Raw genomic sequence first — 72,089 nt, 5'->3', positions numbered from 1 at the left:
CAAGCGGTACGGGTCGGGAAGGTGATTTCGTCTGACAGACTCTCAACAACCTGTTTCAGGCATATCCCAAAGTAAGGCACTCCTTATTGGATTCTTCGTAGCTCGTTGTACCAGTTTTTATTTGCGACGGAGTAGAACGCTGCCTCAATAAGCATCTCTGCCGTATCTTTCCGCTTGTGACAGGTTTACGTCAGTAGGGGGCGGGCGCGGTGACGTTAGCGAGTGGGGGGCCGGCTTCTAATTCCAGAAAGGGAGGAAGCTTGCCGCAATATTGTTTCACTGTGATCCTTGTACAGAAGGCTGTGAGGGCAACCGACTCCTCGCCGAAGTTCTAATGAAATGAAATTTTTGCTGGAGATGTTATCTCGAGGGCGCAACCCTGAAGAGGCACATGGCAACGTAGACCTCCTTTGCACAGTCAGCTGTCTGCCATGCTCACTCTTTCTTTCCTCCCTCTCTCGCTTTTTTTAACCGAAGATTTAGCTGAGTCACATAGAATAAGAATGAAGATCTATGGTTTATCTGCACACTAGCAGCGATTTCTTGAAGCAACGTTTAACGAATTACGTAAATGCAAATACCACGCATTTTTTGTACAGCTTTATTTATCCCAAAACACGTCTCAGGCAATCACCCATATTCAGCCGGAAGATTCCTTTGAAAATCTTACAGGACCTGTATTTATCCATTACGAGACGACTGGAAGCTGTTTTGAATGCCGGTTGTTTCCCTACTCGGTGATAGACATGGTAATGTGTCGCATTTCTGGTGTTTCCATATTTTGTCCATCCCTTGCACCCTTGCACCCACCCCCACCCCTTCCTCCTGTGCGTTGCACACACGATTTTACTCACGCACTAATGTAGTGCAGCATGCACCATGTGACCTACGTATGCTTATTGTTTTCATCGAAAATTACACCTAAAATTACATTACAATTTTTAAAGGCTCCGAAATTATTTCTGAAGTCAATCATTTTTTGGGCATTTTGTAGTTAATCTGTTTTCAGTTTTCCCCACGGAAGGTGGATCGTTCAAAATATGTCAACTGAAAACATTATTTGTTGAGACATAAATGTAAGAATAAGGGTGAAAACCCGAAAGCGTCCTGGCTTAGATACAGGGTGTAACAAAAAATGTACGGTACAATATACAGGACACATTTCTCACACGAACACGTAGAAATTGTGTTACATGAACATGCGTTTCGAAAGGCTTTGCTTCCATGCTACAGCTCAGTTCCTGCAACTCATTAATCAAGGAAAACACACACGAACGAAAGCACCAGCATACAACATGCAACTGGTTCTCACAGGAGATGTTCAATGTACCCTACGTAGGCGTTGATACGTGCATCAACTCGCCGTCGCAGTGAATCTCAGATGCTTTCATATATCCGTGGATATTGCGTATGGTTTCGCAGCCTTCCATAATATGGGCACAGAGACTCTGAAAATCCTGCACTGGTGTTCCATACGCAAGAGCTTTGAAATGCCCTCACTAATAAAAGTCCAGTGAGTATAGGTCCAGAGAACATGGAGGCCAAGCAATTGCACCATCTCTACCTACCTACCTGTCACCGAATCGGTTATTTAGAGTCGGGCCGGTGTGGCCGAGCGGTTCTAGGCGCTTCAGTCTGGAACTGCGTGACCGCTACGTCGAAGTTTCGAATCCTGCCTCGGGCATGGATGTGTGTCATGACTTTAGGTTAGTTAGGTTTAAGTAGTTCTAAGTCTAGGGGACTGATGACCTCAGACGTTACGCCCCATAGTGCTCAGAGCCATTTGAACCATTTGTTATTTAGAAGCCGACAGATATCAACACTAAAAGGAGGAGGCGCTCCAACGTGCAGGATGTACATGCTTGACGCACAGCTAAAGTCCATCTGGTAATATATCAGGCAGAATATTCTCTACTAATTTATGATATCTTTGCCCGTTGAACTTGCTTGGAAGAAAGGGAGACCATACCAAACAGCCATCAATAATGCCGGCCCAATCATTGCAGGGAGATGTAAAACAAAACACTGACGGAGCACAATGTAACAAGACGTCACCAAGAGCGCAAGTTCCCTATGATTCTACATTGTGTTCTTGTGTGTTTCCCATCATTAATGAGATGTAGAAAATGAGTTGTAAATTGGAAAGAAAGCTTTTCCAGACCCATGTTCATATAACATAATTTCTTCATCTACGTGTGAGGAATGTGTCCTGCAATTTGTGCCGTACATTTTTGTTACACCCATATAGTTAAAAAAAGAGTGAGTGGTTACTGTATTTAATCAATTAATTCAGTCCGCTGACAAGGGGCTCATCCACCATTAAATTAATAAATTACAGTAAATTTTCTTTAGTTATAAATCTGTAAGGTGTCAGGCAAATCCAACACCTACCATGAAAACCTGACATGATAGTAAATCCGGCAATATGTCACATAGCTCCGAATAAATAATGACATTAAATTCACCAAAGCAATACGATCAATGAGTGAGCTAATGGAATACCACAGACTAACACAAGAACGTCTAAATGCATGCCATACCTTCCCACTGTGAAACAGACGCAGTTCCGAGGGGAGAAACGAGAACAGAAGCCGAGAGCAGAGCCGTGTAGGCTAGAAGGCCCTACGATAAGAGCGGGACATGGGACACCCACATTGCCGGCCGACCACCGGGAGGCCCACCCCCCAGCCCATGTTAAAAGATAGAGCTCTCCAAAAGAACTGTATAGATCTTACGATAACACTAAAAGGGCCACACCAGCTGCAAGTTTTAGCGTGAGACTACACACGTCTCTGTTACGTAGCAAACATTAATAACATTGCCCCACCATGAAAAGTATAACGTTTCTCATTGGATAGACAGAATTTTTGTAGGCAGAGCTTAACGTTAAGATTGAGACGCTGAAGGGACAGTTGAAAACACAGCCAGATACCTTTTTCTTAAACCAACTTCAGTAAACAGCAGTAAGGATAAGTTCAAGTGAATTGCTACCGAGATGACGAGGTGTGTGGAGCTGCGCCGCTCGCCGCCCCTGACGCTGCCTAACCACCGACAAGGTAATGAACGCACGCGATGCCGCATAAGAGCATATAAGGCTTCACTCAGAACTGCAGAAGTCTCATCTGTTACATCCCCTTTCTACATAATACTAGTGTCGATCGTCAATTAAACTTCATGGTATTCACATTTGCTACTTGAAGTTAAAATCTGAAATGCGATGATTTTTCTGTTATATAATTATTGAGAAGCCACATCAGCCACTGTAATTTACAACAAGTGAAATAAGTAATTAAAGATAATTGAGGGTCACTGTAGACCATTTTTGATAGTTTTCTCTTTTATGAAACTTAATTTAAACCTAGATTATAGATGTGATATGGCATAGGTCATCCTCCGATCCATTATAGAACTTGGAAATATTCGTTCACATTTTTGTTGAACGCAGTTGCTTTTTTCATCCTGTATTAAAATATTTCCTTGTATCAATAGACAATTTATAAACAATGTTTTGTGAGTAGTATAAAAATTCCAATGGTAAACTTAACTGCTTTTTCGACGTTATTTTACCAGCTAACTAAAAATAGGAAAGCCTTGAACCCCTTCCACTAAATTTAGTTAGTATTAAGATTCTTTTACAGGGAGTGCAGTGGATCTGACGCTGAAATCATTAAGTATTTCATTATAGCATCGCTAGTCTCACTGAACTCTTCTGAACTGTATATGTCATGTGTGATCTGGCGTCTCCTTAGCAGGAACAGGTCCCACGTTCAAACTAGTCAATTCCCTAAAAAACACGCTCAGAGCGTTGTTGCGTGAAAGTGTTAGGGAGACACGACTTAGAACAGACAGACACCACACAGAATGTTAGAAACCGGTTGGCAGCTTCGGCTGGAAGAAACATATAACGAGTTCACAACTCGTAGTCTTGATGCGCACTTGGGTTATCTGCCAACCGTGGCGGCGTTTCTCAACTTGCTTCATACATGTCACCTTCAGACCTCTGCACAGCAGTCAACTCGTTTCAGTATCGCTTCAGAACGGCATTTCACCGGTGATATTCGCTGAGAAAGACTGAATTTCCAAATGATAAATACCGCTATTTTTCAGTTACGGTTTAAATGACTACTACTTATATGTCAAGACTTAAGCGTTCTCCGGTCTGTCAACTCGTTTATGAAGTTCCAACCAAATGTAGGAGCGAGTACCAGCAACTTGGATTACTGAATTTTATTTTTTTCCAGTTTCTGCCGCTGTTGGATTCAAAAATATTTGTTTGTGTTGACTACTCACGGAGTACATTGTCCAATCTTAAACCATAATCTTCATTGTAAATGTTAATATACATTTACAACATAGAACACATATTCAATTGTCAAAGTTGGTATTCTAATGAATGTATGAAACAGTTAAGTTTTACAACATCCTACAACTTCATAAGACCAGTAGTAACAGCTTATGCCAACATGGCCAGCTGTCATTTGTAGACTTTCTAAAGTTATTGGATCTTATATAAACATTACTATTTTATACATATATAAGAATACCAGTTACGGCTATTGCATGTGTGTGCACAGGCGGAAAGATATCTTCGCGTTTACAACGGATGCTATCGTTTGAGATATCGTCCGAGACTAGTCACCATAAATACAAATTGTTTTATTGTAACTGTGACTGAAAATGGTAAAAATAAAACGTAATAAAATTAAACTTGTTGTTCGCTGAACGTTGGAATATTTATTTCAAAATCGTACGAGAAAAGTAAGGTTATTTTGGACAAATTACAGGATTGTCCTAGCTTTGGCTAGGAATAACTACCCACCATATCTGAAGGAACAAAACTGCTTGAGTTAAAAAGTGCCTAGTGCTTTGAGGGTACTAGTGACATTATTAACAGAAACGAGTCTGAAAAGTTTTCTTTACTTCCGAGTAGATTAGGGAAACAACAAACTTGGGAAAACAAAGATAACTGATAAAATGTTATTTATCTGTGTTTCGACATGGGCGAAATATCGAGAGGAGAGATGCAGCTTCGGAGGCAATTAGGGTACCACCTGAGGTTTCGACGATGGTCGGTTCTCGCAAATCAAGGTCTATGACGCAACTTAGAAATCGCAGCTAAGAAGAACAGCACAACTTATGCCGCTATTGTGATGTGAAAGATTTTTTTTTGTGTTGTACGTGTGTAATTTGTGACGTGTTTCACAATAACAAAACTACTCTAACTGTAGGTTTCAAATCCACTCACTGAGTTTCATGGCAAAATAATTTTTCTCGGCTTTCTCGTATTTTATGCTTGGTGAGGATTTTGAAGCTGTTTAAGAACATACCACTCAGACAAAAATTCCAAACATTTCAAACAACCACCGCTTTCGTTGAATTAACTACCAGTTTCTCCTTACCGTCACTGATCTCAAACCTAATCCAGTCTTGAGTTTGCATTGTATACGCACATCAACGGACGTTTTGCATGACCCCGATATGTTCGTGCAGATTTGCTGCTACTGTGACTATTCCTGTACCGACCGGAAGTTTACCCCTGATGTTATACGTAGACATACACTCAGTTACCATGAGCGCTGCCTACCGTTAGAGCACCGGATTGCCGATACAGTAGAAAGTAAAGCACCACTGGGGATGCATTAGAGATGTCTGTTTAAGAGTTGAAAGGACATATATCATGCCATGAAAACAATTGCAAACAGTGATCAGGTCCACACCATGACGTTACACGCAGAAGGCTTGTCAACCAGCGAAGGCCGGCCGTTGTGGCCGAGCGGTTCTAGGCGTTTCAGTCTGGAACTACCCGACCGCTACAGTCGCAGGTTCGAATCCTGCCTCGGGCGTGGATGCGTGCGTTCTCCGTAGGTTAGCTAGGTTTAAGTCGTTCTAAGTTCTAGGGGACTGATGACCACAGATGTTAAGTCCTATAGTGCTCAGAGCCATTTGAACCATTTCAACCAGTGAAGTTACTCGAAGTGTGTACCACAATCAAAGTGCTGCATACATGGAATCGATTTTAGTTGACAGGTAGTGTTGAGGATTTACAGGGACATCCCGTACAAGTTCGACTGGTATCTATGACTTCTAAATCAAAGGAACTGTGAGATTAATACTCCAGAACTGAATTAGGCGTTCGAAGAGACGACAGGACGTTATAGGTTACATAAAACTGTTAGTAGACGATTGTATGAAGCGTATTTCTGTTTCCAAAGACCATGGCGAGCACTAAATCGTACACGATGGACTCCATTACAGATGAGCAAGAAATCATGCAGGATGAACTCCCTATGATTGCCTTCGAGTGTTGTTTAGGGATGACACTCACTTCTGGTTTGCACCTTGATTACCGCAGATAACGTGTTTGGAGACAACATATTAATTATCGAACGCCTCCGACAGTATGCCCTACACACGTAACAATGTGGTGGTGGAGTGATTTTTTGGGATGTCACTACATCATTATTCAGAGTAATCGCACTGCTCTCTGTTACAGAGATAAAGTTCTACTAAAAATATTGGGACCGTATCACCAATATTTTGAAGACAATGACACATTAATGGATGATAGTTTGTGTGCTCATCGTGCTGTTCTTGCAAACACATTCCTTCACCATGCTAGAATCACCAGAACGGAGTTACCTGCCTGTTCCTCGGACATGAGGCTAACCTAACATGTGTAGAACCGATTGAAACGAGCAATTTTTTGACGTCGACTTTGACCACGTATTCTGCGCTATTTACACAGAACTGCCACTGAGGAGTAGGAAAATTTGGATCACGGCAGACTTGATGGTCTCATCGATGATACCCCTTCATCTGAGCAAGGGTACGTTGCAACACGTATTGACATTGAAATGGTAGTGTTCTAGCAGTAGTGGACACCATAAGATCCTGAGGAAGATCCCAGCAGAGGGGTAGAAACAGCGATCATTTTATTAGAAATATTACGCGGCCTAATAACCCAGAAGATTTCAACTTCAGTGACAATGGCCACGAAAGCCTGCAGAATTGCGTATTGACATTGCTCAGTAGTGCCGTAAAAAAATTCTCTTAGGAAGTAGATGATATTGTTGCTACACAAATATTGGTGTGTTTTTATTTGATGATGTGGACACATTGCAAATATTATATACACATGCCGGAGAGCCAATATTTGTTTTCTGTGCCATTAAATTAGAAATAAAGGGATGATGCAAAATTTGGTTTACGTGTGTACATCGCATTATTCTCGTGAATAGAAAGTGGCTCTTAATACACAACAGAACAGAGTCCAGACTGCTGTCTCGCATGGTGAATCGTTCAACAAAAGCAAGAAGGAAGACTAGAGCTTAACCTTCCACTCACGAGGGGTCATTAAAGACGCAATACAAACTCGGACAGCCGGCCGCGGTGGCAGAGCTGTTCTAGGCGCTTCAGTCCGGAACCGCGCGACTGCTACGGTCGCGGGTTCGAATCCTGCCACGGGCATGGATGTGTGTGATGTCCTTAGGTTAGTTATGTTTAAGTAGTACTAAGTTCTAGGGGACTGATGACCACAGATGTTAAGTCCCTTAGTGCTCAGAGCCATTTGAACCATTTTGAACCAAACTCGGACGGGAAAGGGAATTGGCAGCACGGTTTCAAAGGAACTATCGTAGCACTCCCGTTTAGCGAGGCAGGGAAATCCCAGATAACCTAGTTCTTGGTGATCCGCCTGGGAGTTCAGTCTCTTATCATTGCGCCACGTTCCTCGGTAGAGTAGAACCAATTTTAGTGATTCACCCTATTTGTTCTCGAAAATGGGGTGGATAAGTTCGGAGACCTTATTCCGATTAGACGACAGAAGAAAAAAAAATTTTTTCTAGCTGTGATGTTTTGTGTATTTATGGAGTATTGAATGTGATTTAATTTATGTAGGGCTGATTGATTTGTGGACTTTTGGGATTGTGGATTTATTTTTCGCAGTTGTAGATGTTGGTTTTTTTGGCATCAGTAGCTGTGGTGAACCTATATAGGTCACCGGAAATGACCGATTCCCATTTTCATAGTTGTATGTGTTGATGTTTTAGAATCGTCATCTGAGGTTGACCTATGTAGGTCAAGGGAAATGTCCGATTCCAATTTTCGTACTTTTAGTTGTGGGTATTGGTGTTTTAGTATGGTCACCTATGGTTGACCTATATTGTTCAAGGGAAGTGTCCGATTCTTGCAGATTTTTGTTGGTGTAGCAGAATGCTGTATTTTTTTTCTTTTTGTTCTTCATTTTGTGTTTTGGGATCATGGTGTGTTTTTTTACTAGCTTGTCCTCACCCTAAAACCCCCAACTTCCCGCAGTTGTCCCTTTGGTTTGATTGTATTTTTGGTGGGAGATGTTATTGTATTATTTATATGTATCTTCGTGTTTGTTGCCATGTGTATGTAGTGACGTCATAGACACACTTAAAATAGCCATTTCCGGCATATTGATGACGGGTGGAATCAGACACTTCTGTATCAAATAGTCTTTCAAACACACTGTAAACCGTGCTTTACCTGAAACCAAGTTTTTAATGGTTGGTGACTTGCTGGCAGTTTATTGAAAATGCATGTTCCTGAATATCGGACCCCTTTTGGACCAAGGTAGTGATTTTAGGTCTTTATGTAGATTGCTGTTCCCATTTCTAGTACCTACTGATATTATGTGTTGAGCTATTGGTTGGAAATACTTCTAACAAATTTCATTAAGGAATATATATACTAGGTAGCAGTGGTCAGAATACAAAGTTCCTTGAACAGGTTCCTACATGATATTCTTGAATTTATACCACAAACGATTTTTATTACACGCTTTTACATGCGAAAAACTTTTGCTACCTTCCCAACTGAATTTATTATCGAGTTGTAGTCCCAGAAATGTAACACTGTCAACCTTTTCGATCTGCATGTCTTCATATGTTATAAACATGCTGTAGCTGGAGAAATCGAGCAGTTTCCAAATCTGACATAAAACCTGGATTAGCGTACTCACACTTTCCCCAATAGGACTAGCTTTTACAGCACAGGAGTAAACGAATCTGTCACATTACGTATATTTTTTGTTATATTACAAGGCTGTACACTTTCTTCTATTATGTGGACAGCACAAGAAATTAAGCATCGAATTTAACCTACAGTACTCAGTTTACATATTACTTCATACTTAAAAACGCACGTTGTTAACATTTTACTTAAACAGTGCTGTGGCAAAGTTCCGCGTACTTTCTGTCGCAGCTGCGAAGATAATATTTCTAATAGCGACCGATAACCTACAAACATATAATATGAAACACTAATAATCGTTCTAACATCAACTAAAATGTACCCGGAGTTAATAAGCTAAGGTTGTGACACGATTCATACGACATTCCTGCCATTTCACACTACTCGCAGTTATACTGATAACTAAATTGATGGATTCCAACTATGTCGTTATTTAACTGTAGCCCCTCGGAGTATTCGGTATTCGCTAGCGAAAAATAACTTGGCAGTTATTAATAACCGTTAACGATAACGGTTATCGTAGAATAACTGGAACTGTGATAACGGTTACTCCAGAATAACCGTTTGGCCCACCTCTACCTGGCAGTGTGGCAGAACTTATTCGTGTGTGCTGTGTACCTACTCAGTACTCTGATAACGATCATCGTGAGATAAGGATTTTCATTGGTTTTGTTCCCAGGATGTACACTTAGGAGAGAGCCTGTTTTGTTTTGTAGTGTTGTTTTTGTAACTAAAGAAAATCGTTCTTGTTTTCAGAAGGAATCACGTTTACTTTGTTAATAAGGTACTGTACAAACCTCAATGGTTGTACTATAATATGTCATTCATGTAAAGTCTATGCTATTCCAAACATTTGTTGAGATGTGTATACTGAAAATAGATTATTAGGTGAAAAAAATAAAACATAAGTAACGGATTTTAGCCGAATTAAATCGATTGATGCTGGGGAAATAGATTAGGAAATGAGACAGTAAATGTATTTTGCAATTTTGGGAGCGCAGCAACTGGTGATGGTTGAAGTAGTGAAGGTACACAATTCAGGAAGGCTATAGCAAGATAAGCATTTATGAAAAGAGGAGTTTTTTAACGTTGAATGTTTTCTGCAGTTGTTTGCCTCTAACACATTGTGGTCGACTTTTTAGCATTTACTAATTACAGTATCTTAAATTGCATTTCAGCAAGGCATTTGAATATTAAGTAAAAGATATGTAATAGCTGTGACAAGAGCGTAAGGAGATTAGTCACGAACATTTTTATATAAAAAAAGACTATTGGAGCATGGTTCGACTAGAACAATTTACAAATTATTGTTATAAGTGAAACGAAATAATAATTTGGCTATTGTCAGTAACAAGGTTCTCAGGATCGATACCAGGGTTTTAAATCGTGACTGTTAAGAAAGAAACTGGTAGGTAGACTTGAATGAAACAACTGTAGTGAAATTACTGGTTGATAAGCTGGACTGATGCAGTAGGTACAGTGGAATCAGCTGGCGACTTCTTGTGGTGGTGTGAAAGTGCATGTAAGAACTCTGCTTTCAGCTGGCCATATCTCCCATGGTTTGGAAGCGCGGATGTGATGGACATTACGTGTTTTTGACGGCAACCAGCGACGGATAACCGGCATTGCTGACAGTAACCCTCAGTCACCAACCAGGAAGTGCCCTCTTTTGCTGTTTCGACAAGTATCGCTCTAAAGCAGGAGCGGCCAAGAAATCAGCTGGCAAGCCGTACTCTGGTTCACCTGCCATAGCGCTAAGCCTAACTGCACATTTCCACCACCTCCATGCCACGCTCTCTAAGGAAGAGGAGATGGAAGAGGAGGAAAGGGCAACTTACCACACTTAGATGGCAATCTAGTCACATTGCACACGATATCGTTTCATATTTCTCAATTATATAAATAACATACGAAACAAATTTTCAGTATTATTTAATTATTTTTGGCGTCCTGAAGACATAATATAATTTTTGTCTGGTACAAACTGTCAGCATAACGACAGACCCAGACAACTTCACAGATTTAGTTTCATAATCAGAAGAACTTCTTCCACACGTAGATGTTGATCGAAATATTGTAGCATTTTTGCAACCTCGATCTGGTGAAGTGGAAACTCTATATGAGGAAAGCAATGTAAACGTTTTGGACTTACAAAAGGATTTGCCTTTAAAATTGGAATTAAGTTGCAGATCAAGCAATAACATCTAGACGTGGCCAGGGATACTTTCAGCTGAAACAGCAAATGGTCTCGAAAACAGCTTGTAAATACATATGAGATGGACTAATTTCTCGTTGTCAGGGTTCACAGTGATGGAGAAAGGACACCATATTCGGCATTTAGCGTAGAAGTTACTTATTTCAGATCTGCAGCTTCGGCTTTTCGGCTATTTTAAAATGGTAGTACGAAACCTAAAAGTATACAAAAATGGAGCACAGAGTATATACATAGAACTGTACAAACCTGTCATGTAGACAGTAGTACATTACAAAAATGGTAGAAATAATGCATAACTTATATTTTGCTTCAGCACATCATGTCATCGTCAAAAATAAGCCTTTTCACCATACAAAAACAGTAACGTCGGACGAATACGAAGCTCTGTACATCCTGAAATGATGTTAATTACGTGAAATGTTACCAATGTTAAAGTCCTTTACATAAATTGCTACAAATCAATTATTTGAGACACTGTCTACATGTGAACTAGCGCCCTTGGCACGAAAATACATTCACAAGCCCGATTACCCATGCACTAATCAGAGACAATACATTCCAGCGATAACAGTTTTAAGTTTCATACTATAACATCTTTTTTTATATCTTTCGACAACATACGTCTTCCTAGGTATTGATATAGTCTTAATGTGCAACGGGGTAGGCTAGAAAAATGTATTTAAAACAGGGTAGTGTGAAATACATATGTCACATGTCTGAAGGCCACAGCCTGGCGTGTGCACTCATACAGAACCAGGCGGTAGTAATCTTACACATTTCTATGTCTGCATATACATTGCAACTGATGAAAAACATAGAAGGTGCAAAGTGCACACCATTGATGCAGCCAACAGTGCAGTACAACAAATTTAGAGAATACATCACTAGACGCTACCTCGTAAATACAGGCTCCGTATGTACACATAATAATAAATTCCAAAGTGTTTAAAGTGAAGTCGATAAATGTATAAGAAGTAATTATGCAATAATATGATGCATTGCTAAAATAGATTGTATACGACAAGACACACTCTAACGACAAAATTGAAATGTAGAGAACAAAATTAATTTAACAAAATCCAACAACTAATCTTTATAAACATTCATTCCAGATGTTTCAGGTGTCATGTTTCTCCGTTTAGCGTTCAGCACTATTTTTGAGACACTACGAATACCCTGTACACATTAATGTTGGACGAAAACTAACAACTTACGATGGTCAAACGTCATCTCAATAACTTACATGTAATGGGTTTCCCCAATTCAGCAAACCTGAAGCATTTCAAATAAAAACCAAGTGTCAGCAACCGTTTAGTTTTGATTTAAAGTTATAAAACCTTATGTTGGAAACCAGAACGATACGAAATTGCTACATCACGAATCACATAAATTCTAAATCGAAACTTGTTGCTTACAAACTTTAGCACAGAACTAGCGCTGCATTGGTGTTTTGTTTTAGTTACCACAACAAATAACTCTTTTGATGAGCAGCCAGTAAAATATCAAAGTTAATGCAACGTATAACGCTGAAAATTCGGGAATGATATCAGTGAATAAATTTGGCTCATTGGAATATCGCTGTACAACACCCACCAGATTACGTAGCATGTTTATCAATTTTGTTATGTTTGCAGTGAACAGATGACGTGTAAATTTTAACAGACCGCAATTTTCATTAACATTCGCTCTTCTCGTAACTGGTACGTAATGCGATATTGAAACGGTGTCAAAATACCACGTGTAAGCATTAAAAATACGTGTTTTAAAGAGGATTTTAGATTATCAGCAGAGTGCAGTGGCAATTTCATCGTAGTAGAGACTGCGAAACAGCCTACCATCGCTATTCATTCGCGACATTTTGATCGCTTCGTAATGATGATATAATCTGCTGCTGTCAAAGTTCATCAAACACTCTGCAGATATATCGGCCCAAATAATTACAAATACTATTACCGATTGAAATGTCAGGCCGAATGGCAATGCAAGCACTTTGCTCTGTTTCGAACCGATTGGAACTGCAGTGACAGCGACGCATTTGCTTCATTAAGCAGACAACTGTTCCAAGCACGAATCTTTAATTAGTATTTAGAGGTTACTTCAAGTGTGAGGTAACAGCTAGTTGTAATGTGTTACTGAAAGTAAAAACAAGGAAAAAAACAACAAAACATTCAGGACTGGCAGCAACGTCAAAAGTAAGTAGTTTCATTTCAAAACTATGAAAAATAGAATAGAGGATTACCGATAAAACAAAAAACAGGAAACGTGAAAAGTAAACAGCTTCATTTTCAAACAATGAAAGAGAAACGTATACATGAAGTAATTTGTAATATTTCTTACGCTCTGATATAAGTTACAGGGACATCCGCTACTCAGAATCGAAAAACTGTTATTTAGTGTTTCTGTAGGCAAAGTTCTATGTTAGTTAGCTTCATCTTCAAATCTCTTGATGTTCGCATGAGTCTTTCTGTAAAGGCTAACTCTGTTAAGAAATGGTTCAAATGGTTCTGAGCACTATGGGACTTAACTTCTAAGGTCATCAGTCCCCTATAACTTAGAACTACTTAAACCTAACTAACCTAAGGACATCACACACATCCATGCCCGAGGCAGGATTCGAAACTGTGACAGTAGCGGTCGCGCGGTTCCAGACTGTAGCACCTAGAGCCGCTCGGCCACCCCGGCCGGCTAATTCTCTTAAATTTATATGTGACGTTGGTAGCCACAATGATTTCAAATAATATGCTTACTAGATCTGGAATGTATATCCAGGGTTTGTGTGCAATAGCATAAGTTTTTGAAGCACGATTGTTTCATGCATCCAGTTATGTCAGGCGAAAATGAATCTAGCTTGGCCATCACTATCGTGTGAAGGCAACACAAACTATTTCAGCTGAAAGAAAAGCAAACTGCCAACCATCCACTTTGAGAGGAAGTCTGTTCATACTTAACATTAGAGAAAAGCTAAGGGGACACATGAGGTATGCAGTACGATATAAGACTGATTTTCTATGTCTGCTGCAGGCAAATAAAATGTGACGTGTGGCAGTGGGTGCGACACGTAACACTACAATTTCCTTCCCCTCCTGTTCAAATTGCTATTAACATGACAAAACAAAACACTTGTACAGGGGAATAAGAACCTATGATAAGAAGTATCCCAAAATTTGCATATGAGCATGCATTATCATTACATATGTATCTATGAACAAGCAAGGAGTTAACTCGACAATTGCAATGAAAGGTCTAATAATTCCAATAAAACCCAACCCATCAACATCATCTTTGGCTTGTTAGTATTCATTCAGATCAGGAAACTGAGTGGGGTACGACTGAATGATCCTATTGTGGGTTGATGCTAACTTCATAGTCAACCATTCAGTAATACAGTATGACTCCATAAATTCGGCACACGCATCTGTGAGAAGAGAAGTTATAGATTATTAGGATGATAATTTGAAACATAGATTGTACTCACGGTTCTCAAAAAGGAAACAACAAATCTAAGTAAATATTCACTATGAACGATACCAAAGACCTTGGTCGTATATTTATATAAACTTCATGATTGCTGTGGTGTCACCGCCAGACACCACACTTGCTAGGTGGTAGCCTTTAAATCGTCCGCGGTCCGCTAGTATACGTCGGACCCGCGAGTCGCCACTGTCAGTGACTGCAGACCGAGCGCCGCCACACGGCAGATCTGGAGAGACGTCCTAGCACTCGCCCCAGTTGCACAGCAGACTTTGCCAGAGATGGATCAATGACAAATACGCTCTCATTTGCCGAGGCGATAGTTAGCATAGCCCTCAGCTACGTCATTTGCTACGACCTAGCAAGGCGCCATTACCAGTTTATATTGAGATTGTAATTAATGTATCATCAAGAGCGATGTTCTCCAATTGTGGATTAAAGTTAAGTATTCAAGCAACTCCGTATTTTATTTAGTAGTCGCAACTCCTTTAACTGTTCCAGATCTCACGCCAGTCTGCGTGAGCTTAAACGCGTGCATTTCGGCCTCCTCTACCAACACGGTGTTGGCTCTTCTGCCAACACATCAATTGACTATATCGAAAAGCGAATTGTTTAATATATCCTGCCCAAAATTGAAACTTACACTAAGGATACCCCGAAGAGTACAGTAATCTTGCCGTCAACAGGAACAGTGTCTTCTCAAAACATATTAGATTCTATTAAACGTCATAAGTTGCACAGAAAGTTTCATAAATGTTCCATTAAACTTCCTACGCGATTTAAGACGGTCCTCTAAGACTTACTGTAATCACGTAAAAGTAGCAGACCTGTTCAAACCAAGCTTGCTGGAGATACAGACATTTACATTCTCTCGTTAGCTACTGATGCCTGGAGCCGTTTACAGATGGGTCTCGGGGGCGGGAAGGGGGGGGGGTGGAATGGACCAATTGCAATAAGTCTCAAGAGGCGCCAGGCGTTTGTCCAGACGCTTAAGAAAAAAAGAAAAAAAAACAGTTGCGAGGCCGTTGTTGTGCGTCTACACCAGTTTTCCGTCCGTACAAAATTCTGATCAGAATTCGATGAAAAATTTACGACTTCACGCGCTAACTTGCACGACCAATCGCAAGCTTAAGAAAAAGGGCGGGACATGCATTGTCCTCTGCCACATCAGCCCACAACGGAAAGTTCCCGGGACTCTGCAGACATAATAAAAAATACCCTGGTCGCTATTGGTGCAAGTGCACATCCAATTACCGGCACATTCACACATTACTGATCTTAACAATGCATAGGATTACGGAAAGAGGGTAAAACAGGTGGCTAATGTGAAACCCAAAAACGATAATCCATAACAAAATCGGTCCCTACGGAGTCTTCTCCGGTCATGGTAAATTATGGGAACATCTCACCATTTATGTACAGAGAACCGGAAGATTACTGAAGCTATCACAGCACCACAACTTGAATAATGACAAAGACTAGGATAATCCTTTCGTTATTGAATCACGCCGAAATTGAATTATGTGAGACGTACAGGAATACCGTAGGAGCTCTCGCCAAATCACTTTTCAAACATCTGTTTGCTAACAATTCGTTATTACGTTGCGCGAAATTGGATCATTGTTTATTGAGACGTGATCTAGCTGTTCCATCCTAAACACTAAAGCAACAAGCAAAGAAGTTGACGTGAAGGAGAAAAGTGAAAGCAAATAGAGGTGGTTAGCAAGAAATTAAGCAAATTTAATTTTATTGACCTTCTAACAAGATAATAAATATGGAACAATTCTGCAACTTTCAAATGGATGTTGTGATATGCACGAATAAAATAAAGTATGTAATTATGTTACTAAAGAAGAATGGAAGAAAACACTGACAAAAAAAAATTGTTCAAATGGCTCTGAGCACTATGGGACTTAACTTCTGAGGTCATCAGTCCCCTAGAACTCAGAACTACTTAAACCTAGGTCATTAGTCCCCTAGAACTTAGAACTAGTTAAACCTAACTAACCTAAGGACAGCACACACATCCATGCCCGAGGCAGGATTCGAACCTGCGACCGTAGCGGTCGCACGGTTCCAGACTGTAGCGCCTAGAACCGCTCGGCCACATCGGCCGGCCAAATACTGACATTACGGGAGGAAAATAACCTGGTTTGGAAACTAGATAAGAAGAAACTGAATAATAAAGGATTCAGTTGAAGCACTTGGACAAGAAGAAGAAGAAGAAGAAGAAGGAGCAGAAGAAAATAGCGGCTGACGACATATACATAGCTACGAAAACGAGGTCAAAGAACTCAGAGGACTGAAGAATGCTGTGCTTGTGGTCATAAACCTGTCTAGCTGGCAGAATACATTGTCACTATCATCGTCATCAAATATTTCCTACTGGAAACTTTTATAGTGACGACCTTCTATACAGTTCCATTCTTTTGCAGTCATAGTTTGATATCCGGTATCATTGCTTTGCCTCGGCAGCTACAACGAATGTATATATCACAGCGAAATTTGTATTTCAGAAATGTGGGCCGCTATTCCATGTACACCTGTGTGTAATTAATCACTGAATTAAATTCATTATTCCTGCAGGTTAAAATTATTAATCAGCGCAGTAATTATCAGACATTTCAGTTACAAAAATGAAAAATTGCTGCTCGTGGGTGGGGCAGTAACGGTCTAAGCTGCGAGGTGTGTAATCAATCACGCACTCGTTTGATGGATGAACGTCCGTAAGAAGCAACTGCATTAAATATCTGAGATTTACGATTCACTTTTTCAATCAGTTACTGCTCGCGCTGTTTATGAGCACCGCATGCTACAGCGCCTATGAATCAACGTATTTAGCAGAACATATTAATGTATTACCGGACATTCGTTACGCAGTATATTTTAAAAACATCTGCTGCCGCTTCGGGTATATTTTTAGATTATACAGAGGTAATGGAGAGCAACTGTGGAGCGATCGCCCCACACCCGGCTGTAGAGGACGAGCAAATATGTACTGAAAGCTATGATCCCTAACAACGAATCTTTGTGATGGATTTTGTTTTTGTCACTAGCCTATTGAATGGTTTGGTGCTGCCCGTCACGATTTTCTTTCCTTAGTCTCGTAGAGGGAGACCAAGCGATGAGTACAGTAAGCAGATTCAGAAGGATGTAGGTTGCAGTAGGTACTGGGAGATGAATAAGCTTGCACAGGTTAGAGTACCATGGAGAGCTGCATCAAACCAGTCTCAGGACTGAAGACCACAACAACAACAGTCTCAGATTAACAGGTCGTCGATGGTCCTCATTTAAGTTGTATACGTTTCTTTCCCTACACGTTACCCCCTTTACGGCTGATTACATCTCAACACGTATCCTATAATCCTTACACTTCTTGCAAATAGTGGTTTGCACCCGTTCTTCTCCTCTCTGAATCTGTAAGATACTATTCATTTTTATCATATGAAACTGTTTATTTTTCAACAACTATCTACAGAACCACATCTCAAGCGCATGGGTTCTCTTCCTTTCTTGATTTCCCACAGTTATTAATTCATTTCCAATTAGTATTTTACTGCAGACAGACATTCTTTGAAATTTCTTTCTCGAATTGAAGCCTATGTTTGATCCTAATTCACCTCTGGTTATGAATTATCTCTATGGCTGTGCTAGGGTGCTTGCTCTTTATGTCCTGCTTTCTTCGTCAAATACCCATTATTTTGCTTCGAAATTAGCATACCTACTTCTCCTCTGTTATGTGGTCCCCTGATACTACTCTGAGATCAGCTACTCCTCATCACTATACTGTAATTTGCTCTTAGTCTGTATTCTGCGCTCAGTAGACCATTCATTCCATTCAGCAGGTCCTGTAAATCTTCCTTTCTCAGAATATAGCAACGTCAATAGCGAATCTCATCAATAGCAGCCTACAATTCTGTTTTTTAATCCAACTTCCAATCCTTTTATTACCTTGGTTCTTTCTTCCATAAATAGATTAAGCAATAGAAGAGAAATGCCTGATTCCTTGCCAGAATTCCTTTTTGATCTGAATATATCTCTCTTAGTATTTCATTCTAATTACTCCACTTTAATTGCTACACACTTTGTATATTACCATTTTTTCTTGTCGTGTATACCTACTTTCCCCAGGATTTCAGATATCTTACTCCACTTTCCACTGTCGAAGCTACTCCCGGCAGAGAAATAATATGGTACGTCTTAATTTTTCTGATGTTATTCTTTCATTATCAAGAATAGTATCACAATCGCAACTAAAGGTAAAACTGAGCGTCACCTGACAGTTCCAAAATTTTTCATTTCCATTGATTTTCACGTTATTTTCGGTAGAATGTGGGCTGCACAAGCTTTTAAGCCGCTTGTGCGACACGTCTTGCATTTTTTCTGCCTTTGCTGACTCAACATAGAGGGCATAATATTTTTGAGAAAGTACTATGACCGATCACTACTCTTAGAGACTGCACACAAAGCGCTGAAAAAATCATGCGGTAGCGAATATCACCATCGATATTAGAAATTTTAGGAATATTTTATCAACTATGTCTGCCTTATTTGATCACAAGTCTTCAGTGTTCTTTCCGATACTGGATCCCCAATATCTTCCACATGGACACACATTCCTTCTATAACTTCAGCGTCTAACTGCTCCCGTTCACAGAGGTCATCAGAGTGCTGTTTCCATCTATCTGCTCTCCTCTGCTTTTAACATTGGAATTCCTTTTATTTTCATAATGTTGACACCTTTGATTTTAGTTTCTTCGAAAATTTATCATTTTTGAATCTGCTCTCAAAATCATTTCTCATTTCTTTTTCGTTTTTCAACAATTTTCGTACTCTTTTTGCTTTAGCTTCCTGGCATATCCTGTTGATTTCATTTCTTAATAATTTATGTTGTTTTTGTTCCTTTCTTTTCCTAAGCTCTTACGTGTTTCCTTGTTTAATTGGCCATTTGAAATAATTATTCCGTTACGCAACAGTTATCCGTAACTCAGGTCTTTTATATGTAGATAGAAAGTTTTTAAGGTTTATTTATTAGTTTTTGTAGTTCTACTGAATCACTTAACCATCACCATAGTTTTACGTGTGCTACTGCGATCTCATGATCTCGTCCGCATTAACAACTGCTCTCAACGCCCCAAATCATTTATAAGATTCGATCACATAAAAATTTCTGAAAAATGTAGGTTGACTAATGCCTACGACCTATAAAATTTTAGAGTCTTTTGTTTGTGGTGGCTACCGACGTAAAATTGTTATTTGCCGTCACCACTGGCATTTTGTCCTGTCCTTCAGGTAACAGCCAGACATGCATTTATACGATTGGTATCCAGTCGCACTTACGTATTGGATATACGCCACGGCAATCACAAACTAATTCGCACTGTTCTTCCATCCTGATTCCTCTACGTAACTTGTAAAACACAAAATACGGATCAACTCCTTAGGAAGATTGATTTAATTTTTCGGTTGGTCATTGAACCAGCTGGCTGCACACTACGCATACCTATAAAAATACAAACTTTCTCGACTGAGACGCCTTTCACCAACGACCCACTCCTCACACCCCCTCATCGTCACCTACAAAAAACGTTTTATTTGTGAGTTCAGTAGGGACGGACGTTATTGATGAAGGAAGCTTATGAACAGCTCCACTGCGTCCTTGTACTTTTGTAACTCAAAACTGCATGGTATTACAAATCAGGAGGGCGACTAAATGAATGAAGCGGCTAGAGAATTACAGGAAATGATATAGGATGACAACAGGCTGGAGGCCTAAACCATCAGCTAAATCCCTAAATTTCTGCACCTTGATAAAAGCTCTGATCTATTTCAAAAATAAATGTCCACTTTACCGGGCTACTTATCTTCTAGTCTTTCATTTGCACTCCTTTCCTTTCCCTGTTCCTTTATCGGTAGGACATAAACGACACGAAACTGTTATTATCCTTTGGCTCTTCCATTATACTAAGACAAAACATCAGATTATTCCATGTACTGGAGTACTTTAAATTGGCCTTATTAATAGGCACCTTCTTCCTCTATGTTAACAATAGACTTGATACCACATCTGCATGCAGATGCTTTAATTTCCTTTGGTTTTTACTTGAGGCCTTTAGAGGGAAACATGATACAAGGGACACTCTCTGGAGCTCTCCGTTTGGTAGATTGCTACTTGCATAACAAACTACACAAAGCGCCGGAAGCCTCCAATGCCAGAAAATCCATGACAGAAGCCTGAAAGCGTAAACCTCAGCCGTTCGCGACTACTTCACTAGCACATAGTTCTCCACTCGTTTCTGGCGTACTCAAGCTGCCCACTGTCCCAATGTTACTGTAATATTTTTCTCATCACTCGTAAGTAAACGAGGCAGTGAAATAGAGATCATCGTGTTATATGATGTTTTAGGTTCAATTTACGAGATGAAATATCACAAGCACCATAGCCTAGGGCTTATTACATGTCCTGCGAAACAGAAAATACCAGAAGAAAAATGTCAATGATGTAAGGATCTTACTCACGGAACTTCGTAAAAGAAAGTACCAAGACCTGTGTGAAATACATGAAAGTCACTGGACAAACTGGAAAATGTCTCTGCAGAGGCTAAATAGTTCTACAACCTTTTTGAGACGGGGGGGGGGGGGGGAGGTGATGGGTGTTATTAAATTTCAGGCTGGCTTTCTGTACATCCACAATTCCATCTTCATCTCAGGATTTACACCGAACTTCCTCACTAATTGTGAAATGTGGCTGCCTGCCCCGTTTCCTTAGTACGATGCATCTGTTTCGCGCAAGCATTTGCTGACGTGAATCATCTCCAGAGAGGCAGGAAATAGTTGGCTCTGAGCACTATGGGACTTAACATCTGAGGTCATGAGTCCCCTAAAACTGAGAACTACTTAAACCTAACTAACCTAAGGGCATCACACACAACCATGCCCGAGGCAGGATTCGTACCTGCGACCGTAGCGGTCACGAGGTTCCAGACTGAAGCTCCTAGAACTGCTCGGCAACAGTGGCCGGCAGGAAATAGTTAATTCTATTGTGATGCTCGCTGTGCTCTGTGAGCTAGCGCATCTCGAGATATCTGCGAGCAGACTGAAAGTACAATTTGATTGCAGTATCTGAAGAGTGCAGAGCTCAACGCACTCATTTGTGGTTTTCTTCTGTTACATGTAGCCATGCACTGCTTATGATGAGTGTTTGGCACCTAATTTAGCCATCAGTCCAAACTGCTTTTTTTATTCCAGTGACTTTGGGTGAGTGTTTTTCCATATCTTTTTTTATAATAACTGTGAATTTTATGTGTGTCAGGAACTTAGAAATTAACTGACTGATTTTGCATGAGGCGGTCACATGGATCAGTGCATCTGTTTGATATTTGGCAATCAGTATATGTATGTAGTCTGATCTATCAAATGGAAAAGAGAGAAAACTCCAGCTTGCAAACAATAATCTGTTATGTTAATTAGCAGCTTGTTGTGTGAAATCTTTTTTGGGTTATATCACTCTACATGTTTGTCCGAAAGTATAACAGAAATATATCCTAGAGACAGATTTTCTTATTGATTTTGGTTTTGTTATTTCTCGCTGAGAGACTGAAATATTTATGTATGAATTTTCTTGATCAAGAGCCTCATGCTGGACGGCATCACAAGTGTTCGCATCTGTAACCTGTAACTAGTGGTTAAATAAATATACGCGTAAAATCTATTTCGACAACATCAGCGAATTTCCTGGAACTATGATACCATCTCCTCACTATACAAGAGACCATTTTAAGTCTATGCAAAGCCTTAATTGTCCTTTAAATGACTTGTTCTTCATTTGACCAACCGAATCCATATTAAAATCTGTTGCAGTAGTAGAGCGGTGTCTACGTTTTTTTTTTTTTTTTTTTTTTTTTCTAATTTTCGTGAAGGTAAACTCGACGACTTCTGACAGCAAGTAGTACAAATTCTGTGTGTGATGTGGTACAGAACTCAGGTGAGGGTGTTAAAAGTGCACTCACAGTTCACTTTATCTTTGATCTTGTAGAAAATGCAATGGGGATATTATCATCGTAGCCAGATTCGTTCATCAGTGTCTTAGCTTTTATGTGGAGATATTATTTGATGTGTCGGCAGCTGGGCCAACACCTTGTAGATAGAGGTGGCTTAAAAAGGGCACGCGAGACTAACGCAGACGGGCGTGAAGTACTGGAACAGGATACGTAATTAATGCTATGAAGAAAAGAACGGATTGTCTCATATACTTATCTTTAATTTCTTCTTGTACATCTCTATGGTGAACACAAGTGAGACTCTAATTACAATCACTGTAAGGCTAATGGCGCCTTGCTAGTTCGTAGCCATTAGCTTAGCTGAAGGCTATTCTGTCTCTCGGCTAATGAGAGAGAAAGGCTTCGTACGTCTAGTCGCTAGCTCTGTCGTCCGTACAACTGGGCTGAGTTCGAGTCAATCTCTCGAGACCTGCCTTGTGGTGGCGCTAGGTTTGCGATCACACAGTGGCGACACGCGGGTCCGACATGTACTACAGGACCGCGGCCGATTTAAGCTACCACCTAGCACGTGTGGTGTCTGGCTGTGACACCACATTATTCTCATAGTCAGATGTCTGTGTAGTGTCTTAATTATTCTTTTCTGTAATTATTGGTCTAATAAGACAGCCCAAACATCTGACTTTGGTTGATTGTCCCTTCAATGAGTAATCCGTTTACATTAAAATATAAATAAATATAAATTTTTATTTTCTTTAGTTTAATTTAGGAACTCATGTATGGGTTACCTAAGTTGTAAATCAGTAGGTAAATTTATACAGATACCTTTCATTTGGCCACCCTACCAGGTTTCAAATTAATGAGGACGTCACTTCATTACAGTGTTTAAATATACTGATGAGCCAAAACATTATGACCACTTTTCTTTTTTTGTCATCAGTCTACTGACTGGTTTGATGCGACCCGCCACGAATTCCTTTCCTGTGCTAACCTCGTCATCTCAGAGTAGCACTTGCAACCTACGTCCTCAATTATTTGCTTGACGTATTCCAATCTCTGTCTTCCTCTACAGTTTTTGCCCTCTACAGCTCCCTCTAGTAACATGTAATTCATTCCCTCATGTCTTAGCAGATGTCCTATCAGCCTGTCCCTTTTCCTTATCAGTGTCTTCCACATATTCTTTTCCTCTCCGATTCTGCGCAGAACCTCCTCATTCCTTACCTTACCAGTTGACCTAATTTTCAACATTCGTCTATAGTACCACATCTCAAATGCTTCGATTCTCTTCTGTTCCGGTTTTCCCACAGTCCATTTTTCACTATCATACAATGCTGTACTCCAGACGTACAGCCTCAGAAATTTCTTCCTCAAATTAAGGCCGGTATTCGATATTAGTAGACTTCTCTTGGTCAGAAATGCCTTGTTCGCCATAGCGAGTCTGCTTTTGATGTCCTCCTTGCTCCGTCCGTCATTGGTTATTTTGCTGCCTAGGTAGCAGAATTCCTTAACTTCATTGACTTCGTGACCATCAATCCTGATGTTAAGTTTCTCGCTGTTCTCATTTCTACTACTTCTCATTACCTTCGTCTTTCTCCGATTTACTCTCAAACCATACTGTGTACTCATTAGACTGTTCGTTCCGTTCAGCAGATCATTTGATTCTTCTTCACTTTCACTCAGGACAGCAATGTCATCAGCGAATCGTGTCATTGATATCCTTTCACCTTGTATTTTAATTCCACTCCTGAACCTTTCTTTTATTTCCATCATTGCTTCCTCGATGTATAGATTGAAGAGTAGAGGCGAAAGGCTACAGCCTTGTCTTACACCCTTCTTAATACGAGCACTTCTTCATGGAACCTCCCCCTTGGTAGTCCCCTCCCGGAGATCCGAATGGGGGACTACTCCGGAATCTTTTGCCAATGGAGAGATCATCATGAAACTTCTTCAATTACACCCCTAGACCACGGGTACAATTCTATGACCACATACATAATAGTTTGTGTGTCTGTCTTTGGAACTAAATACATCACTGATCCCCCCATGAAACATGGACCTTGCCGTTGGTGGAGAGGCTTGCGTGCCTCAGCGATACAGATGGCTGTACCGTAGGTGCAACCACAACGGAGGGGTATCTCTTCAGAGGCCAGACAAACGTGTGGGTCCTGAAGAGGGGCAGCAGCCTTTTCAGTAGTTGCAGGGGCAACAGTCTGGATGATTGATTGATCTGGCCTTGCAACACTAACCAAAACGGCCTTGCTGTGCTGGTACTGCGAACGGCTGAAAGCAAGGGGAAACTACAGCCGTAATTTTTCCCGAGGGCATACAGCTTTTCTGTATGATTAGTTGATGATGGCGTCCTCTTGGGTAAAATATTCCGGAGGTAAAATCGTCCCCCATTCGGATCTCCGGGCGGGGACTACTCAAGAGGACGTCGTTATCAGGAGAAAGAAAACTGGCGTCCTACGGATCGGAGCGTGGAATGTCAGATCCCTTAATCGGGCAGGTAGGTTAGAAAATTTAAAAATGGAAATGGATAGGTTAAAGTTAGATATAGTAGGAATTAGTGAAGTTCGGTGGCAGAAGGAACAAGATTTTTGGTCAGGTGAATACAGGGTTAGAAATACAAAATCAAATAGGGGTAATGCAGGAGTAGGTTTAATAATGAGTAAAAATATAAGAGTGCGGGTAAGCTACGACAAAACAGCATAGTGAACGCATTATTGTGGCCAAGATAGACACGAAGCCCATGCCTACTACAATAGTACAAGTTTATATGCCAACTGGCTATGCAGATGATGAAGGAATTGATGAAATGTGTGATGAGATAAAAGAGATGAGATAAAAGGTAGTGAAGAGAGACGAAAATTTAATAGTCATGGGTGACTGGAATTCGAGAGTAGGAAAAGGGAGAGAAGGAAACATAATGGGTGAATATGGATTGGGGGAGAGAAATGAAAGAGGAAGCCGTCTGGTACAATTTTGCACAGAGTATAACTTAATCATAGCCAACACTTGGTTCAAGAATCATAAAAGAAGGTTGTATACATGGAAGAATCATGAAGATACTTGAAGGCATCAGATTGTTTATATAATGGTAAGACAGAGATTTAGGAACCAGGTTTTAAATTGTAAGACATTTGCAGGGGCAGTTGTGGACTCTGACCACAATGTATTGGTTAAGAGATGTAGATTAAAACTGAAGAAACTGCAAAAAGGTGGGAATTTAAGGAGATGGGACCTGGATAAACTGACTAAACCAGAGGTTGTACAGAGTTTCAGGGAAAGGATAAGGGAACAATTGACAGGAATGGGGGAAAGAAATACAGTAGAAGGAGAATGGGTAGCTCTGAGGGATGAAGTAGCGAAGGCGGCAGAGGATCAAGTAGGTAAAAAGACAAGGGCTAATGGAAATCCTTGGGTAACAGGAGAAATATTGAATTTAATTGATGAAAGGAGAAAATATAAAAACGCAGTAAATAAAGCAGGCAAAAAGGAATACAAACGTCTCAAAAATGAGATAGACAGGAAGTGCAAAATGGCTAAGCAGGGTTGGCTAGAGTACAAATGTAAGGATGTAGAGGCTTATCTCACAAGGGGTAAGATAGATACTGTCTACAGGAAAATTAAAGAGACCTTTGGAGAAAAGAGAGCCACTTGTATGAATATCAAGAGCTCAGATGGAAACCTAGTTCTAAGCAAAGAAGGGAAAGCAGAAAGGTGGAAGGAGTATATAGAGGGTCTATACAAAGGCGATGTACTTGAAGACAATATTATAGAAATTGAAGAGGATGTAGATGAAGATGAAATGGGAGATACGATACTGCGTGAAGAGTTTGACAGAGCACTGAAAGACCTGAGTCGAAACAAGGTCCCGGGAGTAGACAACATTCCATTGGAACTACTGATGGCCTTGGGAGAGCCAGTCCTGACAAAACTCTACCATCTGGTGAGCAAGATGTATGAGACAGGTGAAATACCCTCAGACTTCAAGAAGAATATAATAATTCCAATCCCAAAGAAAGCAGGTGTTGACAGATGTGAAAATTACCGAACTATCAGTTTAATAAGTCATAGCTGCAAAACACTAACGCGAAATCTTTACAGACGAATGTAAAAACTGGTAGAAGCCGACCTCGGGGAAGATCAGTTTGAATTCCGCAGAAATGTTGGTACACGTGAGGCAATAGTGAGCCTACGACTTATCTCAGAAAATAGATTAAGGAAAGGCAAACCTACGTTTCTAGCAATTGCAGACTTAGAGAAAGCTTTTGACAATGTTGACTGGAATACACTCTTTCAAATTCTAAAGATGGCAGGGGTAAAATACAAGGAGGGAAAGGCTATTTTTTAATTTGTACAGAAACCAGATGGCAGTTATAAGAGTCGTGGGTCATGAAAGGGAAGCAGCGGTTTTGAAGGGAGTGAGACCGGGGTATGGCCTGTCTCCGATGTTATTCAATCTGTATATTGAGCAAGCAGTACAGGAAACTAAAGTAAAATTCGGAGTAGGTATTAAAATCCATGGAGAAGAAATAAAAATGTTGAGGTTCGCCGATAACATTGCAATTCTGTCAGAGTCAGCAAAGGACTTGGAAGAGCAGTTGAACGGAATGGACAGTGTCTTGAAAGGAGGATATAAGATGAACATCAACAAAAGCAAAACTAGGATAATAGAATGTAGTCGAATTAAGTCGGGTGATGCTGAGGGAATTAGATTAGGAAATGAGACACTTAAAGTAGTAAAAGAGTTTTGCTATTTGGTGAGCAAAATAACTGATGATGGTCGAAGTAGAGAGGATATAAAATGGAGACTGGCAATGGCAAGGAAAGCGTTTCTGAAGAACAGAAATTTGCTAACATCGAATATAGATTTAAGTGTCAGGTGGTCGTTTCTGAAAGTATTTGTATGGAGTGTAGCCATGTATGGAAGTGAAACATCGACGATAAATAGTTTGGACAAGAAGAGAATAGAAGCTTTTGAAATGTGGTGCATCAGAAGAATGCTGAAGATTAGATGGATAGATCACGTAACTAATGAGGAGCTGTAGAAGTGGGGAGAAGAGGAGTTTGTGGCACAACTTGACTAGAAGAAGGGACCGGTTGGTAGGAAATGTTCTGAGGCATCAAGGGATCACAAATTTAGCATTGGAGGGCATCGTGGTGGGTAAAAATCGTAGAGGGAGACCAAGAGATCAATACACTAAGCAGATTCAGAAGGATGTAGGTTGCAGTAAGTACTGGGAGATGAAGAAGCTTGCACAGGATAGAGTTGCATGGAGAGCTGCATCAAACCAGTCTCAGGACTGAAGACAACAACAACAACAACATCACTGACTCTGAGCATAAGTGATCAGACAGTTTGTTGGGAGGTTTATGGAGGTAGATGACTACGCAGAGGTCGTGTAATTCGCGTAAATAAAGGACTGCTTGTTTGTGTACGCGGTGATGGCGCCTTATAGCGACCCAGACCTATTCCGCAGGATTTACATCGGGCGAATTTAGTCACCTAGACATGAGTTCACCATTACGTTCCTCGAACTACTGTATCACGATTCTGCCTCCGAGACACTGACAATTATGCTGCTGAAGGATGACGTCACCGTCGGGCAAGACATCAAGAATGGAGGGATGTAGGTGGTTCGCAGCTGTCAACGTGTCTTCTATTACTACCACAGGTCCCATGCAAGCGCTTGAGAATGTCCATTACACTATAATACTGCTCCCACCAGCCTTCACCCGTGGCGTGGTGTACGTTTGGAGGCACCCTTCACCTCGATGGCGTCGATTGTGGAGACTACAATCGACCTATTGTATTTAAAATGCGATTCACCCGAAGAGCCAACACGTTTCCATTGATCGCCGGTCGAATCCCCATGGTCCCGTGCCCTCTGCCATCCTAACTGACGATGTCGTTGCGTCAACATGTGAACACGAAAATGAAATGTGTGTGAAATCTTATGGGACTTAACTGCTAAGGTCATCAGTCCCTAAGCTTATACATTACTTCACCTAAATTATCCTAATGACAAACACACACACATGCCCGAGGGAGGACTCGAACTTACGCCGGGACTAGCCGCACAGTCCATAACTGCAGTGCCCGAGACCGCTCGGCTAATCCCGCGCTGCATGTGAACACGTAAGGATGGTCTGCTGCACATGTTGAACAATGTTCGATGAACAGTGTTGCAGAACAGACAAGCCTCCGACCCCAACGTTGTGCGATAGAGTCGTGTGGGTGTCCGAACATTTAGCGCCTGGTGGTAGTTTCACAGTCCTTCTACCTCTTCTCGTGGATGCTCACGACAGTAGCACATGAACATTCAACGAGCTTCGCCGTTTACCGACATACTGGTTCACAGGCTCTGCGTAGTAATAATCCGCCCTTTGTAAAAGTCGTTTAAATCAATGGCTTTTCCCATTTGCAGTCCATATCTTCGCTAGGGTGAACCCCGTCCGTGTCTGCTCCGCTTACATACTTTGAGTACCGTATCACGTGCCCGCAGCGCCACCAGGTGGCATCCAACGTAGCAGTGGACAGTGGTCATACTGTTTCGGCTTATCAGTCTATATTCCTTTCATTTGTCTAATAATTCTGTAGTTCATGGTTTCTACAGATACATTTCATTTGGCAGGTTCTGGTTGGATTTAAATTAATTAAGACAAGATTGTGATATAGTGCAAACATATTCCTTTAATTTGTCAGGATATTTTTCTAACTCTTGTCTTTGCCTGTAATTTTTGCTCTCGACAGCTTCCTCTGGTACCATGGAAGCTATTCTCCAACTTCTTAATACATATCTGATCGTCCAGTCCTTCTTTTAGTTACTGTCGTCGCCACATTTAATTCATCGTAGTTCCTGTGCTGATATTTTCGTTACCATTCTTTAACACAATATCTCACACCTGTCAATTCAAATGGTTCAAATGGCTCTGAGCACTACGGGACTTAACTTCTAAGGTCGTCAGGCCCCTAGAACTGAGAACTACTTAAACCTAACTAACCTAAGGACATCACACACATCCATGCCCGAGGCAGGATTCGAACCTGCGACCGTAGCGGTCGCGCGGTTCCAGACTGTAGCGCCTTTAACCGCTTGGCCACCACGGCCGGCTACATGTCAATTACATTTTCCGATTTTCTCATTGCCGATGACTGACTTCCTTAAAATGCTGTGCTCCAGAGTCTCACAACTTTCTTCCTCAAAACAAGGCCTATGTTTAATACTAGTAGACTGCTTTCCCTCTCTTATTCTGGGAGAAACTTCTCATTTCTTATCATATTAGGCTGTTTAATTTTCAGAATTTTCTATAAAATCATGTGTTCATCTCTTCGATTCCCTTCTTTTCCTCTATTGTCAGTGGTGCTCTAGGCTGACATTCGAAGATATCTTGACATTGGATACCACCTAATATTGTGATGAATCTCCTTTTGCTTCCTCTACCAATCGTTGAAAGCCCCTGCGGAAGCACTGAGTCATGCTACCTCTATAGATGTCCAATAGCGTAAGTGTTGTCGGTTCAGGATTTTTTGAGTGAAATGACATCTCGATTATATTCCATACATGTTCGACGATCTGGATGGCCAAATCATTCGCTTGTACTGTCCAGAAGACTTTTCAAACCAATCGCGAGCGGTTGTCGCACATGCACAAGGAGCAGCGTCATCTATAAAAATTGAAACGTTCTCTTTGAACAATTATACAGGACTGTCCTTAAACTGACATACAATATTTTTAGCGCAACGCAATCTGACTTTCAAAAATCCCTACAAAAGAATGGCCCTGTCTAATATTAACCTATACGTTTCACAAATCACTTACCTCACCAAAAATCTTCGTTACTCGAACTACTGCAATACAGCGAGCGCCACTACTGCCAGCTAAATAAAAGATTCAAACTAAGGAAGGCACTAACTACTGATAGGCATAGTTAGCAAATGAAAGATTTTAATAGAGAACAAACACTGTATTTACCTTAATAGTCATATTATATATAGCAGTTCATGACAGTCTTACAAATTTCAAAACTCCGCCATCTCTCTCCCCACATCCATCACTGCTGGCGGCTCACCTCCAACTGCGCAACGCTACGCGCTGTTCACATCCAGCTGCCGTTGCCCAACACTACAATGGCAGACAACAATGCAACTAGCCACAGACTGCACACAGCACAGCCAGTCAATAAGAAAACATAAACAGCCTACTTACATAGCCCCCATGCTCCCCACAAAAAATTTTACAAATTGTTTTGGACAGTGGCCAACAATGATTTGATAAAAATTTTTTATAATTACAATAACAAAGATATCAATTGCACACACTTATTGATACAATGTTGGTCAAAAGCTAAAATTTTCTCACAGTCCATAAAGACAGTCCTGATCATTCATCACAGTAAAACTGCCGTGTCTTTTCTCAAAGTCTGAGCAGTAAAAGAAAATGCACACGGAAGTAGAGGATTTCCATGCAGTCTTGAAGAAGTAGTGTTGTCCTTCCAACAGAAAGACAGTGCTGACTCTTGACATGCTGACAGATAATGCGCCACAACCCGCAGCAGAGTCAGTCGAAGTTTTGAAGAATATTGGTAGGTAGGTCATCACAGAGTAGACCCACTGTAGTCCTGGTAGAGATTACAGTATTGGTGGGCCACCAGATGTGCAGACCCACTGCAGTCCTTGTAGAATTAATGGTATTGGTGGGCCATCAAAGATGCAGACCCACTGTAGTCCATGTAGAGACGGCCAGCAGCCACTTGTTGCGACTGTGCAGGTGCACAATCGCCATCGAAGAGTCTTGCGGAGAATATAGCAAGTCGATAAACCACCAATTGTCCACTCACAAAAAATTTGTTTGAAATGTCCTTAGAACCAGCAATGCTGTTATCCAGTCCCTTGCTGAATTATTAACACGCGTGCAACACTAACAGTCCCTACTTCTCACATATTGTCCATATACTATGACCAACAGAAACGTGTGCAGTGAAATGGAACTTACAAGTTAATAATATGATGAACTGGTGTCAATTACAATTTTATAACATAAGAATACAATTACAAATGGAAAAAAAACATCATTAAATAACATAACAATACAGATAACATTTGTAGTACAGGCTTTACAAAAGAATCGAAATAACATATACATCAGTGTTACAGGAATTATGACATGAGTACATACATAAAAGATCAGAATAACTTTTGAAACATCAACTTCACACATGAGCAACAAAACAGAACAGATAAATAATATCTAAACACCTTTACAAAGTAAATAACATATTATAAATGCAAATTATATTTGTGGATAACAGTATTCCTCATCATAGTGAATGTAGCTTAGTACTAGAAAAATTCTACAACACAAGTCTTATCAGATAAACACATAAAGACAGGAAGTACACAAATACACAAGGGTACACAAACACATAGCATAATAATACAAAAGGAAAGGACAGGGCTTGTTTTACTGCAGTATTTTGCAAACAAAACTTTCTTTACTTCCTGGAGATCTCTCTTCATTCATCATTATTCCCAAAAAGTCCTATCTATACTTCTTTTCTGTATTCTAACCATATTTCTTTCAAAATAATTATGGCTCATTGTAAAATACTCATTTTGGCCCAAATCGTTTTCAAATAACTTCTCAATGCATTTCTTCCAATTTATCACAACTCGTTCTCACATATAGCCTACCCCATCTTAAGCTAACTTAAATCTACTGAGCTCAGATGCTAAACTAAGGAACGAGGCAATGCAGCAGCACAAAACAATTAACACAAACAGCACTGACAAATAAAATGGAAATTTGCAAAGCAAGCTACAGTAAATCTAAATTACCAAGCAATGCAACATTACAACTAATATGAGCCAATGTGCAGCAACAAGAAAAATAAATCAGTAGTAAAACTAGCTTAACAGAATAATACAAAGTGAAATTTTGTAGCACTATGCCTGGCAAACAGCAGCAGAAAATGCAAAATTTATATCTAAACATGACATAGCTCAAGCAGAAAAAATATTACACTAAAGATGGCCATGTCTAATACCTATGTCACATCTTAACACTAGAGTGATGCATCACGAGAACTTACACTAGCAGATAAGTTACCAAATCGTAAAGAAATTATTTATGCAATTCCTGTGAAGGGAGATGTCTATTTATGTGCCCTCGTTTTCTTGGAAGTAGATCATAAATTTCTTATTGACTGGATCTTAATAGTGTTGAAAAATCATAATATACATAACAGTTCATGATATCCAGTATTACAAATTTCAAAACTCCGCCATCTCTCTCCCCACATCCACCACTGCTGGCGGCTCACCTCCAACTGCGCAACGCTACGCGCTGTTCACATCCAGCTGCCGCTGCCCAACACTACAATGGCAGACAACAATGCAAACTAGCCACAGACTGCACACAGCACAGCCAGTCAATAAGAAAACATAAACAGCCTACTTACAAAATTCCATTGTTGTTTGGGAGCATGAAGTTCATGAATGGTTGCAAAAGGTGTCCGTTTGGCCAGCATAACCGAGGGCCTAGTTCATTGTATGTACCCACAGTCCACACCACTGTGGAGCTACCACAAACTTGCACAGTCCTTGTTGATAGGCTGGATTCGTGGCGCCTGCCCCACCCTCGAACCCTACCATCAGCTCTTACCTATTGAAATCGAGACTCATCTGACCAAACCACGCTTTTCCACTTGTCTAGGGCCCAACCGACGTCACGGGCCCGGGAGAGGCGCTGCATACGATATCGAGCTGTTTAACAAAGGCCCTCGCGTCGCTCGACTGCTGCCGTAGCCTATTAGCGCCAAATTTCGCCGCACTGTACCAACGGATACGTTCAGAGTACATCCCACATTGCCTTTTTGCGGTTATTTCAGGCTGTGTTGGTTGCGTATTAGCACTTACAGCTCTATGCAACCGACGCTCTCGTTCTGTAAGTGAAGACCGTCGGCCGCTGTGTTGTCTGTGGTGAGAGGTAACGCCTGAATGTGATATTCACGGCACGGATCTTAGGATACGGAATTCTCTTAGAATTTCCGATATGGCATAACCCATGCACCTCACTCGAACTACCATTCGGCGTTTCACCTCTGTTAATTACCGCCGTACTGCCACAATGACGTCGGAAACCTTACCACATGAATCAATCGAGGGCGCACTGAAAGCATCGGCAAAGCACTGCCCTTTTATACCTTGTGTAGGTAATACTTCTGCCAGCTGTATATGTCCCTATCGCTATCCCATCACTTTTGTCACCTCAGCTTCTTACACCTTCTTCGCCTGTGCAACGAGGTGCCGACAAACAAAAATAGCGACAAAATGACAGACTGACCCAAATGGTACCATACAAATATAGTCATGGAGCCCCGACGGGGAACATACAGGGTGTCCGAAAAGTCTTTCCCTGATTACATAAATTGATAACTCAGGCTGGAAGTGAGATACAAATATCAAACAGGTGTCTAATTGTTTACAAGCTATCAAATTTTTTTTCACACATCAGTAAACTTCCACATGAGCACTCTTGGTAGCACGTAGCACATCTAGGCGATATGCAGTTTCCGTCCACACATTAGCCAACATTACTGGAGGGATCGATTCAACGACTGTGGTTATCCGTTGCAGCAGGGTTTCAGGATCTGGTACACGTGTTCGGTAGACCTCGTCCTTGACATAACCCCATAAAAATAAGTCTAATGAGGGTATGTCAGGAGAGCGTGGAGGCAAAACCGTTGGCCCATCACGACCAACCCATCGCCCAGGAAAGGTCATATCGAGACAGGCACGGACGTCCAAACTCCAATGAGGCGGTGCACCGTCTTGCTGAAACAAGACATCGGGGTGATAATGAAGCAGCTGAGGAACAGCATACCGTTGCAACATGTCCAGATACACTGCAGATGTGACGGTAGCCTCAACGAAGAAGAGTGGCCCGATAATTCGATCGTGCAATAGCGCGCACCAAACATTCACCTTTGGACTGCCACTGGTGAACTCCATCACCTCGTCAGGGGGTTGTGAACCCCAAATGCGCACATTATGTCGATTCACTACTCCACTGTCAAGAAAGGCCGTTTCGTCGGAAAAGGCAATTCGTCTGAGATAAACATCATCATCCCCAATACGTGATTGCATTTTGACCGCAAAGTCATATCGACATGAAATGTCATTGGGCAACAAGGCCTGAACGATTTGCGATTTGTATGCACGAAACAATAAACGTTTGTGTAAAATGTCAAGGAGAGAGCTTTTTGGCATCTGTAATTCACGTGAGGCCCTGCGCACCGATTTCTTCGGACTTCGCAGAAAAGACTGCCTTACACCTTCCCCCCTGTCTGCCGAGATTCTTGGTCGATCTGACCTCGGAAGGTCAGCAACCGATCCTGTGTTCTTGAAGTTCTCATACCAGGCTTTAATGCTCTTGACATCAGGTGGATTCCTTCCAAATGTTGTCTGGAAGTGTCTCTGCACTGTGGTTGGTGACCGTGTCTCATGGTACCACAGGACACACTGTGGCTTCTTGAGCACTGCACCTCATCCACTACTTACGTAATGCGAACCTAAAACAGAAAAGAAACTTTGATAGTTGTAAACAATTCGACACAAACTTCCTGGCAGATTAAAACTGTGTGCCCGACCGAGACTCGAACTCGGGACCGAGTTCGAGTCTCGGTCGGGCACACAGTTTTAATCTGCCAGGAAATTTCATATCAGTGCACACTCCGCTGCAGAGTGAAAATCGCATTCTGGAATTCGACACAAGTTTCATATTTGTATCATAGTTCTAGCCCTAGTTATCAATTTACGTAATCAGGGAAAGGCTTTTCAGACACCCTGTATTACGTCGGACACGTTGACAAGGACAGTTAAAAATCATAACGCTAGATACTTTTATCTGTGGTTATAGTGACTAAGAGAACTCCAGTTTTATGAACATAACATCAATCACTTCGTACATCTCAGCCCTTTACGACAAATACTTCAGCAGTGATATTTGGTCTTTTTCTTCTCAGCATGTACTAATAAATGTTTGAGAGGACCATGCAAAACCAGTATTTCTGTTTGGCACGGCACATTTCATTTACCGCATTAGATTCTCACGCATTCCTGAACGGAATCCCACCGATAGCAAGGGGTCGGAGAGGCGCGGGGGCAGACGGAGTTACGACTGTGCAACGGGCACGCCGGCAGTCGGTTGTTGGCGTTCATTCGACCGCCCTGTCGTATTGATAAACCCAGGAGAATGCGGCCAATAAAGCAAGCTCCCTGGCCGAATGAAACGGAATACCGGATGGGGCAGCTCCCGGCAGCAGCGCTACACGGGGAGTAACTCAATAGGCAAACAAAGTGCGCCAGCCCGGATCGAGCCGTGTGCCTCGAATTGAAAGTCGTTTGTCACCGCGCGTCACGCTTTTGTCTGGAGAGGCTGGCCGCGCGTGCGCGGTGCGTTCTCCGAAGCCAACCCAAATGCGCTGCTCGTACGTCTCGTGTTCAACGACGCGTGGTTTCGACCCGTCGTCAGTTACCGCTTCGCGACGTTTCTGCTGCATCCCACATCACCGCCGATGTGCAACAACTTAATATGCATCAACGTGATTGTGGAGACGCACCTTAACCTGTATTGTATACAGAGTGAAGCAGCTAAGAGACACCATCCCAAGTAAATCCCGAAGGAGTATATATTTTGAGGTACGCATTTCACTAAATATCTGTAAAAAGTGTGGCGAATTCTCTAGCGCATGTAAGTAATTTTTAGCACATGTAGCCGCAGAATTACAGACTTTTCTATTTAAAGTGATTATACACTTTTTCTGTAACTATAGAAAGATCCTTCGAAGAGGATCGACGTAACTTGTACCGAACTTGATCAAACAATAACAACAGAACTTGATGTGCGAGCTTCCTTAAATTTGGTGGAGTACAGCGCACATCTTGTACCGCTTCTCGTGCTGACGGGACAGTTGTTTGCTCCGCTGTTACCTTGTTACTATTCGCCGAAGCCCCAGCAGATAGTAGCGCCTGTTATTTAACGTGTACTGCCTCTAAATACTAACCATCTAACGTTGGGTCTTCAGTGAATCTAAAACTAGCTAACAGAAGGAGCAATGTCTTTTAAAAAGTTTTATAAAGCGACAGGTTGCATTATTAATATAAATCACTCGCTACTATAACCACCGTCGCAAGTTCAACGTCTATAATGAGTAAGATGCAAAAGTATTTAGTTCCATTTAGTAATGAGAAAATTTTTGTCATAATCTGGCACCGATGAACGTTAGCTATTTCTTGCTCACTTCTTAAAATTGGTGATAATGTCCGTTAAAACTTAGGAGAAATTACACATCGATTTATTTATTCGTGGCGGTGGTGGTTGTTGGGATGTTTAAGGGGGACTAAACAGCTAAGGTCTATTTATTCGTACAAGGTGCATAAGGGGCAGTAAAATGAAAATGAGACAGGTGGAATAAAGATAAAGAAACTGCTTGTTATTTCAAAAATAATTTCCATGACTGTTACTACGTTTTTTTTTCTTCCATTGTGAGAATCGATTTGTTTTCTGTTTTATTTTCTTGATACGTTGAAAGAACTATTTCAGGATCAGTTTCGTAAATTATTTTAGTTTGTGAAACTTTGATTCTGTGCACGTCATGGAGTTGCTGTTAATGTAATTGCCTTCAATTTATCCCTATCCTGTGTGCTCGAACGTTTATTAACATGTTGTTTAAATTGATTTTGTTGTGATTTTGTATTAAACTGCAAAATCGTCACACTCGATGTAGTGCTGGGCTATGGAGCGGTGTTCAAAGATACCCGTAGTCCGACAAGGAAAAGTATCAACGAAGTTTATAGAGCGAGAACAGGAAGGTTACGGTTGTGCCGCTTGAGTGCTGGAGTGTACTCTGTCCATGACCGATGCAAAATAGCTGTTTGAACTGTGTTACGGTTGGATGGCTTCTGTGTATCCCGTGCGTAAATAACTACAGAATCATACATGTCGCGTTGCTTACTAGTCGGAATTGCTACTCAACACATTTGATTTAACGTACCGACCGCCGAGTGAACACTGTAAAGTGCGCCGTTTTCATTGTAGACGGACCTACTGTTTAGTTAGACTATACTGCAGACTTTAAAATCCAACAGAAAAATAATAACGGACGTCCTTGCTGTTCTGATCAAATTGTAGTCTTCGATTAAAAACTTTACATTCCACTCGTTTGTGTGTATGAGATTTTAAAATTGATATTGTTACTACTTTGTTGAAAACACATATTTCTGATTAGAATATTATTCTCGTATATTATCTCTGAATGCTTTCTTCACATAAGTTGTCCGCAGCTCGTGGTCTACTGCCTAGCGTTGCTGCCTCTGAATCACTGGGTCCCGGGTTCGGTTCCCGCACGGCTTGGGGATTTTCTCTGCCTGGGAATTGAGTGTTTGTGTTGTCCTCATAAGTTCATCACCATCATCATCATTCGTTACAGTGGCTGAATTGGGCTGTGTAAAATAAATGGACTGTAAAAAATTGGGACTTTGTACCGGCGCTGATGACCGCGCAGTTGGGTGCCTGCAAACCAAACATCATCATTTTCACATAAGTTAAATACTACACGCGGTGACCATCTCACACAAAAATATCAGTTGCCGGTGGATCGACGCGCCGGCCGGAGTGGCCGTGCGGTTGTACGCGCTACAGTCTGGTACCGAGCGACCGCTACGGTCGCAGGTTCGAATCCTGCCTCGGGCATGGATGTGTGTGATGTCCTTAGGTTAGTTAGGTTTATGTACGAGTAGTTCTAAGTTCTAGGGGACTGATGACCTCAGATGTTAACTCCCATAGTGCTCAGAGCCATTTGAACCATTTTGAACCTCAGAAGTTAAGTCGCATAGTGCTCAGAGCCATTTTTGAATCGACTAGGTAATGCTATGCGTAGCGATCGTTTTTAGCCAATGGTCCACTATATTACGTATCCATAAAAACATTTAAATTTTTCCTTAAGTAACTAGTAAAAATTAAAACTTGATCCGAAGTTGCAGGCCGTGTTGGGCCAAACCATAAGCTGACAACGAGTCCATTCCATATTCATTCACAAAAGCGTGAAGGAAAAACGTAGGTGACTTCTAACTCCTAAATTAAGGCGTAGAATATTGTTTGAGTTTTACCTGAGTCTATATCTATATTTTTCTAATAGTTTTCCGTACAGAATAATTAAAATCCTTTCGTCACAAAAGTGGCTGTGTTAGGACTTTAAAAATACGGCTGTACTGTTTGACAGCTGGAGCGACACTAGCGCTCCAACCGGTGAGAAAGCTGATATTCACATGCGCCTTGAGGATAAAGTTTGTTTCTAGTTATTTTCTGTGTAGTTAACGACACTGTTACGCAGTTTTTATAATTTTGCGTCCATGCGTTAGTGAGTTATTAAGACACTTCGTCTTCAGGCCACAAGTCACCCATCGGGACCATCCGGCCGCCGTGTCATACTCAGCTGAGGATGCGGATAGGAGGGGCGTGTGGTTAGCACACCGCTCTCTCGGTCGTTACGATGGTTTTCATTCACCGGAGCCGCTACTATTCGGTCGAGTAGCTCCTCAATTGCCATCACAAGGCTGAGTGCGCCCCGAAAAATGGCAACAGCGCATGGCGGCCCGGATCGTCAATCATCCACGTGCTGGTCAAGCCCGACAGCGCTTAACTTAGGTGATCTCACGGGAATCGGTGTATGCTCTTCGCCAAGGCCTTTTCATTAAGACGCTTGAAGTATCATTAAATATGTGCGGAAACCGCCGAAGCACACCGATTCAGTGACATGAGCTACAACTTACTAACGAAGGAATTATTTCGAATATGTGTATTTGCAGCTTACTCCGCTGAAAGCAAGAGAATGTAAACACATTATTTCATGCTTAAGAAGCATGCATTTCTGTCGTTATTACCATATGCAATTTCCGTGATACTTAAAAAAAAATTGTGCTAGGGTGTCTATTTAATTATCATTTCATTTCGAACAAAGCTGCATGGTCATCGACGGTAACTGTTCTTTCGGGAACAGATACTACCGTCATATATAGTTAAAAATATGGGTTCCCGGCCTTTGACCTTCTTGTGCGAACTCACACGCTATGCCCGAACTCGTACGGGACTTGGTAGATTAATCTGCCACGAGTAATGAGTATGATGGGCAAACATCTATTAGGCGCACTACGAATGTAGTGTTGTGGACATGTTGGGAATGTGGATCTCACGGGGAGCGTGCAAGGGACAAGTCCCTGCAGACGCACTATCCTCTGTGCCCGCGGTGGCTCAAATGGATAGAGCGTCTGCCATGTAAGCAGGAGATCCCGGGTTCGAGTCCCGGTCGGGGCACACGTTTTCAACATGTCCCCAATGAAGTGTATCAACGCCTGCTTGCCGCTAGGGTGTCTATTTAATTATCATTACAATTATATATGACTGTGCTTAAACTGACACGCAATATTTTTAGCGCAACGCAATCTGACTTTCAATAATCCCTACAAAAGAATGGCCCTGACTAACATTAACCTATACCTTTCACAAATCACTTACCTCACAAAAAGCTTCGTTACTCAAACTACTGCAATTCAGCGAGCGCCACTACTGCCAGCTAAATAAAAGATTCAAACTGCGGAAGGCACTAACTACTGATAGGCATAGTTAGCAAATGAAAGATTTTAATAGAGAACAAACAATGTATTTACCCTAATAGTCAGAATATAAATAGCAGTTCATGACATCCAGTCTTACAAATTTCAAAACTCCGCCATTTCTCTCCCCACATCCACCACTGCTGGCGGCTCACCTCCAACTGCGCAACGCTACGCGTTGTTAACATCCAACTGCCCAACACTACAATGGCAGACAACAATGCAAACTAGCCACAGACTGCACACAGCACAGCCAGTGATTTTCATACAGAGCGCTACGTAACGTTGCCAATAAGAAAACATAAACAGCCTACTTACAAGATGTCTCCCTATTACACATTACGACCCTCTTCAACTGTCGGCAGTCTCTGTCAGTCAACAGACGAGGTCAGCCTGTACACTTTTGTGCTGTAAGTGTCCCTTCGCGTTTCCACAGTGAAGTCACATCGGAAACAGTGGGATGTTTAGGAGTGTGTAAACCTCGCGTACAGACGTATGAGACAAATGACACCGAGTCAAAATGCACCTAATATTAAAACCGTATGTTTCTGGCGGTGTCAAGAGATCTTTTATCACATAATGTATGTTACTTTTGCGCCAGCCGCGGTGGCCGAGCTGTTCTAGGCGCTTCAGTCCGGACCCGCGCGACTGCTACGGTCGCAGTTTCGAATCCTTCCTGGATGTATGTGATGTCCTAAGGTTAGTTAGGTTTACGTAGTTCTAAGTTCTAGGGGAGTGATGACCTCAGATGTGAAGTCCCTAGTGCTCAGAGCCATTTGCACCATTTGTTACTTTCGCAGAGTCACTATCTTTAAGTTTCACTAACGCTGAACTGCATTTTTTCACTATCTTTCAAAATTAATGATTAAAATTTATATTTCAAGTAAATCAATTAGTACTAGTGATGTGATTTCCTTACAAGACGGATATCTTCCTATTGTCTTGTCGTTATTGCAGATTATTAGCAAAGGTACAAAAGTCTCTATTTAATGTTCGTTTTTTAATATACAAGTATTCTTGTTTACTTTATTTGTAAGTGTTAAACTCCGTTTGCAAACTGCCTTGTTTTTGTGTGTGATCTGCTGTCCTGCGTTGACCAAATACGCGCGTTGTGCAATGTTCGCCATTACGGTAGCAGAAAGTGTTTTTAATGAAATATTTTGTTAGGGAGAAACTTTTTGAGTTTGGTATATGGCGAATACTCATCATTTTAAAGCCTTATGAGCCTTACTAGCGTATGTGACCATAATTATTATTCCTGGGAAAAGTTAAATATTCTTGGTTTAAGTTACCGCAGAAACTCAGAGAAATCAGGGTACAATTATCTGAGTTTCTCCACTTTTATTATCATTTGTAGTCATATTAATGTTAGAGGACGGGGGCAGGGGAGGAGGTTGTCTTGGGTCTTGCCTCGGCGCTAATGGTACCTTGATTGTATCCAGGGGCACACCTCTTTGCCCGATGAAAATCTGCGGCCACGAATATATTTCTTGAGGGCTCTAGAAATATGTAAATCACAGTGGGGATATCGGTACTGTACGGATAATGCGTAAGATTTCCCAGCTGGAACTTCTGCAGTGTACTCGGAACAAACCTGTCATCATGTGGACGGCTCGTCGATTTGCTTCAGACGAAGAGGCGCAGACCTGGGTACAGGTGTGGTCCTGTCGGCTACAGCAAATCTTTTTCCATGACCATCTTGTCTCACAGTGGGATAAATGTGTTTCCTTCTTATTTGGCTGTCGCTTATATTCGGCGTGACCAGTCGTAGCCGTCTCATCGTGTGTAGTTCACATTCCAAAATGTTATTATTGCGTCGTCTCATCGTGTGTAGTTCACATGCCAAAATGTTATTATTGCGTGTGTTTAGCACATTGTCAGACTGTCAATGAACAAACTACTTCTAGCCTATAGACCAGGGCTCGTCAAAACTTTTTACCTAAGCTGAGGTGTAGCGCCGTATACCGATCCTGCCTTGGAGGCGGTTAAGTGGGAGCTGTGTCTCAGAGCTGGATAGTGACAGATGGTGGCCCGAGACTGGACGCGCACGCAGTTTATGTATCAGTCGATAGAGGAAAGGAAACTATTGGATACGGAGACTGTGTTTTAAATTCGATTGTGCCCACTAGAGTGCACTAAAGTAATAGAATGGTTTTCATAAACTGTTCTAGTATTTTCATAAAGTCTTATTATGTCTTTTTGTGTATGTAAAATCTTATAAATGTGTTTTAGCAGTATAAATGATGCGTGAGTGTGGTTTAAGGTTAATATAAAGATAATTGTTTAACGCGTTATGTAGTGGGATTTAGTGTGGGAACATTTCGAAGAAGTATGGATGGGGACAAAGGGGATTTTTGTAGAATAGATTTGTAAAGTAAGTTTATGGTGAAGGGAAAGTTAATTCAGGTACAAATAAGAATAGTAAATAACTTTATGAATAAGCAAAACATCATCATATTAGATAATTGGTTCAAATGGCTCTGAGCACAATGGGACTTAACATCTGAGGTCATCAGTCCCCTAGAACTTAGAACTACTTAAACCTAACTAACCTAAGGACATCACACACAGCCATGCCCGAGGCAGGATTCGAACCTGCGACCGTAGCGGTCGCGCAGTTCCAGACTGAAGCGCCTAGAACCGCTCGGCGACGCCGGCCGGCATTAGATAATTACGTCGGTAAAAAGTGCAGTCGTTAGGTTTGCTTTTTTGCGATTGGTTATTAGTGAAAAGCGCGGACTGAAGCAGGAGAATGTTGTTTTGCTATTGGCTGTTGTGTAAACTGACCAATGCTAAAGCAATATGCTTCGCGCTACTTTGTCTGCTGGTAGAGAAGACTTGCAGTATTCTAGAGAGGAGTCGGAGCCTAGCCATGAAACAGTTCGGACGTGTGTAGTAGTAGTTCCGATGGAAATGATAAGTTGCCGGATCTAGCAGTGTTTCATACATCAAAAGTGTTGTAAAGTGACGGCATAATTATTCCGATGGGTGTGTAGAAATTTCGGAATTTTTAAGTGAATTTTGTGACGAGAAAAGACATAAATTCCGCGTGGCGTATTGAGCAGGTCATTGGCTAAAAAACTGTGACTGCATTAGGTACCTACAGACTTAATATTTGGCGAGCGTTCTCAATCAAGAACGATCCCTATTTTTGTAGCTATTACGTTTTCGGGAAATGCGGATAAACTTGCTAACGTGAGTGAAAGGGATTGTGAGTGACTGTGTTAAGACTAGTACGGGCTCGGCAGTGATACTTGTTCACCTAAGTTTCAGAATATATTAATTGACAAAATTTTCAATCTTTCATTTCGTGTGAAAACTTTCTCCCGAAACGTAGGTTAGTGATTTTAATTGCAGCGTGGTTCACGTCGAAGTACAGTAGGTTTCGCTCGGCGTCCCTACTGATGATCTACTGAGACAATGTTCACAGTTAGGTGCAGGTTCGACGTAAAGGGACGGAAGGAACCGCGCCGCCGCAAAGCATCAATACTGTCTTTGTAAGATGATACCTTAGGCCACGTAGGTGGGAGGGGGCGGGGAAGACTAAAGTGGTCACACAATGAGAAATTCAGTTTTCACTAAACCGCGATTACTGATGGAAGCTTACCATTACACATTTTGAAGCTACGTATTACAAGGTATCACACCAAATATTCTTAAAGGCAAAAGGAAAATAATATATCGGAACTGCATGTATTTTTCTAAAAGCTTACTTTTTGTCGCAAACGGATAGGATGGAGGATGGTAGATTTGTATATAAAAGGGTTAAGAAATTGCTTTTATCTGTTGTATGTTAGTAGCTGCTATGGGGGCGAACACCTTCGCCACTTTTCCCGACGAGTAGTGTGACCACATTTCCCGATTGGACGCCATGTCGACAACAGTGATCAACACAAGAGACTACCACACTGAAATAATTTACAAGGAACTTGTAGGCTAAAAGACGAGGTTCAAAGTTATTATTCTACATACAAGGGAGCTAACAGAAACATGATAAAATTCTTGTCTTACATGAGACAACTCGGAAACAAAAAAAAATTTTCACTAAAAGTCTCACTGACAACAATGTCGATGTACGAGGTGCATTCAAGTTCTAAGGCCTCCGATTTTTTTCTCCGGACTGGAAAGAGATAGAAACATGCACAGTGTTTTAAAATGAGGCCGCGTTCATTGTCAATACGTCCCAGAGATGGCAGCACCGTACGGCAGATGAAATTTTACCGCCAGCGGCGAGAATGAGAACTATTTTAAATACTTAAAATGGCGACGTTTTCCTTACTTGAACAGCGTGCAATCATTCGTTTTCTGAATTTGTGTGGTGTGAAACCAATTGAAATTCATCGACAGTTGAAGGAGACATGTGGTGATGGAGCCGGCCGCGGTGGTCTCGCGGTTCTAGGCGCGCAGTCCGGAACCGTGCGACTGCTACGGTCGCAGGTTCGAATCCTGCCTCGGGCATGGATGTGTGTGATGTCCTTAGGTTAGTTAGGTTTAAGTAGTTCTAAGTTCTAGGGGACTTATGACCACAGCAGTTGAGTCCCATAGTGCTCAGAGCCATTTGAACCATTTTTGTGGTGATGGAGCTATGGATGTGTCAAAAGTGCGTTCGTGGGTGCGACAGTTTAATGAAGGCAGAACATCGTGTGACAACAAACCGAAACAACCTCGGGCTCGCACAAGCCGGTCTGACGACATGATCGAGAAAGTGGAGAGAATTGTTTTTGGGGATTGCCGAATGACTGTTGAACAGATTGCCTCCAGAGTTGTCATTTCTGTGGGCTCTGTGCACACAATCCTGCATGACGACCTGAAAATGCGAAAAGTGTCATCCAGGTGGGTGCCACGAATGCTGACAGACGACCACATGGCTGCCCGTGTGGCATGTTGCCAAGCAATGTTGACGCGCAACGACAGCGTGAATGGGACTTTCTTTTCGTCGGTTGTGACAATGGATGAGACGTGGATGCCATTTTTCAATCCAGAAACAAAGCGCCAGTCAGCTCAATGGAAGCACACAGATTCACCGCCACCAAAAAAATTTCGTGTAACCGCCAGTGCTGAAAAAATGATGGTGTCCATGTTCTGGGACAGCGAGGGCGTAATCCTTACCCATTGCGTTCCAAAGGGCACTACGGTAACAGGTGCATCCTACGATAATGTTTTGAAGCACAAATTCCTTCCTGCACTGCAACAAAAACGTCCGGGAAGGGCTGCGCGTGTGCTGTTTCACCAAGACAACGCACCCGCACATTGAGCTAACGTTACGCAACAGTTTCTTCGTGATAACAACTTTTAAGTGATTCCTCATGCTCCCTACTCACCTGACATGACTCCTAGTGACTTTTGGCTTTTTCCAGCAATGAAAGACACTCTCCGTGGCCGCACATTCACCAACCGTGCTGCTATTGCCTCAGCCATTTTCCAGTGGTCAAAACAGACTCCTAAAGAATCCTTCGCCGCTGCCATGGAATCATGGCGTCACCGTTGTGAAAAATGTGTACGTCTGCAGGGCGATTACGTAGAGAAGTAACGCCAGTTTCATCGATTTTGGGTGAGTAGTTAATTAGAAAAAAAATCGGAGGCCTTAGAACTTGAATGCACCTCGTATTTTAGAACTAGTCTGACCACTTCTTGGTAGGCAGCAGCTTTGTTCAGAGCAGATAAATCCCATGGCCACTTTACCACACCGTTCCTTTGCCGATCTCTCTATTAAATGGTAACATATATAAACTAGTGTGTTACATTAGTAATAACAGTAATTGTAATCTGAGCCACGATCACACATATTTACTAAATGTTTTGAATGTCGTTTTTTCCTTTATGTTGCATTGAATTGCAACAGCCTTAATCTGGTTTCTTATTACCTGCTGCAAAGATTTACTACATTTGAAAGTGACCGTCTCTATCATCCACAGTGGCGAATCCGCGTTACTTCCGTTTGACATGGCAGCTGATTGTTGCTAGTTTCGCATCCTCGCGAGTTGTGGCTGCGTCGTAATATACCACTCTACACGTGACGCAAGTGGCAAACGTTACATACCGCCTCTGTACGTATTTTTGTTTGTTAGTGAGCAAAAAAAAGAAAATGCCCTTTTTTTGTCGTCGTCTGACTGGTTTCATGCGGCCCGCCACGAAATCCTCTCCTCTGCCAACCTCTTCATCTCAGAGTAGCACTTGCAACCTACGTCCTCACATATTTGCTAGATGTATTCCAAACTCTGTCTTCCTCTATAATTTTTGCCCTCTAAATCTCCCTCTAGTACCATGGAAGTCATTCCCTCATGTCTTAGCAGATGTCCTATCATCCTGTCCCGTCTCCTTATCAGTGTATTCCACATATTCCTTTCCTCTCCGATTCTGCGTAGAACCACCATCATTCCTTACCTTACCAGTCCACCTAATTTTCAACAATCGTCTATAGCACCACATCTCAAATGCTACGATTCTCTTCTGTTCCGGTTTTCCCAAAGTCCGTGTTTCACTACCATACAATGCTGTACTCCAGACGTACATTCTCAGAAGTTTCTTCCTTAAATGAAGGCCGATAATTGTTATTAGTAGACTTCTCTTGGACAGGAATGCCTTTTTTTCCACAGCCAGTCTGCTTTTGATGTCCTCCTTGCTCCGTCCGTCATTGGTTCTTTTACTGCCTATGTAGCAGAATTCCTTAACTTGATTTACATCATGACAATTAATCCTGATGTTAAGTTTCTCGCTGTTCTCATTTCTACTACTTCTCATTACATTCGTCTTTCTCCGATTTACTCTCAATCCATAATCTGTACTCATGAGACTGTTCATTACGTTCAGTAGATCATGAAATTCTTCTTGACTGTCACTCAGGAGACGTACATTCTCAGAAGTTTCTTCCTTAAATGAAGGCAGATAATTGTTATTAGTAGACTTCTCTTGGCCAGGAATGCCATTTTTTCCACAGCCAGTCTGCTTTTGATGTCCTCCTTGCTCCGTCCGTCATTGGTTCTTTTACTGCCTATGTAGCAGAATTCCTTAACTTGATTTACATCATGACAATTAATCCTGATGTTAAGTTTCTCGCTGTTCTCATTTCTACTACTTCTCATTACATTCGTCTTTCTCCGATTTACTCTCAATCCATAATCTGTACTCATGAGACTGTTCATTACGTTCAGTAGATCATGTAATTCTTCTTGACTGTCACTCAGGATAGCAATGTCCTCGGCGAATCGTATCATTGATATTTTTTCACCATGAATTGCCATTCCACTCCTGAACATTTCTTTTATTTCCATCATTGCTTCCTCGATGTACAGATTGAACAGTAGGGGCGAAAGGCTACATCCTCGTCTTACACCCTTTTTAATACCAGCACTTCGTTCCTTCTTGGCTGTTGTACACATTGTATATGACACGTCTCTCCCTATAGCTTACCCATACTTTTTTCAGAATTTCGAACATCTTGCACCATTTTTGCATTATGGACTGCTTTTTCCAGGTCGAGAAATCCTATTAACGTGTCTTGATTTTTCTTTAGTCTTGCTTCCATTATTAACCGAAACGTCAGAATTGCCCCTCTCGTGCCTTTTCCTTTCCTAACGTCAAACTGATCGTTATCTATCGGGTCCTCAATTTTCTTTTTCGTTCTTCTGTATATTATTCTCGTAAGCAACTTGGATGCATGAGCTGTGAAGCTGATTGTTCGATAATTCTCACACTTGTCAGCTCTTTCCGTCTTCCCAATTGTGTGAATGATGCTTTTCCGAAAGTCTGTTGGTATGTCGCCGACTCAAACATGCTACACACGAACATGAGTATTCGTTTTGTTGCCACTCCCCCCCGCCATGATTTTAGAAATTCTGATGGAATGTTACCTGTCCCTTCTGCCTCATTTGACCATAAGTCATCCAAAGCTCTTTTAAATTCTGATTCTAATACTGGATCCCGTATCTCTTCTAAATCGACTTCTGTTTCTTCTTCTATCACATCAGACAAATCTTACCCTCATAGAGGCTTTCAATGTATTCGTTCCATCTGTCTGCTCTCTCCTCTGCACTTAGCAGTGGAATTCCCGCTGCACTCTTAATATTACCACCCTTGCTTTTAATGTGACCGAAGGTTGGTTTGACTGTCCTGAATGCTGAGTCTGTCCTTCAGACAATCATTTCTTTTCCGATGTCTTCACATTTTTCCTGCAGCCATTGCATCTTATCTTCCCTGCACTTCCTAATATTTCATTCTTCAGCGACTTGTATTTCTGTATTCCTGAGTTTCCCCGAACATTTTTGTACTTCCTCCTTTCATCAATCAGCTCAAGTATTTCTTCTGTTACCCATGATTTCTTCGCAGTTACCTTCTTCGTACCTATGTTTTCCTTCCCAACTGCTGTGATGACCCTTTTTAGAGATGCCCATTCCACTTCAACTGTACTGCCTACTGAACTACTCCATATTACAGAATCTATAGCCTTAAAGAACTTCAAGCGTATCTCATCATTCCTTAGTACCGTCTATCCCACTTCATTGCGTGTTGATTCTTCCTGATTAATGTCTTAAACTTCAGCCTACTCTTAATCACTACTGTATTGTAATCTGAGTCTATATATGCTCATGGGTACGCCTTACAATCCAGTATCTGATTTTGGAATCTCTGCCTAACCATGATGTAATCTAACTGAAATCTTCCCGTATCATCCGGCCTTTTCCCAATATACCTCCACCTCTTGTGATACTTGAAGACGGTATTTGCTATCACTAGCTGAATCTTGCTACAGAACTCTATTAGTCTTTCTCCTCTCTCATTCCTTGTCCCAAGCTCATACTGTGCTGTAACCTTTCCTTCTACTCCTTCCCCTAAAACTGTATTCCAGTCTCCCATGGCTATTAGATTTTCATCCCCCTTTACATACTGTATTACCCTTTCAATATCCTCATACACATTCTGTATCTCTTCACCTACAGCCTGCGACGTCGGCATGTATACATGAACGATCGTTGTCGGTGTTGGTTTGCTGTCGATTCTGATAAGAACAACCCAGTCACTGAACTGTTCGCAGTAGCACACTCCCTGCCCTATCTTCCTATTTATAGTGAATCCGACTCCTGTTATTCCATTTTCCGCTGCTGTTGATATTGTCCTATACTCATCTGACCAGGAATCCTTGTTTTCTTTCCACTTCACCGCCCTCTTAAGAAGCTCTTAATGTTAGTTGACTTTTTGGATTTTGTTGTTAATTGTTAGAAGGATATTACTATAAAATGCGGCTCAGGTCCGTAGGCCATAAGAATGCTTGATTGGGCTGCATGCACCAGTAGCGTGCTTGTATAACATAAGGGTTTTTTATAATTTTTTTGTAACAGTTACTATTTTTCAAGCCACTGCAGGCTTCTTATCAGATGAGGATGTTACAGGAACATTATATCGTGGATCAAGTGAAGCTAGACGTTGAGGTCGGGTTGCTGGTAGAAATAATGGAAATTTAGTTACCTTTTTTGAAACGTGTATGACAGAAACGGTTGTTACGTTTTAGCAGGCTTACATTGCACTGCTTCATGATATCCACGACAATACCTTCAACGGACGGTGCGTCTGCAGTGGCTTGAAAACTAGTCAACGGTACAGAAATGAATCGCATCAAAAATGCTGCTGGTTGCTTATTATAGCCAAATAAATCTTCAAACGTGTGTAAATTCCGAAGAGACCAAATTGCTGAGGTCATCGCTCCATAGACTTACACATTACATAAAGTAACTTACGCTAAGATCGACACACAACACCCATGCCCGAGGGAGGACTCGAACCTCCGGTGGAAGGGACGGCGCAATCCATGACATGGCGCCTCTAACCGCTCGGCGCCAAATAAAACACCAGTTTAAAGCTAAGTGGCAATTCTCCATGCTTCTCCAGCATTGCAACAGTAGGTGTAAAGGCATACGCTTCTCCAGCATTACAACAGTAGTTGTAGATGCCAGAAATATTATTCGAGTTTTGGACAAGTCAGTATTATCTGAGCTGCTTTTCTGAAAAGTTTCATATAATTTTATACACAATATGTTCTATTTCAAGCTAAAATTTATGAAAAGAAATTACTTTATTTTCGTTTTTACAATCGATATGTACTAGCTATGAGTTGTTCAGTTAAATTTTTTTTAGAAACATTTTAAAGTTATCAATTCTGGTACACACTTAAAATTTCTGTTATTAGTTCCGCAATGTAGTACTGTTTATTAAGTTTTTTTTCTGGATTCTTGTATAAAATAATAATCTAAGCAACTAGAAATTCATTTGTCAAGGAAAATTGTAAACCCTTTGGACTATTGTTATTACCGCAAAGTGCAGTAGTTATAAGCATGCTTCTTTTGTGAATAGGCGTATTTTTGTTTTTAGGGTGAACAATGTAATTTAGACTTTGTTAATGTAAAACTTCAAAAGACAGTGTGATATAGCCAAATGTGACACAAAAAACTAACGTAAAAACAAAAATTCTGCAACGACATTTTTCTAAATTATGTAGATCAATTGAAACTTAAGAACCTAAAACGTGAGAATTCAACTTCAAGAATTCGACCCCTAGACATGAAGAACTGGAGCCGACTGTACAAGAAAAGATAGGTAAAACGTTTACTGTAAATCTCACTCCTTTTGAATCTTCAGATAAGACTTTACCATTGTAGACAGTAGCAGCAACAAAGAAGGAGGGGTAGAGTACACCATCCACAATTGAAGCAATGAATTTAGAAGCAATACAGACGCGTATAGCTGCTAGTCAGATTTTGATACCGAGCGAGGTGGTGCAGTGGTTAGGACACTGGACTCGCGTTCGAGAGGACGACGGTTCAATCACGCGTCCGGCCATTCTGATTTAGGTTTTCAGTGATTTCCCTAAATTGCTCCAGGCGAATACCGGGATGGTTCCTTTGAAACGGCACGGCCGACTTCCTTCCCCATCCTTCCCTAATCAGATGAGACCGATGACCCCGCTGTCTGGTCTCCTCCCCCAAACAACCCAACCCAGATTTTGATAAGTTTTGAAAGCGAAGACTGGCACTTTGCTTTAAACAGACACGTTAAATTTTCATCTGCACAAAATGCAAAGAAACCTGGTATCCTGCGACTGCAACTTTGCTTTAAATCAGAAACGCTACATATTGAACAGCACAAAAAGCAGTGAAAACTGTGGCTATATTATCAGTGAATCACTATTGGCATAACAATTTGTAGTGGTGTGAAATGAAAAGATGGGCTCAATGGAAGACGAAACTGATGGTAGGTTTTGGTTCATTAGTGTTATAATGGGAAAATGTCTACATTGGAGACTGCTTACAAAACACGCATGTGCACAACCTATAACATTACTCAGTTGCGTGGGACCCATATCAAATAGCACTAATGCGACATACTGGAAGTATACAAAGAATAACAGCACGAATGGTCACAGGTCTGTCTGAAACATGGAACAGCGTCTCTATGATTCATTGGATGCTGTCAGCACACCACTCTCCCGGCCGTTTTCAGTTTTCGTCATCCGAAGCCGCTGCTGCTCGGTAAAGTAGCTTCTCCGCCGGCATCAGGAGGCTGAATGCACCAGTGTCCAGTCCTTCCACCGACGGAAAATCCCTGGCGGCACTGGGAATAGAACCCTCTTCCATGGCATGCCTTTGAGCCGCGCTAGCCACTCACGGAAGACCACAGCTATAGGACGTAACGGTAGTTCAATACTTTCGTATGAACTACGATGTACGCGTTTAATTACGTGTCTGTCTGTGCGTGTGATTGAGAGACAACGAGAGCGAGAGAGAGATTTACACTACAGTTTATAATAAAGTGTTCTGCATCTTCGGCTGACAAATGGTGATTTGAATGGATTATGGAGTCCAAATTAAATGTAAAACAAATACAGATAATTTCGTAGAAATATACGCCGTGTTTAACTGGCTATAACACGCTACAGGGTACTATAGGATGTACCTCAATCTTTAATTATTTTTTTAAATAAAATTTTAACACTTGTGTTATTAGATTGCAAGCATAGACTAAAGAAATTCATAGTTTATATAACTGAATTGACCTATAAAATCCCTGAAAACCGTCATCTTCTAGTTTTCGCCTCTTTGCAGTCAGTCATCTATTTGCACATTTAGTCTTCCTCATTCTTTTTCAGTTCTTCTGTAATAGCCCACCAATCGCGAAGGTTTTTTTCTCTTCTTGGAGGGCCGAAATGCCACTCAGCTGCTCTGTTTTCCACGTCCCTCTGCACTCTGCATATGCTACCACTTTCAATTTACAGCCCGTGACATCTGAATACTTCTTTTTCATTTGGAAACTAACTAATCACAACATTTTCATCTCAAGTTCACTGGCACCGTAGACTGCTATGACGCATCATAGGCTGGACGGTGTTTTGGATTTTTGATGGCAGGGAGGGAGGGAGGCACTGTTAGCAATCTTCTGAATCCCCGCAACTCATGTTCGTTGTATCGGTGCATCGCTGCTGCCAGTTGAATCAAATGTTGCCAGACACAGATAGGTTTCCCACGGCATCGAATATATCGCCATTTCTTAGACTGGCGGGAATTTTAAGTCAAACATGGACGTTTTAATATTAATTTCGAGTATAAGACGCATCTGAATTTTGGAGGCAATTTTTCGAATGACAATGAAGGCCGATATTTGTTATTAGTAGAATTCTCTTGGCCAGGAATGACATTTTGCCATAGCTAGTCTGCATTTTATGTCCTCCTTGCATCGTCCGTCATTGGTTCTTTTACTGCCTAGGTAGCAGAATTCCTTAACTTGATTTACATCATGACAATTAATCCTGATGTTAAGTTTCTCGCTGTTCTCATTTCTACTACTTCTCATTACATTCGTCTTTCTCCGATTTACTCTCAATCCATAATCTGTACTCATGAGACTGTTCATTACGTTCAGTAGATCATGTAATTCTTCTTGACTGTCACTCAGGATAGCAATGTCCTCGGCGAATCGTATCATTGATATTTTTTCACCATGAATTGCCATTCCACTCCTGAACATTTCTTTTATTTCCATCATTGCTTCCTCGATGTACAGATTGAACAGTAGGGGCGAAAGGCTACATCCTCGTCTTACACCCTTTTTAATACCAGCACTTCGTTCCTTCTTGGCTGTTGTACACATTGTATATGACACGTCTCTCCCTACAGCTTACCCATACTTTTTTTCAGAATTTCGAACATCTTGCACCATTTTTGCATTGTGGACTTCTTTTTCCAGGTCGAGAAATCCTATTAACGTGTCTTGATTTTTCTTTAGTCTTGCTTCCATTACTAACCGAAACGTCAGAATTGCCCCTCTCGTGCCTTTTCCTGTCCTAACGTCAAACTGATCGTCATCTATCGGGTCCTCAATTTTCTTTTCCGTTCTTCTGTATATTATTCTCGTAAGCAACTTGGATGCATGAGCTGTGAAGCTGATTGTTCGATAATTCTCACACTTGTCAGCTCTTTCCGTCTTCCCAATTGTGTGAATGATGCTTTTCCGAAAGTCTGTTGGTATGTCGCCGACTCAAACATGCTACACACGAACATGAGTATTCGTTTTGTTGCCACTCCCCCCCGCCATGATTTTAGAAATTCTGATGGAATGTTATCTGTCCCTTCTGCCTCATTTGACCATAAGTCGTCCAAAGCTCTTTTAAATTCTGATTCTAATACTGGATCCCGTATCTCTTCTAAATCGTCTTCTGTTTCTTCTTCTATCACATCAGAGAAATCTTACCCTCATAGAGGCTTTCAATGTATTCGTTCCATCTGTCTGCTCTCTCTTCTGCATTTAGCAGTGGAATTCCCGCTGCACTCTTAATATTACCACCTTTGCTTTTAATGTGACCGACGGTTGGTTTGACTGTCCTGAATGCTGAGTCTGTCCTTCAGACAATCATTTCTTTTCCGATGTCTTCACATTTTTCCTGCAGCCATTGCATCTTATCTTCCCTGCACTTCCTAATATTTCATTCTTCAGCGACTTGTATTTCTGTATTCCTGAGTTTCCCCGAACATTTTTGTACTTCCTCCTTTCATCAATCAGCTCAAGTATTTCTTCTGTTACCCATGATTTCTTCGCAGTTACCTTCTTCGTACCTATGTTTTCCTTCCCAACTGCTGTGATGACCCTTTTTAGAGATGCCCATTCCACTTCAACTGTACTGCCTACTGAACTACTCCATATTACAGAATCTATAGCCTTAAAGAACTTCAAGCGTATCTCATCATTCCTTAGTACCGTCTATCCCACTTCATTGCGTGTTGATTCTTCCTGATTAATGTCTTAAACTTCAGCCTACTCTTAATCACTACTGTATTGTAATCTGAGTCTATATATGCTCATGGGTACGCCTTACAATCCAGTATCTGATTTTGGAATCTCTGCCTAACCATGATGTAATCTAACTGAAATCTTCCCGTATCATCCGGCCTTTTCCCAATATACCTCCACCTCTTGTGATACTTGAAGACGGTATTTGCTATCACTAGCTGAATCTTGCTACAGAACTCTATTAGTCTTTCTCCTCTCTCATTCCTTGTCCCAAGCTCATACTGTGCTGTAACCTTTCCTTCTACTCCTTCCCCTAAAACTGTATTCCAGTCTCCCATGGCTATTAGATTTTCATCCCCCTTTACATACTGTATTACCCTTTCAATATCCTCATACACATTCTGTATCTCTTCACCTACAGCCTGCGACGTCGGCATGTATACATGAACGATCGTTGTCGGTGTTGGTTTGCTGTCGATTCTGATAAGAACAACCCAGTCACTGAACTGTTCGCAGTAGCACACTCCCTGCCCTATCTTCCTATTTATAGTGAATCCGACTCCTGTTATTCCATTTTCCGCTGCTGTTGATATTGTCCTATACTCATCTGACCAGGAATCCTTGTTTTCTTTCCACTTCACCGCCCTCTTAAGAAGCTCTTAATGTTAGTTGACTTTTTGAATTTTGTTGTTAATTGTTAGAAGGATATTACTATAAAATGCGGCTCAGATCCGTAGGCCACAAGAATGCTTGATTGGGCTGCATGCACCAGTAGCGTGCTTGTATAACATAAGTGTTTTTTATAATTTTTTTTAACAGTTACTAGTTTTGAAGCCACTGCAGGCTTCTTATCAGATGAGGATGTTAGAGGAAAATTATATCGTGGACCAAGTGAGCTAGACGTTGAGGTCGGGTTGCTGGTAGAAATAATGGAAATTTAGTTACCTTTTTTGAAACGTGTATGACAGAAACGGTTGTTACGTTTTAGCAGACTTACATTGCACTGCTTCATGATATCCACGACAATACCTTCAACGGACGGTGCGTCTGCAGTGGCTTGAAAACTAGTCAACGGTACAGAAATGAATCGCATCATTATTATAGCCAAATTATTATAGCCAAATAAATCTTCAAACGTGTGTAAATTCCGAAGAGACCAAACTGCTGAGGTCATCGCTCCCTAGACTTACACATTACATAAAGTAACTTACGCTAAGATCGACACACAACACCCGTGCCCGAGGGAGGACTCGAACCTCCGGCGGAAGGGACGGCGCAATCCATGACGTGGCGCCTCTAACCGCTCGGCGCCAAATAAAACACCAGTTTAAAGCTAAGTGGCAGTTCTCCATTGTAAAGGGATACGCTTCTCCAGCATTGCAACAGTAGGTGTAAAGGGATACGCTTCTCCAGCATTACAACAGTAGTTGTCGATGCCAGAAACATTATTCGAGTTTTGGACAAGTCAGTATTATCTGAGCTGCTTTTCTGAAAAGTTTCATATAATTTTATACACAATATGTACTAGCTGTGGTGTCACCGCCAGACACCACACTTGCTAGGTGGTAGCTTAAATCGTCCGCGGTCCATTAGTACATGTCGGACCCGCGTGTCGCCACTGGCAGTGATCGCAGACCGAGAGCCACTACACGGCAGGTCTCGAGAGACGGACTAGCACTCGCCCCAGTTGTACGACGACATTGCTAGCGACTACACTGGTCGAAGCCTTTCTCTCATTTGCCGAGAGACAGTTAGAATAGCCTTCAGCTAAGTCCATGGCTACGACCTAGCAAGGCGCCATTTGTACCATTGCATGTATCTCAAGATAGTCTCACTTGTCTCATCAAGATTGCTGTATACCAAAGGACGATATAAAAGTTAAGTGTTCTAGTAGCTACGTTCTTTTCTTTATCACATTCATCACGTATCCTGTTCCAGACTTCGCGCCAGTCGGCGTGTGTGTACGTGTGCCCTTTCGGCTACCCGTCTCTGTGGACTGGCTGCCTTGTCAGTCCACTACATTGGCGACGAGTCTCAAAAGGGACTTTAGCGTTCGTATTGTATTAATTTGCTTGTGTCATGGATTCGCCACATTCTCCGGATGTACTGTCCGAATATTATCGCTTGCAGAATCAGCACACGCAGGCGTTATTGGATGCCCTTGGACAGCTCGTCCAGGGTCAACGTGCGCTGCAAAACGATGCGGCCGCCGCCGCTTCATCGCTACCACAGCCACAACACGCAGTTGCACCGTCCTTCCATAGTTTTGATTCAACCCAAGAAACATGGACAGAATGGTCCCGACAATTTGGATTTCATCTCGCCGCCTACAGAATTCAAGGTTATGAGCGGCAGCCGTTTTTGCTTTCGTGTTTAGGTGTGTCCACCTACCGTGTGATAGTGAAATTGTTTCCCTGGCGCGACGTAGCAACTCTGTCATACGAAGAAATTTTGTCTGCCTTAGATGCCTATTTCAACGAAACAGTTAATGTCGTTGCAAAAAGGTATACGTTCTTTCGTACAAAACGTACGGCCGGTCAGACTAATAGGGAGTGGGTTGCAACTTTGCAAGGACTTACTAGGGAGTGTGCATTTGAATGTGACTGTGGACTCCCTTATTCAGATACAATGGTACGTGATGCAATAGCACAGAACGTTTCTGATGTTCGCATACGGGAACAGATTTTGAAACTCGTCAATCCCTCTCTTCAACAAGTGGTAGACATATTGGATAGGCAAGACACACTTGAGTTTGCTCAGGAATCATTTGTAACTTCGCCAGCCGTGTGTCACATTAACCGGCCCGCTGGGCCCGCTGCACGGAACGCTAACCTGCCCTCGCGCACGTCCGCGCAGCCACGTGTCCCGCGCAGGCAAGCCAATGCAGTGAAATCATGCCCGCGGTGTGCAACTAGACATTCGCGTGAGAATTGCCCGTCACGCCAGGCTATTTGCTTTTTCTGTAATAAGAAAGGGCTTGTTCAAAGTGTTTGCCAGAAAAAGCTCAGATCAGACAATCACAACCATTCCAGGCCCTTTGCTTCGCGCCGGAATCGAATCAAGGACGCACAGGCTCGGGTACCTTCGCCCATGGACATTCATGTAGTTAGTGCCACTCCGCCCAGTGTTCCTCTCGCTAACAGTGACTGTGTTTGTCCCACAAAAAGTGTGCGTCGACGTCGACGGAAGTCCCGTCACGTCGCGCGTGATTCTGTTCCAGTGTCTGTTCATGTTGCACAAAACAGTCGCTCTTGTCGTCAGCAGGACAATAAACTTTTTGTAGATTTAGACATTGCCGGACAAGTGATACCGTTCCAGCTCGATACCGGAGCTGCAGTTTCATTGCTCAATCACGACACGTACAAACAACTGGGCAAACCTCTGTTGCGTGCTGCACATGTTCAGTTAAATAGTTATTCCGGACAAGCTATCCCTGTGTTAGGACAGTGCACTCTTCTCGCTACATACAAGGAACAAACAAAACTTGTGTCCTTTTACGTTCTTCGTTCTTCTACTGCAGTGAACTTGTTTGGGTTAGATTTATTTCAGTTGTTTAACATGTCTATAGTAAATCAGGTCCTATCAGTGAACGAGACTGTGCCTTCCGACAGTGTTTCTCGTCTGTGTGATGAATTTACAGACATTTTTGCACCGGGCCTTGGTTGCGCTAAGAACTGTGCAGCACATTTGGAACTAAAAGTGAACGCGCAACCGAAATTTTTCAGAGCGCGCAATGTTCCCCACGCATTACGTGATGAGGTCGCCAGAACGTTAAACGATTTATAATCATAAGGTGTCGTTGAACGTGTGCAGGCTTCTCTCTGGGCCTCACCCTTAGTTATTTTGAAAAAACCTTCCGGAAAATTGAGACTTTGTGTGGACTTCAAGGCAACAGAGAATCCAAAATTCATGTCCGCAGAATTTCCGTCATTCTGCAAGGCCACTGGTATTCAACATCTGACATCCGCGCCGTTTTCGCCTCAGTCAAACGGTGCCGCTGAACGATTGGTCCGGATTTTCAAGTCACAGATGTTGAAGTTGAAAGAGTCACATTCACGGGAGGACGCGTTATTGCTCTTTTTGTCCGCGTATCGCTCTGAGCCCCGCGATGGTCGCTCGCCAGCTGAGATGCTCCACGGTCATCCTCATCGAACCTTGATGTCTTTGCTGCATCCGCCGCATCAGGTTCCTGTGCAGCGGCAGACTCCTGCTTTTGCTCCTGGCGACGTTGTCTATTATCGCCACTATCGCGGTTCACGGCGTTGGCTCGCAGGGAGCATTCTTCGCTGCCTCGGCCGCGCGATGTATTTGGTTTTGGGGGCCTCTGGTGAGGTGCGTCGGCATCTCAATCAGCTGCGCCTCTGTCGTCGCCCGGGTTCTGCCGCTCCCCGTCTGCTTTCAGCGACGGTGCCGTCCGGTCAGCGCCCTGGGGACCCATCTACTGGCTCGCCTCATCCCCAGGTGTTACCGACGATGCCTTCCATTTTGCCCCATGGCGACGCGCCGCTGCCGCCGCCGCCGCCGCCGCCTGTTCTCCGCCGGCGCCGCCCGCAGTGGACGCTTCGCTGCAGCAGCCCAGCGCCTCCCTGGGTCGCGCGCCGCCGATCGCTTCCCGTGACCAGCTGTCCTCCGCCATGGAACTCTTGCCCGCTCCGGACCAGTTATCATCGCGCGTCGGATCCCCCGACGCAATGTCGGTCGACCCTTCGGCCCCTCCTGTCTCATTACGGGCGCATACACCGCATGTTGACGTGCACCCTGGACTAGGTTTTCAGGCGTTTCCTAGCTCCCCTCGGACCGAATGGCAGGGTGCGGGTGGCACAGCCTCGCCTGTTGTTAGGTCCCCACCTCGTCGCATACGTCAACATGGGGTCCTCCCCACGGCGGGCGGAAGCCGTATCACACGTCCGTTCGCCGATTTGCGGGGGAGGAATGTGGTGTCACCGCCAGACACCACACTTGTTAGGTGGTAGCTTAAATCGGCCGCAGTCCATTAGTACATGTCGGACCCGCGTGTCGCCACTGGCAGTGATCGCAGACCGAGCGCCACCACACGGCAGGTCTCGAGAGACGGACTAGCACTCGCCCCAGTTGTACGACGACATTGCTAGCGACTACACTGATCGAAGCCTTTCTCTCATTTGCCGAGAGACAGTTAGAATAGCCTTCAGCTAAGTCCATGGCTACGACCTAGCAAGGCGCCATTTGTACCATTGCATGTATCTCAAGATAGTCTCACTTGTCTCATCAAGATTGCTGTATACCAAAGGACGATATAAAAGTTAAGTGTTCTAGTAGCTACGTTCTTTTCTTTATCACATTCATCACGTATCCTGTTCCAGACTTCCGCCAGTCGGCGTGTGTGTACGTGTGCCCTTTCGGCTACCCGTCTCTGTGGACTGGCTGCCTTGTCAGTCCACTACACTAGCTATGAGTGAACAGTTAAATTTTGTTAGAAACATTTTAAAGTTATCAATTCTGGTGCACACTTAAAATTTCTGTTATTAGTTCCGCAATCTAGTTCTGTTTATTAAGTTTATTTCTGGATTCTTGTATAAAATAATAATCTAAGCAACTAGAAATTCATTTGTCAAGGAAAATTGTAAACCCTTTGGACTATTGTTATTACCGCAAAGCATGCTTCTTTTGTGAATAGGCGTATTTTTGTTTTTAGGGTGAACAATGTAATTTAGACTTTGTTAATGTAAAACTTCAAAAGACAGTGTGATATAGCCAAATGTGACACAAAAAACTAACGTAAAAACAAAAGTTCTGCAACGACATTTTTCTAAATTATGTAGATCAATTGAAACATGAGAACCTAAAACGTGAGAATTCAGCTTCAAGAATTCGACCCCTAGACATGAAGAACTGGAGCCGACTGTACAAGAAAAGATAGGTAAAACGTTTACTGTAAATCTCACTCCTTTTGAATCTTCAGATAAGACTTTACCATTGTAGACAGTAGCAGCAACAAAGAAGGAGGGGTAGAGTACACCATCCACAATTGAAGCAATGAATTTAGAAGCAATACAGACGCGTATAGCTGCTAGTCAGATTTTGATACCGAGCGAGGTGGTGCAGTGGTTAGGACACTGGACTCGCGTTCGAGAGGACGACGGTTCAATCACGCGTCCGGCCATTCTGATTTAGGTTTTCAGTGATTTCCCTAAATCGCTCCAGGCGAATACCGGGATGGTTCCTTTGAAACGGCACGTCCGACTTCCTTCCCCATCCTTCCCTAATCAGATGAGACCGAAGACCTCGCTGTCTGGTCTCCTCCCCCAACCAACCCAACCCAGATTTTGATAAGTTATGAAAGCGAAGACTGGCACTTTGCTTTAAACAGACACGTTAAATTTTCATCTGCACAAAATGCAAAGAAACCTGGTATCCTGCGACTGCAACTTTGCTTTAAATCAGAAACGCTACATATTGAACAGCACAAAAAGCAGTGAAAACTGTGGCTATATTATCAGTGAATCACTATTGGCATAACAATTTGTAGTGGTTTGAAATGAAAAGATGGGCTCAATGGAAGACGAAACTGATGGTAGGTTTTGGTTTATTAGTGTTATAATGGGAAAATGTCTACATTGGAGACTGCTTACAAAACACGCATGTGCACAACCTATAACATTACTCAGTTGCGTGGGACCCATACCAAATAGCACTAATGCGGCATACTGGAAGTATACAAAGAATAACAGCACGAATGGTCACAGGTCTGTCTGACACATGGAACAGCGTCTCTATGATTCATTGGATGCTGTCAGCACACCACTCTCCCGGCCGTTTTCAGTTTTCGTCATCCGAAGCCGCTGCTGCTCGGTAAAGTAGCTTCTCCGCCGGCATCAGGAGGCTGAATGCACCAGTGTCCAGTCCTTCCACCGACGGAAAATCCCTGGCGGCACTGGGAATAGAACCCTCTTCCATGGCATGCCTTTGAGCCGCGCTAGCCACTCACGGAAGACCACAGCTATAGGACGTAACGGTAGTTCAATACTTTCGTATGAACTACGATGTACGCGTTTAATTACGTGTCTGTCTGTGCGTGTGATTGAGAGACAACGAGAGCGAGAGAGAGATTTACACTACAGTTTATAATAAAGTGTTCTGCATCTTCGGCTGACAAATGGTGATTTGAATGGATTATGGAGTCCAAATTAAATGTAAAACAAATACAGATAATTTCGTAGAAATATACGCCGTGTTTAACTGGCTATAACACGCTACAGGGTACTATAGGATGTACCTCAATCTTTAATTATTTTTTTAAATAAAATTTTAACACTTGTGTTATTAGATTGCAAGCATAGACTAAAGAAATTCATAGTTTATATAACTGAATTGACCTATAAAATCCCTGAAAACCGTCATCTTCTAGTTTTCGCCTCTTTGCAGTCAGTCATCTATTTGCACATTTAGTCTTCCTCATTCTTTTTCAGTTCTTCTGTAATAGCCCACCAATCGCGAAGGTTTTTTTCTCTTCTTGGAGGGCCGAAATGCCACTCAGCTGCTCTGTTTTCCACGTCCCTCTGCACTCTGCATATGCTACCACTTTCAATTTACAGCCCGTGACATCTGAATACTTTTTTTTCATTTGGAAACTAACTAATCACAACATTTTCATCTCAAGTTCACTGGCACCGTAGACTGCTATGACGCATCATATGCTGGTCGGTGTTCTGGATTTTTGATGGCAGGGAGGGAGGGAGGCACTGTTAGCAATCTTCTGAATCCCCGCTACTCATGTTCGTTGTATCGGTGCATCGCTGCTGCCAGTTGAATCAAATGTTGCCAGACACAGATAGGTTTCCCACGGCATCGAATATATCGCCATTTCTTAGACTGGCGGGAATTTTAAGTCAAACATGGACGTTTTTATATTAATTTCGAGTATAAGACGCATCTGAATTTTGGAGGCAATTTTTCGAATAAAAAGTGCGTCCTGTAGCCAGCAAAATTCCGTACATAACCACAAACTCACAACTCCTTCTTTCCTGCTAATCAATTTCACGATTACTTCTGGCAGTTGCCATGGTTCTCTTTGCAAGCACCAATCCTACGCCACTAGACTGCTGTTGAGACTTCACCATTGTTTGGAAATCTGAATTTAGTAATATTCATTTTGTGTCATGCACCACTTGATAACAATGTTTGAATAGATGTCGATGTGAAACTGGATGAGAATTTTTGAAAGTCCTTCACCACAGACACGAAAATGTTTAAAATAAGAGCATAAAAACAACGATAAAGGTACATTCGAGCTAACAAGGAACATTTTAAATGACCATGCAATGTAGGCTTTCACGGCCGGTATTGTCTTCACTTAAAACTTGCGGGCTGATAGGCCATGGTCGAAGTATAAAACTCTCCGCTAAAGTTTCGTCTCCGACTGCAGGAGACATCCTCGGAGGCCCAGCGGCGAACTGCGAAGAGAACTCGACGAAGCGCTGATTATATATGCAGTACAGAGGGCGCCACTGTCAGTCACGTGGCGTCGGTTATGAGATTGTCTCTGGTAATGCCAACATTCACGATTGAAAGTAATCGATCGTCACGCTCGCAGTGCAACGCGGACCTCCAAATTTTATCCAATTTAAGACCTTCGTCTTTCCTGTTAAAATTAATACGGTGTTTATCAATCTCGATAGCCTCTCTATACATGCGTGCGTAATAATACGAGGCTTTAGATATGACGCTCGCCCCGCTGAATTTTATTTCGTGGTCACATTCCTGGTAAACATGTTCCGCTACGGCCGATTTATCCGTGTATTGCAGGCGGCAATTCCTCTTATGTTCAACAAGACGGGTGTTCACACTTCTCTTTGTGGTACCGATGTAAACCTGTCCACAACTACAAGGAATTTTATATACCCCCGGTGTAGCCAAAGGGTGTCGTGCATCTTTTGCCGATCTCAAATATTCTTTTATTTTCCCGGTGGGTCTGAAAATAGTTTCCACCCCATACTTCCTTAAAACTTTCCCAATGCGATCTGTGACCTTACTAATGAACGGAAGAAAAACAGTCGCCCAAGGGCAAATCTCATAGCCGACGCCACGCGATCGACAGTGTCGCCCTCTGTACCGCATATGTAATCAGCGCTTTCAAAAGTTCTTTTCGCAGTTGGCTGCTGTACCTCCGAGGATGTCTCACGCAGCCGGAGGCGAAACGTTAGGGGAGAGTTTTATACTTCGACCACGGCCTATCATCCTGGAAGTTTTAAGTGAAGATTTTTACATGAGACATTATTGAAGCACATTACTTCCGCTGTGGGACTGATACTCGACTGTGTGCTCCTGCAGAAGATTTGTGCTGTGCAATGATTGAACAGCTCAGGAGATTGAGAAATCTATTGTGTGCGAAAGGGACAGACCTTCAGCTTTCTTATGTATTGTGTAGGGCTGGACATAAACAACTGACACTCTCGCCACACTCTCTTTTCCGCTCTCCCTCCCTCTCTCTCTCTCTCTGTCTCTCTTTATCTATCTATCTATCTATCACTCTCCCTTTCCCCCTCTCTCTATTTCTCTATTTATCTACTTTTCTACCTATCTCTCCCCCTCACACAGACTCACGCCCTGGAATGTCACTGACCGGAGTAGCACTGTCTTCAGTGATGAGTCTCGCTTCAAACTGAGTCCGGTTGACCAGTTAAGACCTATCTGGAGACAACCTATGTAGAGGTGTATACTAAACCGACTGTCGCCCACCATACGGCCTCACAACCAGGAGACACGGTCTGGGGTGTCATTTCTTTCCATAACAGGACACCTTTGGCTGTCATCCGCAGTACCCTTATAGCACAGCGGTACGTCGTCTGTATGATACACCCTGTTTTGTTTCCATTCACGGCTTCCATTTCAGCAATATAATGTCCGCCCTCACACCATGAGAGTTTCTATTACTTGTCTTCGTACTTGCCAAGCCCTACCTTGGCCAGCAGGTTCGTCGGATCTCTCCCCAATTGACAACGTCCATAGCATTATGGGCAGGAGCCTCCAATCATCCCGTGATTTTGATGATCTAATGCTCCAGCTGGACAGAATTTGGCCCTATATCCCTTAGGAGGAAACTCAATAACTCTGTCAACCAACCCCAAGCCGAATAACCGCCTGGAGGTGAACCAACACACAATTGACTTACTTGTTTTGTAAAAATCTCTCCTTTGATTAAATGATCTTTTTCTTCTGAAATTTTAATCGTTTCTTCGTCCTGTATATAAAATTTACCGAAATTCGTCCCATTCTGATAATTCCTTCTTGGTTCGTCTTTTTTTAATTTTTTATTTTATTTTTTAGAGAAGGGTCCGCAGTTCCTGGTCCTGCGGTAGCGTTCTCGCTTCCCGTTCACAGGGTCCCAGGTTCGATTCCTGGCGATTTTTCCTGCCTCGAAATGACTGAGTGTTGTTGTTTCATCATCATCATTCATCCCCATTACGATCGGAGGAAGGCAATGGGAAACAGCCTCCACTACGACCTTGCCTAGTACAGCGATGCAGGTCTCCCGCAGCGTCCCCTACACTCCTCGGAGTATGTGACCTGCTCATCGTCTTAGAGAGGTTATAAAAGTATGTTAAGGATATTGGTACACGTATTGTTATCATTGATACCTTAACATGTGCCAACTTCCGTGTATAAGTTGTTTTTCCTCTGCAGTTAACAGTCTTCCCGCAAGCACACCACCTAATTTATAACCTGGTGTTTTCTGCACGGTCGTAACTGCATATTCAGTACCTGAGTTGCTGCCTAGGGGAAAATAAACTTTAATGGCCTGCTTGTGCCACACGCACTTGGAGGTATTAACCAACGTAAAAACATACTACTCTTAATAGCTATAATTGTTTGTTTGCAAAAGAAGTAGACTCTGATGTCATGTTCTTAAGTACACTGTGCCCGGTCGCCATTTGAGACATCTGCACTAATACCCCTAAAACACTACGGGGTTTTTGAAAATTACATCAACAGACTTCGAGGGGATGTAGATGGTTTGTTGAAAAAGTAAATGAGGGCAGAAGCACTTGTCCGGAAACGTCATCCAGCAGCGATACCGAGCCCAGAAGTTACAAGGGACTGCCCCTGTATAACTATGTATTCCGTGATAGTGTTACGAAGTTTCAGGGATGATGGAAAGGCATAAATGTATCAGTTTGGAGTAAGAGATCCTCGTCTGTATACGAACAAGTCAAATTTAAAATCGTTTTGATACCCATCACAGTGCAGTGCATATACCGGTACTGTTTTTACAATGGTAGTAGGGTACCCAAGTTTCAGGAACGGTTCAAAATGGTTCAAATGGCTCTAAGCACTATGGGACTTAATATCTGAGGTCATCATTTCCCTAGACTTAGAACTACGTAAACCGAACTAACCTAAGGACATCACATACATCCATGTTCAAGGCAGGATTCGAACCTGCGACCGTAGCAGCCGCGTGGTTCCGGACTGAAGCGCCTAGAAACGCTCGGACACAGCGGCTGGCTCATGGTCGAAGGCCTAAGCAGTTTGAAGTTATTGTGATGCTGTTAATTGCAGTAAATCTATGAAAACGATTTTCGTCCAAACAGTGAGAGGTGGTAATAGGGACCAAAACAAGAAAAAACTGTCCAGTATACATGGGCTACAAGTTGCGTACCTCAGGGACTAAGTGCACTTGCTCATCGTGTAATTTTGACACATCCTGCATTTTATGTCGTCAGGTGCATTTTCTCTTGTGTTTTGGCAGTGATCTGAAATTTCGTTTTTGCAGTGAGTAGCTGGCTTCAGCCCACACAAATACATCCCATCACGTCTTACATGCGACACGCAGTGTCTACGAAAAGCATCAGTGCTCTTCCAATTACAATCAAAAATGTATTTAAAACGGAATACACACAACAGAAAAGTTTTGCATCAACTCGGATTCTTGAGTTCAAGATCAAGACAAACATCATTTCCGCTCTTTTTCTTATTGCTTATGAAAACCACACATTGCAGGTTGTACCACCATACTGTGAAACCTACGGAGATGGTGGTCCAGATTGCTGTACACACCGGTACCTCTAACAGCCAGTAGCACGTCCTCTTGCATTTATGCATGCCTCTATTCGTCGTGGTATAGCGGGTGATCAAAAAGTCAGTATAAATTTAAAAACTGAATAAATCACAAAATAATGTAATTAGAGAGGTACAAATTGACACACTTGCTTGGAATGATATGGGGTTTTATTAGAACCAAAAAACTACAAAAATTCAAAAAATATCCGACAGATGGCGCTTCATCTGCGCAGAATAGCAATAATTAGCATAACAAAGTAAGACAAAGCAAAGATGATGTTCTTTACAGGAAACGCTCAATATGTCCACCATCATTCCCCATAAATACCTGTAGTCGAGGAATAATGTTGTGAACAGCACTGTAAAGCATGTCCGGAGCTATGGTGAGGCATTGGCGTCGGATGTTGTCTTTCAGCATCCCTAGAGATGTCGGTCGATCACGATACACTTGCGACTTCAGGTAACCCCAAAGCCAATAATCGCACGGACTGGGGTCCGGGGACCTGGGAGGCCAAGCATGACGAAGAAGGCGGCTGAGCACACGATCACCACCAAACGACGCGCGCAAGAGATCTTTCACGCGTCTAGCAATACTTATTTTTGTTCTAATACAACCCCATGTCATTCCAAGGATGTGTCTCAATTTTTACTTCTCTATCCACATTATTCCGTGGTTTATTAAGTTTTCAAATTTATACTGACTTTTTGATCACCTGGTACTATCCACAAGTTCATCGAGGCACTGCTTGGTCCGGGTTGCCCACTCCTCAACGACGATTCGGCGTGGATCCCTCAGAGTGGTTGGTGGGTCACGTCGTCCCTAAACAGCCCTTTTCAGTTCATCCCAGGCATGTTCAATACGGTTCATGTCTGGAGAACATGCTGGCCACTCTATTCGAGCGATGTCGTTATCGTGAAGGAAGCCATTCTCAAGGTGTGCACGATGGGCGAGCGAAATGTCGTCCATGAATATGCTGCCGATATGGTTGCACTATCGCTCCGAGGATGGCGTTCACGTATCGTACAGCCTTTACGGCGCCTTCCATGACCACCAGTGGCGTACTTCAGCGTCACATAACGCCACCCCAAAACAGCAGGGAACCTCCACCTTGCTGCACTCTCTGGACAATGTGTCTAAAGCGTTCAGCCTGACAGGGTTGCCTCCAAACACGTCTCCGACGATTGTCTGTTTGAAGGCATATGTGACACTCATCAGTGAAGACACCGTGATGCCAATCCTGAGCGATCCATTCGGCATGTTGTTGGGCCCATCTGTACCGCGCTGAAAGGTGTCGTGGTTGCAAAGATGGATGTAGCTATGGACGTCGGGAGTGACGTTGCTTATCAAGCAGCCTGTTGCGCACAGTTTGAGTCGTAACACGATGTCCTGTGGCTCCTCGAAAAGCATTATTCAGTGTTCCTCCGAGCCATAATCTATAGGTAGCGATCACCCACTGCAGTAGTAGCCCTTGGGCTGCCTGAGCGAGGCATGTCATCGACAGTTCCTGTCTCTCTATGTGAGCCCCATGTCCGAACAACATCGCTTTTGTTCACTCCGAGACGCCTGGAAGGTACCTTTGTTGAGAAACCTTCCTGGCACAGTGAAACAATACGGACGCGATCGAACCGCGGTATTGACCGTCTAGGCATGGTTGAAGAACAGACAACACGAGCCTTGTATCTCCTTCCTGGTGGAATGACTGGTACTAATCGACCCCCTCCTTCTAATAGGCGCTGCTCATGCATGGTTGTTTAAATCTTTGGGCGGGTTTAATGACCTCTCTGAACAGTCAAAGGGACTGTGACTGTCATACAATATCCACAGTCAACGTCTCTCTTCAGGAGTTCTGTAAACCGGGGTACTGCAAAACTTTTTTTGATGCGTGTATTACGTTACCATTGGAAAGAGCGGTCCCAGATTAGCCTAGTGCGATATTTGTTTTATTCATATGCTTTAACACGACCATTAAATACGAAGAATTATCAGTATTCCAGCGGCGACAGCATCGCCCTGAATCGCGCCGATTGCTACCGCCAAGGAGGAGCAACGCTCAGCCTCGTGTGTGTGTGTGTGTGTGTGTGTGTGTGTGTGTGTGTGCGTGTGTGCTTGTGGAAGTAGAGCGAGAGAGAGCGTTAGCTTTTTATGTCCAAGAATTTGTTGTTGTTGTGGTCTTCAGTCCTGAGACCGGTTTGACGCAGCTCTCCATGCTACTCTCTTCTGTGCAACCTTCTTCATCTCCCAGTACCTACTGCAACCTACATCCTTCTGAATCTGCTTAGTGTATTCATCTCTTGGCCTCCCTCTATCGCGGTGGTCTAGCGGTTCTAGGCGCTCAGTCCGGAGCCGCGCGACTGCTACGGTCGCAGGTTCGAATCCTGCCTCGGGCATGGATGTGTGTGATGTCCTTAGGTTAGTTAGGTTTAAGTAGTTCTAAGTTCTAGGGGACTGATGACCATAGATGTTAAGTCCCATAGTGCTCAGAGCCATTTGAACCATTTTTTTGAACCTCCCTCTATGATTTTTACCTTCCACACTGCCCTCCAAGGCTAAATTTGTGATCCCTTGATGCCTCAGAACATGTCCTACCAACCGATCCCTTCTTCTAGTGAAATTGTGCCACAAACTCCTCTTCTCCCCAATTCTATTCAGTACCTCTCCATTAGTTATGTGATCTACCCATCTAATCTTCAGCATTCTTCTGTAGCACCACATTTCGAAAGCTTCTATTCTCTTCTTGTCCAAACTATTTATCGTCCATATTTCACTTGCATACATGGCTACACTCCATACAAATACTTTCAGAAACGACTTCCTGACACTTAAATCTATACTAGATGTTAACAAATTTCTCTTCTTTAGAAAGCTTTTCTTGCCATTACCAGTCTACATTTTATATCCTCTCTACTTCGACCATCATCAGTTATTTTGCTCCCCAAATAGCAAAACTCCTTTACTACTTTAAGTGTCTCATTTCCTAATCTAATTCTCTCAGCATCACACGACTTAATTCGACTACATTCCATTATCTACGTTTTGCTTTTGTTGATGTACATCTTATATCCTCCTTTCAAGACACTGTCCATTCCGTTCAACTGCTCTTCCAAGTCCTTTGCTTGCTCTGACAGAATTACAATGTCATCGGTAAACCTCAAAGTTTTTATTTCTTCTCGATGGATTTTAATACCTACTCTGATTTTTTCTTTTGTTTTACTGCTTGCTCAATATTTTTTTCCCCACCACGAATTCCTTTCCTGTGCTAACCTCTTCATCTCAGAGTAGCACTTGCAACCTACGTCCTCAATTATTTGCTTGACGTATTCCAATCTCTGTCTTCCTCTACATAAAAATGGTTCAAATGGCTCTGAGCACTATGGGACTCAACTGCTGTGGTCATCAGTCCCCTAGAACTTAGAACTACTTAAACCTAAGTAACCTAAGGACATCACACACATCCATGCCCAAGGCAGGATTCGAACCTGCGACCATAGCAGTCGCACGGTTCCGGACTGCGCGCCTAGAACCACGAGACCACCGCGGCCGGCCTCTTCCTCTACAGTTATTGCCCTCTACAGCTCCCTCTAGCACCATGGAAGTCATTCCTTCATGTCTTAGCAGATGTCCTATGATCCTGTCCCTTCTTCTTATCAGTGTTTTCCACATATTCCTTTCCTCTCCGATTCTGCGTAGAACCTCCTCATTCCTTACCTTATCAGTCCACCTAATTTTCAACATTTGTCTATAGCATCACATCTCAAATGCTTCGATTCTCTTCTGTTCCGGTTTTCCTACAGTCCATGTTTCATTACCATACAATGCTGTACTCCAGACGTACATCCTCAGAAATTTCTTCCTCAAATTAAGGCCGGTATTTTATATGGGTAGACTTCTCTTGGCCAGAAATGCCTTTTTTTCCACAGCCAGTCTGCTTTTGATATCCTCCTTGCTCCGTCCGTCATTGGTTATTTTACTGCCTAGGTAGCAGAATTCCTTAACGTCATTGACTTCATGACCATCAATCCTGATGTTAAGTTTCTCGCTGTCCTCATTTCTACTACTTCTCATTACCTTCGTCTCTCTCCGATATACTCTCAAACCATACTGTGTACTCATTAGACTGTTCATTCCGTTCAGCAGACCATTTAATTCTCCTTCACTTTCACTCAGGATAGCAATGTCATCAGCGAATCGTATAATTGATATCCTTTCACCTTGTATTTTAATTCCACTCCTGAACCTTTCTTTTATTTCCATCATTGCTTCCTCGATGTACAGTTTGAATAGTAGGGGCGAAAGGTTACAGCCTTGTCTTACACCCTTCTTAATACGAGCACTTCGTTCTTGATCGTCAACTCTTACTATTCCCTCTTGGTTGTTGTACATATTGTATATGACCATTCTCTCCCTATAGCTTACCCCTACTTTTTTCAGAATCTCGAACAGCTTGCACCATTTTATATTGTCGAACGCTGTGTCTTGATTTTTCTTTAGCCTTGCTTCCATTATTAGCCGTAACGTCAGAATTGCCTCTCTCGTCCCTTTACGTTTCCTAAAGCCAAACTGATCGTCACCTAGCGCATTCTCAATTTTCTTTTCCATTCTTCTGTATATTGTTCTTGTAAGCAGCTTCGATGCATGAGCTGTTAAGCTGATTGTGCGATAATTCTCGCACTTGTCAGCTCTTGCCGTCTTCGGAATTGTGTGGATGATGCTTTTCCGAAAGTCAGATGCTATATAGCCAGACTCATAAATTCTACACACCAACGTGGATAGTTGTTTTGTTGCCACTTCCCCCAAAGATTTTAGAAATTCTGATGGAATGTTATCTATCCCTTCTGCCTTATTTAACCGTAAGTAATCCAAAGCTCTTTTAAATTCCGATTCTAATACTGGATCCCCGATCTCTTATAAGTCGACTCCTGTTTCTTCTTCTATCACATCAGACAAATCTTCACTGTCATAGAGGCTTTCAATGTATTCTTTCCACCTATCTGCTCTCTCCTCTGCAATTAACAGTGGAATTCCCGTTGCACTCTTAATGTTACCACCGTTGCTTTTAATGTCACCAAAGGTTGTTTTGACTTTCCTGTATGCTGAGTCTGTCCTTCCGACAATCATATTTTTTTCGATGTCTTCACATTTTTCCTGCAGCCATTTCGTCTTAGCTTCCCTGCACTTCCTATTTATTGCATTCCTCAGCTACTTGTATTTCTGTATTCTTGATTTTCCCGGAACATGTTTGTACTTCCTCCTTTCATCAATCAACTGAAGTATTTCTTCTGTTACCCATGGTTTCTTCGCAGCTTTCTTCTTTGTACATATGTTTTCCTTCCCAACTTCTGTGATGGCCCTTTTTAGAGATGTCCATTCCTCTTCAACTGTACTGCCTACTGCGCTATTCCTTATTGCTGTATCTATAGCGTT

This window comes from Schistocerca nitens, chromosome 1 (genome assembly GCF_023898315.1).
Source record: "Schistocerca nitens isolate TAMUIC-IGC-003100 chromosome 1, iqSchNite1.1, whole genome shotgun sequence".
NCBI lineage: Eukaryota > Metazoa > Arthropoda > Insecta > Orthoptera > Acrididae > Schistocerca > Schistocerca nitens.
This window is presented reverse-complemented; position numbering follows the sequence as displayed.